At 49.5% G+C, this 72,089-nt stretch overlaps 1 protein-coding gene across 1 annotated transcript; it reads right to left on the bottom strand.

The window, feature by feature from the left end:
* Positions 1-38,335: 38,335 nt before the first annotated feature.
* Positions 38,336-61,223, bottom strand: LURAP1 (leucine rich adaptor protein 1). Its single transcript, XM_077450747.1, has 2 exons — positions 60,958-61,223; positions 38,336-40,535 (listed from the first exon to the last, which is right to left on the bottom strand). Exons 1-2 carry the CDS (start codon positions 61,135-61,137, stop codon positions 39,876-39,878), a joined length of 840 nt encoding a protein of 279 aa, XP_077306873.1. The 5' UTR covers positions 61,138-61,223; the 3' UTR covers positions 38,336-39,875.
* Between the last annotated feature and the right edge of the window lie 10,866 nt (positions 61,224-72,089).

Here is a 72,089-nt window from a genome sequence, read left to right as displayed (position 1 = left end):
GGTTCCTCATTACCCAGAGTCAGGGGTACCTCATCACCCAGAGTCAGGGGTACCTCATCACCCAGAGTCAGGGGTACCTCATTACCCAGAGTCAGGGGTACCTCATTACCCAGAGTCAGGGGTACCTCATCACCCAGAGTCAGGGGTACCTCATCACCCAGAGTCAGGGGTTCCTCATTACCCAGAGTCAGGGGTACCTCATCACCCAGAGTCAGGGGTACCTCATCACCCAGAGTCAGGGGTACCTCATCACCCAGAGTCAGGGGTACCTCATCACCCAGAGTCAGGGGTACCTCATTACCCAGAGTCAGGGGTACCTCATCACCCAGAGTCAGGGGTACCTCATCACCCAGAGTCAGGGGTACCTCATCACCCAGAGTCAGGGGTACCTCATTACCCAGAGTCAGGGGTACCTCATCACCCAGAGTCAGGGGTACCTCATCACCCAGAGTCAGGGGTACCCCATTACCCAGAGTCAGGGGTACCTCATCACCCAGAGTCAGGGGTACCTCATCACCCAGAGTCAGGGGTACCCCATTACCCAGAGTCAGGGGTACCTCATCACCCAGAGTCAGGGGTACCTCATCACCCAGAGTCAGGGGTTCCTCATTACCCAGAGTCAGGGGTACCTCATCACCCAGAGTCAAGGGTACCTCATCACCCAGAGTCAGGGGTACCCCATTACCCAGAGTCAGGGGTACCTCATCACCCAGAGTCAGGGGCTCCTCATTACCCAGAGTCAGGGGCTCCTCATTACCCAGAGTCAGGGGTACCTCACCACCCAGAGTCAGGGGTACCTCATTACCCAGAGTCAGGGGTACCTCATCACCCAGAGTCAGGGGTTCCTCATTACCCAGAGTCAGGGGTACCTCATCACCCAGAGTCAGGGGTACCTCATCACCCAGAGTCAGGGGTACCTCATTACCCAGAGTCAGGGGTACCTCATCACCCAGAGTCAGGGGTTCCTCATCACCCAGAGTCAGGGGTACCTCATTACCCAGAGTCAGGGGTACCTCATCACCCAGAGTCAGGGGTACCTCATCACCCAGAGTCAGGGGTACCTCATCACCCAGAGTCACGGGTACCTCATCACCCAGAGTCAGGGGTACCTCATCACCCAGAGTCAGGGGTACCTCATTACCCAGAGTCAGGGGTACCTCATCACCCAGAGTCAGGGGTACCTCATCACCCAGAGTCAGGGGTACCCCATTACCCAGAGTCAGGGGTACCTCATCACCCAGAGTCAGGGGTACCTCATCACCCAGAGTCAGGGGTACCCCATTACCCAGAGTCAGGGGTACCTCATCACCCAGAGTCAGGGGTACCCCATTACCCAGAGTCAGGGGTACCTCATCACCCAGAGTCAGGGGTACCTCATCACCCAGAGTCAGGGGTTCCTCATCACCCAGAGTCAGGGGTACCTCATCACCCAGAGTCAGGGGTACCTCATCACCCAGAGTCAGGGGTACCCCATTACCCAGAGTCAGGGGTACCTCATCACCCAGAGTCAGGGGCTCCTCATTACCCAGAGTCAGGGGCTCCTCATTACCCAGAGTCAGGGGTACCTCACCACCCAGAGTCAGGGGTACCTCATTACCCAGAGTCAGGGGTACCTCATCACCCAGAGTCAGGGGTTCCTCATTACCCAGAGTCAGGGGTACCTCATCACCCAGAGTCAGGGGTACCTCATCACCCAGAGTCAGGGGTACCTCATTACCCAGAGTCAGGGGTACCTCATCACCCAGAGTCAGGGGTTCCTCATCACCCAGAGTCAGGGGTACCTCATCACCCAGAGTCAGGGGTACCTCATCACCCAGAGTCAGGGGTACCTCATCACCCAGAGTCAGGGGTACCTCATCACCCAGAGTCACGGGTACCTCATCACCCAGAGTCAGGGGTACCCCATTACCCAGAGTCAGGGGTACCTCATCACCCAGAGTCAGGGGTACCTCATCACCCAGAGTCAGGGGTACCTCATCACCCAGAGTCAGGGGTACCCCATTACCCAGAGTCAGGGGTACCTCATCACCCAGAGTCAGGGGTACCTCATCACCCAGAGTCAGGGGTTCCTCATTACCCAGAGTCAGGGGTACCTCATCACCCAGAGTCACGGGTACCTCATCACCCAGAGTCAGGGGTACCTCATCACCCAGAGTCAGGGGCTCCTCATCACCCAGAGTCAGGGGCTCCTCATTACCCAGAGTCAGGGGTACCTCACCACCCAGAGTCAGGGGTACCTCATTACCCAGAGTCAGGGGTACCTCATCACCCAGAGTCAGGGGTACCTCATCACCCAGAGTCAGGGGTACCTCATCACCCAGAGTCAGGGGTACCTCATCACCCAGAGTCAGGGGTTCCTCATCACCCAGAGTCAGGGGTACCTCATTACCCAGAGTCAGGGGTACCTCATCACCCAGAGTCAGGGGTACCTCATCACCCAGAGTCAGGGGTACCTCATCACCCAGAGTCAGGGGTACCTCACCACCCAGAGTCAGGGGTACCTCATTACCCAGAGTCAGGGGTACCTCATCACCCAGAGTCAGGGGTTCCTCATTACCCAGAGTCAGGGGTACCTCATCACCCAGAGTCAGGGGTACCTCATCACCCAGAGTCAGGGGTACCTCATTACCCAGAGTCAGGGGTACCTCATCACCCAGAGTCAGGGGTTCCTCATCACCCAGAGTCAGGGGTACCTCATTACCCAGAGTCAGGGGTACCTCATCACCCAGAGTCAGGGGTACCTCATCACCCAGAGTCAGGGGTACCTCATCACCCAGAGTCAGGGGTTCCTCATCACCCAGAGTCAGGGGTACCTCATTACCCAGAGTCAGGGGTACCTCATCACCCAGAGTCAGGGGTACCTCATCACCCAGAGTCAGGGGTTCCTCATCACCCAGAGTCAGGGGTACCTCATTACCCAGAGTCAGGGGTACCTCATCACCCAGAGTCAGGGGTACCTCATTACCCAGAGTCAGGGGTACCTCATCACCCAGAGTCAGGGGTACCTCATCACCCAGAGTCAGGGGTACCTCATCACCCAGAGTCAGGGGTACCTCACCACCCAGAGTCAGGGGTACCTCATTACCCAGAGTCAGGGGTACCTCATCACCCAGAGTCAGGGGTTCCTCATTACCCAGAGTCAGGGGTACCTCATCACCCAGAGTCAGGGGTACCTCATCACCCAGAGTCAGGGGTACCTCATCACCCAGAGTCAGGGGTTCCTCATTACCCAGAGTCAGGGGTACCTCATCACCCAGAGTCAGGGGTACCTCATCACCCAGAGTCAGGGGTACCTCATTACCCAGAGTCAGGGGTACCTCATCACCCAGAGTCAGGGGTTCCTCATCACCCAGAGTCAGGGGTACCTCATTACCCAGAGTCAGGGGTACCTCATCACCCAGAGTCAGGGGTACCTCATCACCCAGAGTCAGGGGTACCTCATCACCCAGAGTCAGGGGTACCTCATCACCTTTGTGTCTCCCGGCTCCTCCTGATACATTCTTCACAATATAAAATAAATAAAAACCCTGCAGAGATCTCACCCATAGAGTCCCTGAGAGATAGGAGAGATTTTCGGGGGGGGGGGGGGGGGGGGTTAATGAATTATCAGTTCTTGGTGGAACCATACACCGGAGTACCAGGAATTCGGAGTAGATGGGCAATTGTAGATGGAAGTGGCTCCCTGGCGCTGTGCCTGTGGGGGGGGATTATGGAATGTTTGGGGTTAATCCACCCCTCCCCCCCCGCTGTATGTTTTTAGCGCAGGATCTATTAATATATGACAGACGCTCATCTTCCCAGAATGAAATCTTTGGCTTCTCGTGTGAATCTGGCAGCCAGCCAGCGGCTGATGGTGACCTCCGACCGCAGTCTGATCTCCCCGCCATGGGAGCCACCAGGAGGGGCCCCTGTGAACGATGACAGGGCCCACACCCAGAGAGGACATCTCCGCTCATCAACCCCAGATATTTTACACAGCAGAAGAATGAGAAATGACGATCGATGAGTGAATCTGAGAGCGTTCACCGACGGAGAAAACCGGAGATTGGGCTGAAATTCCAATATTTTGGTGAATTTATGGGAATCGGCGGGGAAGGGGAAATGAAGGGGATTTTTAGGGTTCAGCGGTCTATAAATGTCTCCTGAAGGATACAGAAGCTCCTCCCATCTTCTTGGATCTTCGTTATTATTATTATTTTACTTTTTACAGAAAGAAAAAAAAATCTGAAAGTAAAGAAATGTAAAAAAAAAATAATAATAAATAAATAAATAAAAATATAAAAAACGTGAAATGACAGAACACAAATAATGATCAAATGCCCCAAAAATGCGCCAGGAGGTGACGGTCATGAATCCGCCATGGTCCAAACTTCATTCAGTGAGAGCCGAGCATCGTATATAGAAGCCATATGTGTTTAACCCCTTCTATACCGGGCACTTTTACCCCCCCCCCTCCCCTTCCTGCCCAGGCCAGCTTTCCACTTTGAATGACAATTGCGCGGTCATGTAATGAATGAATGAATGAATGAATGATATACTTGTATAGCGCACAATGTGAACTGAATCGCCTCTAGGCGCTGTGGCGAGCTTTGATCATCTGCTAGAAGAGGAAGGTCTTGAGTTTTTTCCTAAAAGCCAGGTGATTTTCTTCCAGGCGGATGTTGATTGGTAGAGCATTCCATAGCCGAGGCCCTTGGACAGCGAATCTCCGATCCCCCTTGGATTTATACCGGGCTTTGGGCACGAGGAGGAGGTTTTTGTTGGCTGATCGAAGACTGCGGTTTGGTGTGTAAGGATTTATTTTCGCCATTAGGTATTGCGGAGCTTCTCTATGCACGCATTTGTGGGTGAGGCAAAGGGTCTTGAACGTGATCCGATTTTTTACGGTTAGCCAATGTAAGCTCCTCAGCGAAGGAGAGATGGATTCCCAGGGTTTTTTTCCTGTTATCAGCCTTGCCGCCGTGTTTTGGATCAGTTGTAATCGCGCAAGTTGATATTGTGGTAATCCTATGTAAAGCGAGTTTGCGTAGTCCAGTCGTGAATTAATGATTGTTCCAACTACCACTGCTTTGTCATTCTTTGGGATAAAAGGGATGAGTCTGCGAAGCATGCGCAGCAGATGGTGAGATCCACTGACTACAGATCCTATTTGCGCATCCATTGACATTTGTGCGTCTAAAATAACCCCGAGACTCTTGGCTTTGGTCTTTGGGGAGATAGTCTGCCCAAAGACGGTTGGTGGAGACCAGGAGGTTTTGGTTGCAGGCTTATGATTTGGGTGTAAGATAAGAAGCTCTGTCTTTGATTGGTTCAGCTGGAGGGAGTTGGTGGTCATCCAGTCCTCTATTGATTTGAGGCAGTTTTCAAGTTGTTGTTGGTGATCTTTTTTTCCATTGATCCGGAAATAAAGTTGCGTGTCGTCAGCGTAAGAGTGGAAGCAGAGATCTGAGCATCTGATGATTTGGAGGAGTGGGCGAATGTAAATGTTGAAGAGAACGGGTGACAACGGAGAGCCTTGAGGGACTCCGCAAGTGACTGCCCGAGTTTCGGAGAGGAATTTTCCTAGTTTCACTGTCTGTGACCGATTTCCTAGGAAGGACGCGAACCATTGGAGATCTATGTCTTGGACTCCGGCTACTTCTGTGAGGCGGACGAGTAGAGTATTGTGATCTACTGTATCAAACGCTGCACTTAGGTCTAGCAGTACGAGGAGACACGGCTCTCCGTCATCTGCTGCTTCGAGGGCGTCATCCCAAATCTTGAGGAGAGCTGTTTCTGTTCCATGACCCGGGCGGAAGCCTGATTGCAGCGGGTCCAGGAGTTTGTGAGTATCCAGGTGGAGTTGTAGCTGATGTACTACAGCTTTCTCCATGATCTTAGAAATGGTGTTGAGGCTTGTAATTGGCCTACGGTTGTTTGGATCCTGAGGGTCCAGGTTTGGTTTCTTGAGTAGAGGTTTGACGATGCCTTGTTTGAGGATGCTGGGAACAATCCCTTCGTGGATGTAACACTGCACTCATATGACATTTTTATCATTTTATTCCCACAAATCGAGCTTTCTTTTGGTGGAATTTATTCACCAGAGGGGTTTCTATTTTTTTGCTAAATAGAAAATAAAGAAAGAAAATTGTGAATAAAAAAGTTTTTTTTTTTTTTACTTTGTTATAAAATTTTGCAAATAATCTTTCTTCATAAATTTAGGATAAAATGTATTCTGCTCCTCTGCGTTGGTGAAAATACACCAAATCCGTGTTTATTATTTTATCTGTATGAAAATTTAAGAGTCCACAATCTATGTGATTTACACCACATTACCAAAAGTATTGGGACGCCAGCCTTTACACACACATGAACTTTAATGACATCCCAGTCTTAGCCCACGTACACACGGTCGGAGATTTTGCCAACCAAATCCGTCGGATTTTGCCCATCGGATTTAGTCGGATGGATTGTGTCCGAAACTGTTGCATACACACGGTTGGGCCAAGTTGGCAAAAAATCCGATCTTTCAGAACGTGATGACGTCATTTCGTTACGATGGGACTACATTCAGGCTAGTAGCCAATAGCTTTGATGTAGGAATTTGATCTGAGCATGCGTGGCACTTGGTCCGATCAAAATGCTCTACACATGATCGGATTAGGTCCGTCCGGCCCAGTTGGTCGGGAAATATTTCCAACATGTTGGAAAATTGGGTCCGACGGAGATTCGGACGGAATCAGTCCGATGCAGACCACACACAGTCGGATTATCCGACGACACGGTCCGATAAGACTCATTCCGACAGATTCTCCGACCGTGTGTACAAGGGCTTAGTCCGGAGGGTTCAATATTAAGTTGGCCCTTTGCAGCTATAACAGCTTCACCTCTTCTGGGAAGGCCGTCCACAAGGTTTAGGAGATGTGTCTATGGAGATGTTTGACCATTCCTCCAGAAGAGCTTTTGTGAGGTCAGGCACTGATGTTGGACAAGAAGGCCTGGCTTGCAGTCTCAGCTCTAATTCATCCCAAAGGTGTTCTGTCGGGTTGAGGTCAGGACTCTGCAGGCGCCAGTCAAGTTCCTCCACCCCAAACTTGCTCATGCATGTCTTTATGGACCTTCGGTTAATTACTCACTGACACCGAGTACCGATACCTTTGTGGTGCGATTTATGCCCATACAAAATGAATAGTCTCAAATCGTACTGCAAAGAATGGAATTTGATTTTAACCACTTTAATACCGGGGGGGGGGGCACTTAAACACCTTCCTGCCCAGACCAATTTTGAGCTTTCAGCGCTGTCGCACTTTGAATGACAATTGCGCGGTTGTGCTACACTGTACCCAAATGAAATTTTTATCATTTTTTTCCCACAAATAGAGCTTTCTTTTGGTGGTATTTGATCACCTCTACGGTTTTTATTTTTTGCACTACAAATAAAAAAATACCGAAAAGTTTTTTTTTTGTTTCAGTTTCAAAACTTTGCAAATAAGTACGTTTTCTCCTTCACTGATGGGCACTGATGGGGTTACACTGATGGGCAATGATAAGGCAGCACTGATGGGCACCGATGAGGTGGCACCAATGAAGTGGCACTGATGAGGTGGCATTGATGGACACCGATATGTGGCACTGATAGGCGGCACTGATGGGCGACACGGATGGGCACTGATAGGTGGCACAAATTGGCACGGATTGGCATGGATGTGCATGGATAAGTGGCACAGGTGGGCATGGGTTAGGCGGCACAGGTGGGCATGGGTAGGCGGCACAGGTGGGCATGGGTAGGCGGCACAGGTGGGCATGGGTAGGTGGCACAGGTGGGCATGGGTAGGCGGCACAGGTGGGCATGGGTAGGTGGGACAGGTGGGCATGGGTAGGCGGCACAGGTGGGCATGGGTAGGCACTGATAGGCGGCACAGATGGGAACTGATAGGCGGCATTGTATTATAATATATTGCACTAATGGATGCCAATCAGTGCCAATCAATAATGCATGCCAATCAGTGATGCCCATTGTGGGCACTGATTGCCATCCATTATGGGCACTGATTGGCATCCATTGTGGCACTGACTAGAATCCCTGGTGGTCTAGGGTGGCATACCTTGTCCTTGGCATCCCTGGTGGTCTGGTGGCGTCCCTGGTGGTCCAGTGTGGGCATCCTCGGGGGGGCTGTGCTGATAATCAATCAGCACAGACCCCCCCCCCCGTCAGAGGAGCAGCCGATCGGCTCTCCTCTACTCACGTCTGACAGACGCGAGTGAGGAAAAGCCGATCACCGGCTTTTCCTATTTACACTGTGATCAGCCGTGATTGGACACGGCTGATCACGTGGTAAAGAGTCTCCGTCGGAGACTCTTTACCGAGATCGTAGTTGCCGGGTGTCAGACTGACACCCCGCAACAACGATCGCCGCGATGCGCGCCCCCGGGGGCGCGCAGCGGCTCATAATCCTGATCACATCATATGACGTCCGGTCAGGATTATGAAACCACTTTGCCGCCGTCCGTTTGCTATAGGGCGGGCGGCAAGTGGTTAAATGCGCTGCTATCTGAATTGCATGCGGCTTACCACAGTGCCCCTGTGTGAGCCCAGCCTATGACAAGCCTGGGCTCACAAACGAGTGGTGTGGGAAACCGCATGCAATTCGTAAAGGAATCGCACTGCATTCCTGTTCGAATCGCATGTGATTCTTTGCAGTGTGATTTGAGCCCGTTCATTTTGTATGGGCTGAAATCTCACCGCAAAGGTATCAGTTTCAGGTGTCGGAGGATTTGCTCGAGAATGCGGTTTCCGGTTGAACCCTAACTGGGATAGCTGCGATTAGCCACAGCCATCACATGGTACAGTGCGCTATGATTGGCCCTGTCTGTACCATGTGGTCACTGTATTCGATCACAATAATACACAATGAATGGCTATAAATGAAAGCCATTCATTGTGTAAAAACTGTAATGGGATCGCTGTGATTGGTCACAGCAATCACATGATACCGGGGCCAACCCTGTACACAGATCTGTCAGTCAATGTGTCTGTCCTGTGGACACAGCGTGTGACAGATCAAGCTATAACGTGGCTGCCAGAAAACGCAGGGGGAGCGCGACTGGAAGAAAATCATATTACTATAGGCTGGACAGGAAGCGGTAGAATAGGACAGCTTCCCGCCGTCACTGGTTGCTAAGGAGGCCATGCGTTCTGGCACCTACCGCATCCCTAGGAACAGCTGATGTCATCAGGAGTCCCCGCCTTGTAAGCAAATGGGCGGGTATAGTGACATCACTCCCCAAATATGGCCACGGGCGAGTCGGCGGGATTGTGATTGAGGATGGATTTACAACAAGGGACTTTTTGGGGAAAATTTTTATTTTTTAGTAAAGGATTTGTCACACTTTGGTTGTCTATATAGGTGACATTTTTTATTTTTTAGGAATGAGTAGGTATCCCCCCCCCCATACTCCTTCAGGTAGGTGGGGGATTTCAGATTTTGATAATCCCCATGACAGCAGACCCTCCACAACCACCGGCCAGGGTTATGGTGAAGAGGCCCTTGTCCTCATCACCAGGGGGACAAGGCGCTTTGGCAGGGGAACCCATGTTGAGGGCATGTAGCCTGGTATGGTTCAGGAAGGGGTAGGGGGGCCTTTCCTGGCAGGCCAGGCTGCAGGGATTAAACATCTGGTAGGTAGTGATGGACGAACTTCCGACGGGACGTTTTTCGCGAACGCGGCCGATAATTCGCAAGCCATAACGTTCGCGGCGGGCCCCATTGACTTCAATGGGAGGCGAACTTTACAAACCTATAGGTCAAATTTGCAGCCACAAAATAATTAATAGCTGTGCACACATAGTCCCACCACATGGCCAATGACATAACACATGTATGAGGTGAATCTGGGATCAACAACTACAAGCATTCTTTTTTTATATGTGAAATTGTTGTGACAATTCAGGACTGTGGAGCGCATGAAGGCAATGGAGGAGAGGGAAGGTCAGGGACCAGGGTAGGCAAAGAAGAGGGTGCAGGAGATGATCACCAGCAGCGTGACATACAGCAATGACACCTGCACCGTGATAGAGTGATCTGACACCAGCACTGTGATAGAGAGCACTGGCATCAGCAGCGTGACATAAAGCACTGACACCAGCACCGTGATATACAGCACTGACACCTGCACTGTAAGCAGCCCCAGGAGGAAGTCAGCATAGCACAGGGATGGTGGGAGCCCCTCATAATGAGCATAGCACAGGGATGGTGGGAGCCCCTCATAATATGCACAGCAGAGGTATAGCCCCAGGAGGAAGTCAGCACAGCACAGGGATGGTGGGAGACCCTCATAATAAGCAGCCCCAGGAGGAAGTCAGCACAGCACAGGGATGGTGGGAGACCCTCATAATAAGCAGCCCCAGGAGGAAGTCAGCACAGCACAGGGATGGTGGGAGCCCCTCATAATAAGCAGCCCCAGGAGGAAGTCAGCATAGCATAGGGATGGTGGGAGCCCCTCATAATAAGCAGCCCCAGGAGGAAGTCAGCACAGCACAGGGATGGTGAACTTTACAAACCTACAGGTCATATTTGCAGCCACAAAATAATTACTAGCTGTGCACACATAGTCCCACCACATGGCCAATGACATAACACATGTATGAGGTGAATCTGGGATTGACAACTACAAGCATTCTTTTATTATATGTGAAATTCTGACAATTCAGGACTCTTGAGACAATGGAGGCGAGGGAAGGTCAGGGTAGGCAAAGAAGAGGGTGCAGGAGATGATCACCAGCACCAGCACCATGATATAGAGCACTGACACCTGCACCATGATAGAGTGATCTGACACCAGCACCGTGATAGATAGCACTGACATCAGCAGCGTGACATAAAGCACTGACACCAGCACTGTGATATACCAGTCCTTAAGGAATAGCAGACTGTACCTCACTCAGACAACGTCCAATGACGAAACGCGTAGGGAGTGGCCTAGCGTACATGCACTCTCTCTCATAAGGCGGCGGCGGTGTTTTTACTCCTTGTGAATATACGAACGTTTTAATCTACATATATGTGAGTAGCCACTTGTTTGTTTACAATAAAGGCATTGATTTATAATACAGTTTTGCACTATGGAAGTCTCTGTATCTCTTTTTATATGAGCAAATGAGGAACAATTGAACAGCATACCGGACCAGCTTTACATAGCGACACAGGGGCTCACACTGTGGAGGCGAGTTAACCCCTGCAGGGGAGCTGGTGAGTGCGGCAATTTGCTTCATGCATGGATAACGCACCGGTTGTTTTTCAATATACACCAAGGCACTGAGCACGAGGCACTTTGACGGTTTATGAAAAATTCTTGGAAAAATAAAACTTTTTTCAGAGGGACTGTACTCTCCTTGAGGATTGTTTTTCCAAATAAAACTTTTCCTTTTAAAAAAATTTTTTTTTTTTTTTTTTTTTTTGAATTGTAATTTTTTCAATTAATCAATTTTTTCAATTAATCAATTTTTTCAATTGTTTTTGGTTTCTTGATGCACTTTAAAAAAAGAGTCTTGTTTATGCACAGTAAACGTAAGCTAATCAGGTACTGGATGCACCAATTCACACAGTAGCACCTTAGCACTTTTTGCACAGTAGTTGTTTAATGGTTTTTTATTTCTTCTTGTATGTTTTTTCACTGCTATATAAGTTTTGTATTTGGTTTATAAAAAAACTTTTGCACCAATATATGTTATTTACACTGCGATTCAGCAACACTAAAAATTGAAGTGGTAATTCAACCCTTATGCGATTTCTATGTCATGCGATTTTCATTTACGAATAGCAAGCGATTTATTCTACTAGCATAGGAGAGCGCCGTAACTACCTCCTCATTTTCATGTACCTCACTCTACCCTATATACTGTAGTACCCTATACCTTATCAGTCCTTATAAGGACCTTTGTGGAACTAGTAGGTTGTGATTAGCAGACTGTACCTCAGTCCCTATACTGATAAAGGACTGCTGCAGAATAGGGCAGCAGTCAGCAGTAGTGCACCTCAACCCTATATATTGTGGACCTATACCAGTTTTTAAGGAATAGCAGACTGTACCTCACTCAACCCTATATACTGTAGTACACTATACCTTACCAGTCCTTAGAAGGACCTTTGTGGAACTAGTAGGTGTGATTAGCAGACTGTACCTCAGTCCCTATACTGATAAAGGACTGCCGCAGAATAGGGCAGCGGTCAGCAGTAGTGCACCTCAACACTATATATTGTGGACCTATACCAGTCCTTAAGGATTAGCAGACTGTACCTCACTCAACCCTATATACTCTAGTACGCTATACCTTACCAGTCCTTAGAAGGACCTTTGTGCAACTAGTAGGTTGTGATTAGCAGACTGTACCTCAGTCCCTATACTGATAAAGGACTGCTGCAGAATAGGGCAGCAGTCAGCAGTAGTGCACCTCAACCCTATATATTGTGGGCCTATACCAGTCCTTAAAGAGGAAGTAAACCCTGATGAGTTTACTTCCTCTTTCATTCCCTGCAAAGGCAAAGCATAATGGACTACTATGCATCGCATAGTAGCCCATTATGTGTCACTTACCTGACACAGGAGCCAGCAAAGTCGCCGCTGTCCCCTGTAGTCCGCCGCATCCATCTTGTTGGTGGGGTCTCGCAGCTCCGCCGCTGTCATTCGGCGAAGCCGCGATGACGTCACTCTCTGCTCCAACCAAACCCAGGGCAATTCATCTCATCCATAAGATTACCCAATCACATCTCCTCTATCATTACAGTAATGAAAGGTGATTGGTTGCTAGAGGTCCATTCCCCCCGCAGCATCCTGCCCAGTAATGCCACATACACACGACTGGACTTTCCAGCAGACTAGGTCCAACAGACTTCCCAACAGACTTTCGGCAGAGGTCCGACCGACTTTTTGAACGAACGGACTTGCCCACACATGACCGGACTTTTTACGGCAGACTAGGTCCACCAGTCTTCCAGACAGACTTTCAATGGAGTTACGACGGACTTCCAAATGAACGGACTTGCCCACACACGGACTAAAGTCCGTTCATTTTGAACGTGACGAGTTACGACGGGACTAGAAAAGGAATTCAATCTCGATGCTTTTATCGGCGAGATTGATACCTTGCGAGCCCTGTCACCTGGTATGGATTTTAAGGGGAACCCCCTACGTCGAAAAAACAGCGTGGGGGTCCCCCCAACGTCCATACCAGACCCTTATCTGAGCATGCAGCCCAGCCGGTCAGGAAAGAGGGAAAGGGGGTGGGGACGAGCGAGCGGGTGGGAAAAAGTGTCAATAAAAAAACACACTAGACAGGTTTTTAAAGTGTATTAGGCAGCTCTGGGGGTCTCTTCTGTCTTCGGGGGTCTCTTCCGACTCCTCTGCTGTCTCCGGCCTCTTCTCCCGCTCTCCGGTTCTTCTCCCGCTCTCCGATTCTTCTCCCGGGCTCCTCCGCTACCTTCTGCTCTTTTGACGCTCTTTTGCTAGCAGTGGCCCTGTGTTTTCTGTCGTCTTCTTCCGATGTTGACACAACACTCTCTCTCCACTGCAATGCTGTGTGCACGGTGAGCTACAACTTATATAGGCATGGGGCGGGGTCACCGGGTGATGTCAACCAGTGACCCCGCCCCTTATGACAGCACATAAGGGTGCCCCCCTTCCCCAAAGCATCCACCCCCCATGTGAGGGCATGCGGCCTGGTATGGTTCAGGAGGGGCTCGCAGCTTAGGGTTGCCACCTTTTCTTCAAGCCAAACCCGAACACTTTAGCAGCACACGGCAAATATTTTTTTTTGTAGTACATTAAATTCATTACCACTGTACATTGTAATAAACAGCATTTTTTTATGTTGTTTAAACTATACATATAGTTTTGTGATTAAATAACATTTCTGAGGAGGGGGGGGGGGGGTGATGGGGGCAGTATGTACAGGAGAGGAGTGTGGAGGGTATGATGGGAGCAGTATGTACAGGAGATGAGTGTGGAGGGTATGATGGTGGCAGTATGTACAGGAGAGGAGTGTGAAGGGTAGGATGGGGCAGTATATACAGGAGAGGAGTGTGAAGGGGTGATGGGGGCAGTATGTACAGGAGAGGAGTGTGAAGGGGTGATGGGGGCAGTATGTACAGGAGAGGAGTGTGGAGGGTATGATGGGGGCAGTATGTACAGGAGAGGAGTGTGAAGGGGTGATGGGGGCAGTATGTACAGGAGAGGAGTGTGGAGGGTATGATGGGTGTAGTATGTACAGGAGAGGAGTGTGAAGGGGTGATGGGGGCAGTATGTACAGGAGAGGGGTGCAGAGGGTATTATGGGGGCAGTATGTACAGGAGAGGAGTGTGAAGGGGTGATGGGGGCAGTATGTACAGGAGAGGGGTGCAGAGGGTATGATGGGGGCAGTATTTACAGTAGAGGAGTGTGGAGGGTATGATGGGGGCAGTATGTACAGGAGAGGAGTGTGAAGGGTAGGATGGGGGCAGTATGTACAGGAGAGGAGTGTGAAGGGGTGATGGGGGCAGTATGTACAGGAGAGGAGTGTGAAGGGTATGATGGGTGCAGTATGTACAGGAGAGTAGTGTGAAGGGGTGATGGGGGCAGTATGTACAGGAGAGGGGTGCAGAGGGTATGATGGGGGCAGTATGTACAGGAGAGGAGTGTGAAGGGGTGATGGGGGCAGTATGTACAGGAGAGGAGTGCGGAGGGTATGATGGGGCAGTAAGTACAGTAGAGGAGTGTGGAGGGTATGATGGGTGCAGTATGTACAGGAGAGGAGTGTGGAGAGTATGATGGGGGCAGTATGTACAGGAGAGGAGTGTGGAGGGTATGATGGGGGAAGTATGTACAGGAGAGGAGTGCTATGATGGGGGCAGTATGTAAAGGAGAGGAGAGTGGAGGGTATGATGGGGGCAGTATGTACAGGAGAGGAGTGTGGAGGGTATGATGGGGGCAGTATGTACAGGAGAGGAGGGCTATGATGGGTGCAGTATGTACAAGAGAGGAGTGTGGAGGGTATGATGGGGGCAGTATGTACAGTAGAGGAGTGTGGAGGGTATGATGGGTGCAGTATGTACAGGAGAGGAGTGTGAAGGGGGTGATGGGGGCAGTATGTACAGGAGAGGGGTGCAGAGGGTATGATGGGGACAGTATGTACAGGAGAGGAGTGTGGAGGGTATGATGGGGGCAGTATGTACAGGAGAGGAGTGCTATGATGGGTGCAGTATGTACAGGAGAGGAGTGTGGAGGGTATGATGGGGGCAGTATGTACAGTAGAGGAGTGTGGAGGGTATGATAGGTACGGTATGGAGAGGAGTGTAAAGGGGGTGATGGGGGCAGTATGTACAGGAGAGGGGTGCAGAGGGTATAATGGGGCAGTATGTACAGGAGAGGAGTGTGGAGGGTATGATGGGTGCATTATGTACAAGAGGGGTGCAGAGGGTATGATGGGTGCAGTATGTACAGGAGAGGAGTGTGGAGGGCATGATGGGGGCAGTATGTATAGGAGAGCAGTGTGGAGGGTATGATGGGGGCAGTACGTACAGGAGAGGGGTGTGGAGGGTATGATGGGTGCAGTATGTACAGGAGAGGAGTGTGGAGGGTATGATGGGGGCAGTAAGTACAGCAGATGAGTGCGGAGGGTACTATGGGGCAGTATGTACAGGCGAGGAGTATGGAGGGTATGATGGGGCCGTATGTACAGGAGAGGAGTGTGGAGGGGATGATGGGGGCAGTATGTACAGAAGAGGGGTGCAGAGGGTATGATGGGGGCAGTATGTACAGGAGAGGAGTGTGGAGGGTATAATGGGGGCACTATGTACAGGAGAGGGGTGCAGAGGGTATGATGGGTGCAGTATGTACAGGAGAGGAGTGTGGAGGGTATAATGGGGGCAGTATGTACAGGAGAGGGGTGCAGAGGGTATGATGGGGGCAGTATGTACAGAAGAGGGGTGCAGAGGGTATGATGGGGGCAGTATGTACAGGAGAGGAGTGTGGAGGGTATAATGGGGGCACTATGTACAGGAGAGGGGTGCAGAGGGTATGATGGGTGCAGTATGTACAGGAGAGGAGTGTGGAGGGTATAATGGGGGCAGTATGTACAGGAGAGGGGTGCAGAGGGTATGATGGAGGCAGTATTTACAGGAGAGGGGTGCAGAGGGTATGATGGGGGCAGTATGGGGAGGGATTTCTTGCAGTGTCTGTGGGGTGACTATGGAATGAAGTCCCTCAGCTGGGGGGTAGTAAGCAGCTCGGATTGATGTCTGTATGAAGTGGTCTGGGGGTAATATAAGCTGGGGGGGAGTTGGGGGCTGAGAAGTGGTCAGATAGGGATGTCTATAGTTTTTTTAAAAAGCTATTGTGGTTATGTACTAAAATATACACAACAATACTATTAAATGAAAACAATGTGTTATAAGATGCTGCCCCCAGCACTCTGTATGTACAGATGATGGGGAGGTCATGTATGACCATTCATATATCCCGTGTTATCCAGGCTCTGAGTCTGGACTATCAGGGGTGTAAACTCACCACATACACAAGGGGTTAAGTGAATGGCCATAAATGACATCACATAATCCGGACAGAGGATGGGGAAGTTTGTGTACATAGATAAGAGCTGCTTGGGAGATCCTGTGATCGGACTGCAGACCCCCCCCCCCACACTCACTGCTGTCTCTTCTGATTCTTAAACCTTCATAAAAGAAACCCTCCTGGAACTTTGATTAGTAAAATAAAAAGTCGGCTCACCTCTTGATGAGCAAAAGCCCGACAGCAGCTCCAGTGATCTCCTCCGCTCTGCCTCCCCCTTCTTCCAGACCACGGCACTAGTGATTGCAGAGGGGGGAACAGAGATAATTGAGACCCTGCAGGAGCCTGGAGGGGGGCAGAAAGGATCTTCAGATTCTCAATACACACACATAAAAGCTCAGTGTGTGTATTTATTGAGAAGTAATGATACTGCTGCTGCTGTGACTGTCTCCACGGTGGCATGTATTCTAATGAAGCTCCCCCCTGCCAGAATGGTCTGTCCGGGTTTCAGGCAGTCTGAAAACCGGGCAGATGATTCAGAACCCGGACTGTCCGGGTGAATCCCGTACAGGTGGCAACCCTAGGCTCGCTTGTCCCCACCCCCTTTCCTCACCAGCCGGGCTGCGTGCTAAGGGTCTGGTATGGACCTTGAGGGGACCTTTTTTCGGCGTAGGGGGTTCCCCTTAAAATCCGCACCAGACCTAAGGGACATTGGCGCCGCCTCTCTCTTGCGCTTGCTGCAATAAGAAAATGTATTTTTCCTATTGCAGCGAGCGTGAGATGTACAGTGCCCTGCAGCAGAGAAACAGCGCAATCCTAACATTCTCGCAGGCAGGTGCTGTAGCTGCCCTTGCATCGTATTTGGTCCATCAGACCAGCATACAGACGAACGGGCTTCCTGCTAGAAACTGGGTCTGGCGGAGTTCCGGCGGGAAGATTTAAAACATGTTCTATTTCTAAAATCCGTCGGATTTGTGGACAGCAAAGGTCCGATGAAGCCCACACACGATCGAATTGTCCGACGGATTCGTTCCGTCGGACCTTTGCTGTCCCGTCGTGTGTACACTGCATAAGTGACATCCCATAATTCCAGAGTGCAATGGGCCCAGACCTGGTAGAAGGTTGTGGGGGACAATCTGATAGTTTCCAGGCAGGATGTTTATGGAAAATATTGTACAAAGATGTCCGTCCTCCCTGGAGTGAGATATATAAATAGAGATCCAGATTGTGAATTGCTGCTCAATATAGAAGCAGCTGTTCCTCTACAATCACCACCATTGTGCTGGGGACCGAGCCTGGACTGTCCTGGACTGTCCGAGCTCCACCTTCCTCCAATCACATTGCAGCTTAGAGGTCCTCACCGGGAGACAGTGAAAGTTGAAGGTAATTTAAAGTGAAATATACATGTACAGTATATACTATATATACATACATACTTAGAATATATACTGTGTGTATATACTGAATATATATTTACATTGTAGCATAGCAATAATAGAAAACATAGGCATTGCTTAGGATTATTGGTGGGTACCCCAGATGTTCGGTAGAAATTCTATATCTATTGATAATCGCTATCTGACAAAAACACATTGCTTATCAAACAACTGACTGGTTACTATTGACAACACAACATGTTTCCTTCCTCTGGTGCTGTACATAACATGTCCTGGGAACCTGCACTGTGCCGAGATTTGGGAATTCCCGTGTTTCACGGCTCTCCAACTCTCATCATCCTCCCATCTCAGATCCTGTATAGAACTGGGATGGCTGCAATCTCATAAACAAATCATTATACCAGAGGAGAAGGTGATACAACTGCGTTTACGGGGGTCGGGGAAGAATAATTTTTCATGATGGCCAATTTCATTAAATATAAATAGTTAAGGAGGCTAATCGCTCTCCAGCAATGGGCACATGCTATCTAGGGAGGATTATGAGGCTTGGATATGGAGGACCTCACTTGGAGCAGCAATGGGGCTTGGATAGGGAGGACCCCCCTTTGAGCAGCTATGGGGCTTGGATATGGAGGACCACACATGGAGCAGCTATTGGGCTTGGATATGGAGGGCCACACTTGGAGTAAGTATGGGGCTTGGATACGGAGGACCACACTTGGAGCAGCTAGGGGACTTGGAAATGGAGGACCACACTTGGAGCAGCTATTGGGCTTGGATATGGAGGCCGTACTTGGAGCAAGTATGGGGCTTGGATATGGAGGACCACACTTAGAGCAGATATGAGGGTTGGATGTGGAGGACCACACTTGGGAGAGATATAAGCCTTGGGTGTGGAGGACCACACTTGGAGCAGATATGAGGCTTGGATATGGAGGACTACACTTGGAGCAGCTATGGGGCTTGGATATGGAGGACTAGTGATGGCCGAACAGTTCGCCCGGCGGTCGTTTCGCGGCAAATTTCGGCTGTTCGCGGTCCGCCAGTTCGGCGGACTATTGGCGTTGTTCGCCCGGTGGACTTCCGTGTTTTTACTGTGTAAAGGAACTTTGACCTGATGACACATCCATCATGGGGTACAGGACAGCCAATTGAGACATTACAGCACAAGGTCACTTGGACATTCCCCCTAACCTATAAATACACCCGATCCGGCGGCCATTTTACATTCTTTCTTCTGTCACTATAGGGAAAGGTTGCTGTTTGGAGCAGGGACAGATAAACCACTAGCTATTTGGTACACAAAAGTTCTTTTCAGGACTGGTATAGGTGTTAGGTGTATATAGGTTTGCTGTGCTACTGATTGTTGCAGCAGCCTGAGTGTCTTTTGTCAGTTTAGATAAAGGGACAGAGCGCTGTGTCTGCTGCTATTTTAGGCACAGCCAGATTAGTCATCATCATCATCATTAGCTGTTACTATCAGGTCCACAAAAGTGCTATTCCAGTAACCAGTAATTGTTCCAGTCTCCTCTGTTTTGCCACTTTGTATAGGGACAGGAAGGAAGCAGTGTGTCAGGCAGTGAGGGTCAGTTTAAACAGTTGCTGTTACTATTAGTTCCACAAAGGTTCTTTTCAGGACTGGTATCAGTGGTATGGTAATAGGCTTGTACACGTATAATATTCTTTCTTCCAAATATAGAAAGAATATTATACTTGACTGCTGCCCTTCTGCTGCGGTCTGCTAATCATTCACAACTCACTTGTTCCACAAAGCTCTTTATCAGGACTGGTAACTTGGTCTGTGTAGGGTGCTACAGTACATAGGGTTGAGTGAGGTACAGTCTGCCGTTCTGTAAGGACTGGTATCGGTCCACAATAGATAGGGTTGAGGTGCACCACTGCTGACCGCTGCCCTATACTGCAGCAGTCCTTCAGCAGTATAGGGACTGACGTACAGTCTGCTAATCAGTCACACACAACCTACTTGGTCCACAAAGGTCCTTATAAGGACTGGTAACTTGTTGAAGGGTGCTACAGTACATAGGGTTGAGTGAGGTACAGTCTGCTGTTCTGTAAGGACCGGTATCGGTCCACAATAGATAGGGTTGAGGTGCACCACTGCTGACCGCTGCCCTATACTGCAGCAGTCCTTCAGCAGTATAGGGACTGACGTACAGTCTGCTAATCAGTCACACACAACCTACTTGGTCCACAAAGGTCCTTATAAGGACTGGTAACTTGGTGAAGGGTGCTACAGTACATAGGGTTGAGTGAGGTACAGTCTGCTGTTCTGTAAGGACCGGTATCGGTCCACAATAGATAGGGTTGAGGTGCACCACTGCTGATCGCTGCCCTATACTGCAGCAGTCCTTCAGCAGTATAGGGACTGACGTACAGTCTGCTAATCAGTCACACACAACCTACTTGGTCCACAAAGGTCCTTATAAGGACTGGTAACTTGGTGAAGGGTGCTACAGTACATAGGGTTGAGTGAGGTACAGTCTGCTGTTCTGTAAGGACCTCTATCGGTCCACAATAGATAGGGTTGAGGTGCACCACTGCTGACCGCTGCCCTATACTGCAGCAGTCCTTCAGCGGTATAGGGACTGACGTACAGTCTGCTAATCAGTCACACACAACCTACTTGGTCCACAAAGGTCCTTATAAGGACTGGTAACTTGGTGAAGGGTGCTACAGTACATAGGGTTGAGTGAGGTACAGTCTGCTGTTCTGTAAGGACTGGTATCGGTCCACAATAGATAGGGTTGAGGTGCACCACTGCTGACCGCTGCCCTATACTGCAGCAGTCCTTCAGCAGTATAGGGACTGACGTACAGTCTGCTAATCAGTCACACACAACCTACTTGGTCCACAAAGGTCCTTATAAGGACTGGTAACTTGGTGAAGGGTGCTACAGTACATAGGGTTGAGTGAGGTACAGTCTGCTGTTCTGTAAGGACCGGTATCGGTCCACAATAGATAGGGTTGAGGTGCACCACTGCTGACCGCTGCCCTATACTGCAGCAGTCCTTCAGCAGTATAGGGACTGACGTACAGTCTGCTAATCAGTCACACACAACCTACTTGGTCCACAAAGGTCCTTATAAGGACTGGTAACTTGGTGAAGGGTGCTACAGTACATAGGGTTGAGTGAGGTACAGTCTGCTGTTCTGTAAGGACCGGTATCGGTCCACAATAGATAGGGTTGAGGTGCACCACTGCTGATCGCTGCCCTATACTGCAGCAGTCCTTCAGCAGTATAGGGACTGACGTACAGTCTGCTAATCAGTCACACACAACCTACTTGGTCCACAAAGGTCCTTATAAGGACTGGTAACTTGGTGAAGGGTGCTACAGTACATAGGGTTGAGTGAGGTACAGTCTGCTGTTCTGTAAGGACCTCTATCGGTCCACAATAGATAGGGTTGAGGTGCACCACTGCTGACCGCTGCCCTATACTGCAGCAGTCCTTCAGCGGTATAGGGACTGACGTACAGTCTGCTAATCAGTCACACACAACCTACTTGGTCCACAAAGGTCCTTATAAGTACTGGTAACTTGGTGAAGGGTGCTACAGTACATAGGGTTGAGTGAGGTACAGTCTGCTGTTCTGTAAGGACCGGTATCGGTCCACAATAGATAGGGTTGAGGTGCACCACTGCTGACCGCTGCCCTATACTGCAGCAGTCCTTCAGCAGTATAGGGACTGACGTACAGTCTGCTAATCAGTCACACACAACCTACTTGGTCCACAAAGGTCCTTATAAGTACTGGTAACTTGGTGAAGGGTGCTACAGTACATAGGGTTGAGTGAGGTACAGTCTGCTGTTCTGTAAGGACCGCTATCGGTCCACAATAGATAGGGTTGAGGTGCACCACTGCTGACCACTGCCCTATACTGCAGCAGCAGTATATTCCCTTATATTCCCTCTCCTCCATTGCCTTCATGCGCTCCACAGTCCTGAATTGTCAGAACAATTTCCCATATAAAAAAAGAATGCTTGTAGTTATCGATCCCAAATTCACCTCATACATGTGTTATGTCATTGGCCATGTGGTGGGACTATGTTTGCCCAGCTAATAATTATTTTGTGGCTGCAAATTTGACCTAAAGGTTTGCGAAGTTCGCCTCCCATTGAAGTCAATGGGGCCCGCCGCAAACGTTCCGTTTCGCGAACTATCGGCCGCGTTCGCGGTCCGCGTTCGCGAAACGTCCCGTCGGAAGTTCGTCCATCACTATGGAGGACCACACTTGGAGCAAGTATGGGGCTTGGATATGGAGGGAAACACTTGGAGCAAGTATGGGGCTTGGATATGGAGGATCAAACTTGGAGCTGATATGAGGCTTTGATGTGAAGGATCACACTTGGAGCAGCTATGGAGCTTGGAGATGGAGGACCACACTTGGAGAAGATATGAGGCTTGGATATAGAGGTCCACACCTGGAGCAGAAATGAGGGTTGGATGTGGTGGATCACACTTGGGAGAGATATAAGGCTTGGGTGTGGAGGGCAACACTTGGAGCAAGTATGGGGCTTGGATATGGAGGATCACACTTGGAGCTAATATGAGGCTTGAATGTGGAGGATCCCACCTAGAGCAGCTATGGAGCTTGGAGATGAAGGACCACACTTGGAGTAGATATGAGGCTTGGATATAGGGGTCCACACTTGGAGCAGATATGAGGGTTGGAAGTGGAGGACCACACTTGGGAGATATATAAGGCTTGGGTGTGGAGGGCAACACTTGGAGCAAGTATGGGGCTTGGATATGGAGGATCACACTTGGAGCTAATATGAGGCTTGAATGTGGAGGATCACACCTAGAGCAGCTATGGAGCTTGGAGATGGAGGACCACAGTTGGAGTAGATATGAGGCTTGGATATAGGGGTCCACACTTGGAGCAGATATGAGGGTTGGAAGTGGAGGACCACACTTGGGAGATATATAAGGCTTGGGTGTGGAGGACCACACTTGGAGTAGATATGAGGCTTGGATATAGAGGTCCACACTTGGAGCAGATATGAGGGTTGGAAGTGGAGGACCACACTTGAGAGATATATAAGGCTTGGGTGTGGAGGACCACACTTGGAGCAGATATGAGGGTTGGAAGTGGAGGACCACACTTGGGAGATATATAAGGCTTGGGTGTGGAGGACCACACTTGGAGCAGATATTTGGATAGGGAGAACCACACTAGGAGCAGCTATGGGGCTTGGATATGGAAGACCACACTTGGAGCAGCTATGGGGCTTGGAAATGGAGGGCAACACTTGGAGCAAGTATGAGGCTTGGATATGGAGGATCACACTTGGAGCTGATATGAGGCTTGGCTGTGGAGGATCACACTTGGAATGGCTATGGAGCTTGGAGATGGAGGATCACGCTTGAAGCAGATATGAGGCTGCACAGTGGTGTAGTGCTTAGCACTTTCACCTAGCAGCAATAGGGTCACTGGTTCAAATCCTGACCACAACACCAACTGCCTGGAGTTTGCATGTTCTCCCTGTGCCTGCGTGGGTTTCCTCTGGGTACTCCGGTTTCCTCCCACACTCCAAAGACATGCTGGTAGGTTAATTAAACCTTATCTAAAAAAAATTGGCCTTAATATGTGTATGTGTTTGTAAGCATGTCAGGACCTTACGGGGTAAAGGACCACCCAAAAGTTGCAGATGGACTCTGGTGGCAAGAAAGCACCCTGAGGCAATTCAGTTCGCATAGGTAGCGCTATAAAAGTCACTCACTCACTCATATAGAGGTCCACACTTGGAGCAGATATGAGGGTTGGATGTGGAGAACCACACTTGGGACAAATATAAGGCTTGGGTGTGGAGGACCACACTTGGAGCAGATATGAGGCTTGAATATGGAGGACCACACTTGGAACAGCTATGAGGCTTAGATATGTAGCACCACACTTTGAGAAGCTATGGGGCTTGGATATGGAGGAGCAAATTTGGGGCTTGTATATGTAGGACCACACTTGGAGCAGATTTGGGGCTTAGATATGTAGGATCACACTTTGAGCAGATATGGGGCTTGGATATGGAGGACCGCACTTGAAGCAGCTAAGGAGCTTGGATATGGATGTCCCCACTTGGAGCAAATATGAGCCTTGGATACAAAGGACCACAAATTGGATTTGATATGAGCCTTGGATATGGAGGACCACAATTGGAGAAGATATGGAGCTTGAATAGGGAGGACCACACTTGGAGTAGCTATGGGGCTTGGATATGGAGGACCACACATGGAGCAGCTATTGGGCTTGGATATGGAGGGCCACACTTGGAGTAAGTATGGGGCTTGGATACAGAGGACCACTCTTAGAGCAGCTAGGGGACTTGGAAATGGAGGACCACACTTGGAGCAGATATGAGGGCTGGATGTGGAGGACCACACTTGGGAGAGATATAAGACTTGGGTGTGGAGGCCCACACTTGGAGCAGATATGAGGCTTGGATATGGAGGACCACACTTGGAGCAAGTATGTGGCTTGGATATGTAGGACCACACTTGGAGCAGATATGAGGCTTGGATATGGAGGACCACACTTGGAGCAAGTATGTGGCTTGGATATGGAGGACCACACTTGGAGCAGATATGAGGCTTGGATATGGAGGACCACACTTGGAGCAAGTATGGGGCTTGGATATGGAGGACCACACTTGGAGCAGATATGAGGCTTGGATATGGAGGGCAACACTTGGAGCAAGTATGGGGCTTGGATATGGAGAATCACACTTGGAGCTGATATGAGGCTTGAATGTGGAGGATCACACCTAGAGCAGCCATGGAGCTTGGAGATGGATGTCCCCACTTGGAGCAAATATGAGGCTTGGATACAAAGGACCACAAATTGGATTTGATATGAGCCTTGGATATGGAGGACCACAATTGGAGCAGATATGGAGCTTGGAAATAGTGGGGATAGACACATTGATCTCATCTAGAGCAGAAATGTGGCTTAGATGTGGTGAACTACACTTGGAGCAGTAGCACAGATTGGTGCAAAAGCGGGTATAAGGCTTGGCTGCAACAGAGGGCAGATATAAGGATTGGACACAGTAAACTGCACCTGGAGATTTTCCATTGGGTGAACGCCTATGCGACATCTGGCACCTATACACCTTTTGGTTGCCCCCAGCACCGGCCTTGATATGCCCAAGTCAGCCTGCCGAGGTTTGGGTGAGATTGAAGTTTGATATCAAGCATGATGTTTAAGATTGTCTGTCAGCCATGTTTTAACCCTCTCCATTCTTGGAATACTTTGATTTTACAATGAATCTTTTTACACAAACCGTGGCATTAACATTGTTATGACTTCTCTGAGGTATGCCTTAAGTAGTTTGTAGCCATCACCCCCCAGCGCTGGATTAAGAGGAATCCTTTTGTTGTTTGTTCTTTTGCACCTGGAGATAGTGTAATGCTTGGACAAGGTGGACCACACATGAAACAGATACAAGGCTTGGATATGGTACTTGACTGGAGTAGAGATATCGGGCCAAACCTAACGCTGCCCCTCCCCCCTTTCATTAACTATCACAGCACACTTCCACTCTGCATGATGATATGAAATCATCTTACATTCATTTGTTCAACATTTTTGATTTTACTTACAATAGCTGATTTTTTTTCCCCACTTCCTGGTTGAGTGAGGCACTGGGGATGTAGCCCTGGCTTCACAGGTGCATCCTGGGAAAGCTACACCCCATGTGCCTTCCCCCTCAAATGTTCTAGGAGGCAGACCCAGAATTCCAGGAAGTAAAATGAGATGGATTCAGAAATATAAAGGAAGCAAAGAATACAAAGCCTGACATTATTTATCTGTAGACGGTCCTTACTAAATATTTCTAAAGGGACCTTTGTTGTCATTTATAAGGTTCCTCCCTCTGTAAAGTGGACATTGGGCCTGGACCCACTAGACCGCATTTGGAGATTTTTTAATTTTTCTTTTAAGGGTCCTTTCACACGGGGCGGATCAGTTCTGATCCGCCCCGTGGATATCCGTTTGCTCAGCGGGGATCACTCCGTCGATCCCCGCTGAGCAGGAAGAGGACAGGTCCGTCTCTGCACACTGCGCAGGGACAGACCTGTCACAGCGCCGCTCTCCCCTATGGGAGATCGGATGACGACGGACCGCAGTGCCCGTCATCACCCGATCCGATGACGGTTGGAAAAATAGCTTTTTCCTCCGTTTACACTTTTTCGGATCGGGTCGGATGTCAGTGGACATGTCACCGCTGACATCCGACGCTCCATAGACCTCTATGGAGCACAAGCTCAGGTCCGCCTGAAAAACTGACAGGCGGGCCTGAACGGAACGTCAGTGTGAAAGGGGCCTTACTTGTTTTATTGATTATTGTTTTATTGTCCTTGTTACAGAAATGTCACAGTGCCGGGATGTTTAACCACATGGGATCCGCGCTATTGCCAAATGACGGCATTAGCGTGGACCTACTTTTCCGGGACTACGTCTATTGACGTCGTCCCGAGCACGAGCGGCCTGCGCGCCCCCTGAGGGGCGCGCGCGGCACGCTCTGTGATCGGCGAGTCCATGAGACTCGCCTGATCACCGATCCGTGCAAGGGGTCGATCCCGACCCCTTATCACGTGATCAGCTGTCAGCCAATGACAGCTGATCAGGTGATAGAACGGAGCCGGTAATCGGCGCGAGGAGAAAAAAAAAAAGGCGATCGCCGGCGGCCGTGATCGGGACATCAGTCCCGATCACGGCCAGCAATTCAAGCGACCATCTGCCCCCTGCCAGTGCCCACCTGCCCCCCGCAGTGCCATCCTGAATAAAAGTAAGTGCCCCCCGTCAGTGCCACCCAGCAGTGCCCACAGTGCCACCCAGCAGTGCCCACAGTGCCACCCAGCAGTGCCACCCACAGTGCCACCCACAGTGCCCACAATCTGCCTCAAAGGTGCTTCACCCCAGTGCCGCCCATCAGTGCCCAGCAGTGCCGCCCATCAGTGCCCAGCAGTGCCGCCCATCAGTGCCCAGCAGTGCCACCTATCAGTGCCCATCAGTGCCACCTATCAGTGCCCATCAGTCCCATCTATCAGTGGTACCTATCAGTGCCCATCCGTGCCACCCATCCGTGCCACCCATCCGTGCCGCCCATCCGTGCCATCTTATCTGTGCCCATCTTTGCCCATCAGTGCCGCCTTATCTGTGCCCATCGGTGCCGCCTTATCTGTGCCTATTAGTGCCGCCTTAACTATGCCTATCAGTGCCCACCAGTGCAGCCCATCAGTGCCCACCAATGCAGCCCATCAGTGCCCACCAATGCAGCCTATCAGTGCCGCCTAATCAGCGCACTTCAATGAAGGAGAAAAATGACCCGTTTGCAAAATTTTAGAACAAACTATTAAAACATGATTTATTTATTTTATTTTTTTGCATCTTTTTTTGTTTGTTTAGCAAAAAATAAAACTCCGAGCTGTAATTAAATACCACCAAAAGAAAGCTCTATTTGTGGGAAAAAAATGATAAAAATTTCATTTGGGTACAGTGTTGTATGACCGCGCAATTGTCATTCAAAGTGCATCAGCGCTGAAAGCTGAAAATTGGTCTGGGACTGAGGGGGGGTTTAAGTGCCCAGTAAGCAAGTGGTTAAAGTGGTTGTAAAACCTTTCATATACCCGGTGAAGTGACTGGCCTCAGATGATACGCAGAGATTAAACACATCCTCCAACATAAGTTTATCTTCAGCCCTCTCGTACATTCAAAGTGCAGAATTTATACAGCTTGCCTGAGCTTTCAGAAAGTAGGGGGCGGAGAGCTGATGTTACACTCTGCAGAACCCAGTGAAAAGAGCTCTGAGAGCCAATTGGAGGGAAAGGACACCCCCCCCCCTTCAAACAGCACACAGGAACAGAGCCGAGGCTGTAATTTGTAGGCAGTGTGCTGGAGCTTCAACCCCTGTCACCTTTTACTGCGTGGTGTCAGGAAAACTTGTCAGAAGTGACTCATGCTGATAGCAGAGGAAAGAGGCTGCAGGCAGAAATGACAATTAGTGGACTGAGTACACTCCATAGAGGGACATGCATTGTTCATATTTCGTGTCTGAGGTTTACACCCACTTAAAGTTTCTGGTTGACCCAAAATCAGAACATCTCTTCTGACCCTCACAGGACCAGAATTTTGATAGCTGAATGCAGTGACTGTGACAGATATTGTGCCATGTGGTTGGACAACACATAGAGCTCTGAGTTCTGAGAGAGACCGAAATATCCACCCATCGGCATGATGTAAAATAGATGGAGTCAGGGGCGTAACTATAGGGGGTGCAGCAGTCGCAATCGCAACTGGGCCCTGTGCTGCAGGGGGCCCATGCAGCCCCCTCTACATATGGCCGGCAGCAGCATAGGCAGCTAGGGGTACCAGTGCACCATGCACACGGGTGGCAGGAGGTGGAGGGTGACTAGCAGAGCTCCATGCTCGACTATCGCACTGGCTGCTCTTTAGTTGTGGATTCCCCGCATGACCTGTGTCCTCGGCCGGCTCCTCAGAGTACCCCTCTCCTGCTCCATGCATTGCCGCTCAGTCCGATGTCTGTTCTCCCCAGCCAAAAAAACTACTGATACGAGTGTTGGAAATACAGGGCTCACAAAGGTCATACCTGTGACCACGCCCTGGAGTTCCACCGCCGGACTCGGAGGGAAGGGCCCTGGCTGGGGTTCAGGGGCGCCCTTCATGGTTTCTTGCATCAGGGCCTTGAAGGTTCTAGTTACGCCACTGGATGGAGCCATTCTTAGAAGTGAGTGGCATAGGTGAGTTCTGTGCTATGGTGGCAGGCTGGTGAGAACAGAGCTAGTGGTTACTGCCATACTCCAGGTGCTCAGTGTGGCCACTTACGGAAGGGCAAGGACAATGGGGATCTGATAGGGTGAGGATTGCTAATGACTAAAAATCCTCTCCTGTTAACAGTCCTGAGGATGGCAGCCTCATAGGAACTAATATGATGAGTAGAATGGTTGAACAGATGGAGCCTGTCACCATGGAAATGGCAGACGGTGTTGCCAGGAGAAGACCCTGATTACAACTGAGCCAATTGTTGTTCAACCAGTTGGAGCTGGTTACAACAGCAGATGGTAAAGGGAAGAAATCAGTTACCATGGATACAGTTGCCTGGTTTACATGTGATCCAAGTAAGGGGAATGGTGCCTCTTCAATGAGAACATCTGGGGTGATGGTGCCATGTCACCAGCATTGTGGTGAAGCAATGGGGAAAGTCAATGGGGAGGACTTTTCCACCTTTGGTAATAGTTGAGGTGTGGAAGACATGGGGAAAACACAGGCCGTTAGAGGAAACTATTCCCAGATAAGAGAAGGTCAATGGAACAGAAGGCTAATCTCTTACTAATTGCTCCTCCACCACACCAATCAGCATCCCATTATCACCTCTGCTGTTTCCAGCTCTGACCCCTACAACTGGGGTTTGCACCACCAACAATCCCGGCATCGGCTTTTCAAACCAGTTTCTGGACTAACAGGTCTTTCCTGTGAATCCACCGCACATTCCTTCCATTCTTTCACAGCCAGTATGACCTACCGCTATGGAAACAATATCTTGGTTTGGGTTTCTAGAAGTTCATAAAGTGAATAGCCAACAAGAGAGCCATCAACCCAACAGCCGCATGCTGAGAGAAACAATTGTCTGCAAGCTTAAAGATTTCATATGGTGAAGACAAAGGGTCGGATGAACCAAGAAATTCTACAATTGCTGCTAATCCATTCCACTTATGGACCCACTGAGCTATGGAAAGGCCTCCCTCTATTTCTATCATACACGATTCATGGAAAGGCCTCCATTTCTATCACACATTGAGTCATGAAAAGCCCCTCCATTTTTATCACACGGAAGCCATAGAAAGGTCCTCTATTTCTATCACACACCAAGCCACAGAAAGGTCCTCCATTTCTATCACACACCAAGCCACGGAAAGGTCCTCCATTTCTATCACACACCAAGCCACGGAAAGGTCCTCCATTTCTATCACACACCAAGCTACGGAAAGGTCCTCCATTTCTATCACACTGAACCATGGAAAGGCCTCCATTTTTATCACACTGAACTATGGAAAGGCCTCCATTTCTATCACACTGAACCATGGAAAGGCCCCCCCACTGAGCCATGAAAAGTCCTCCATTTCCATCACACTGAACCATGGAAAGACCTCCTTTTTTATCACACTGATCCATGGAAAGGCCCCAATTTCTATCACACACCAAGTCATTGAAAGGCCTCCATTTTGATCAGACTGAACCATGGAAAGGCCTCCATTTCTACCACACTGAACCACGGAGAGGCCTCCATTTCTATCACACTGAACCATGGAAAGGCCTCCATTTTTATCACACTGAACTATGGAAAGGCCTCCATTTCTATCACACTGAACCATGGAAAGGCCCCCCCACTGAGCCATGAAAAGTCCTCCATTTCCATCACACTGAACCATGGAAAGACCTCCTTTTTTATCACACTGATCCATGGAAAGGCCCCAATTTCTATCACACACCAAGTCATTGAAAGGCCTCCATTTTGATCAGACTGAACCATGGAAAGGCCTCCATTTCTACCACACTGAACCACGGAGAGGCCTCCATTTCTACTACACTGAACTATGAAAAGGCTTCCATTTTTACCACACTGAACCATGGTTAGATTCAGTTCAAACCTTGTCCTTTTGTGTCAGGTGAGATTAGCAATGCACAATGTGATGAAGCAAACCCATCGGGAGTCATAAAAAGGCCCTCCATTTCTATCACACACAAAGCCATGGAAAGGTCCTCCATTTCTATCACACTGAACCACAGAAAGGCCTCCATTTTTACCACAGTGAACCATGGAAAGGCCCTCCCACCGAGCCATGAAAAGGCCTCTATTTCTATCACACTAAACCATGAAAAGACCTCCTTTTATATCACACTGAACCATGGAAAGGCCTCCATTTCTATCACACTGAACTATGGAAAGGCCTCGATTTCTACCACACTGAACTATGGAAAGGTCTTGATTTCTACCACACTGAACCATGGAAAGGCCTCCATTTCTACCACACAGAACTATGGAAAGGCCTCCATTTCTACCACACTGAACCATGGAAAGGCCCTCCCACGAGCCACGAAAAGGTCTCCATTTCTATCACACTGAACCATGGAAAGACCTAATTTTCTATCACACTGAACAATGGAAAGGCCTCCATTTCTACCAAACTGTATCATGGAAAGGTCCCAATTTCAATCACACACCAAGTAATTGAAAGGCCTCCATTTTGATCACATGCAAGCCATGGGAAGGTCCTCCATTTCTATCACACACCAAGTCATTGTCATGGTTATGCAGTAATCTTCCTCTGTTTGGCTACCTCTCCTCATGTGTTCAGACTAAGAGGCCAGCCGCTTCCACCTGGTGGTTTTTATAACCTCTCCTCTAAGCATGGCTCCACCCCAGGCCCTATCAGGGAACCCTATATTAACCTGTGCACTGCAAGCCAGCGGTGCTGATCAACCATTGTGTATCCAGCTTCCTGTTTCCTGCTTGCCATGTGCTCTACGTTTGTCTCTGTTCCGACCTTGGCGTGTTCTCAACAATTCCTGTCTGCTTGTGACCTTGACCTTTTGGCATGTCCCCAACCATCCCTGTCTGCCTGTGACCCTGAACCTTTGGCGTGTACTCTGTTGTTCCTGTCTGCTAGCTGCCCTATCCCCTTACTATCCTTGTCGTCCCAGCCTGCTGCTTCCTTCTCCTGTAGTCTACTGTGAGCGTGAGCTGTGAGACCCTAGGGGCCGCGACCTAGAGCCAGACTGCAGCAAAGTCCATCCTCACCACTGGAGGCTCTGGCGAACACCTGGCTCTTAGACTCCACATCCTGGGGAATCTATGCTCCAGCTCCCATTGGAATCTGTGTTAGTGATCCAGTAGACCTATGTCCTGAATCTCCCTGGGTACAATCCGCAGCAGTCAGTCCTAAGGTCCACTACTTAGCGGTGTACTTCCGACTCCTACGGAGTGCATCTGTCACCTGGTCTCAGGTGACCTAACAGTCATGGAAGGGCCTCCATTTCAACCACACTGAACCATGGAAAGGCCTCCATTTCTACCACACTGAACCATGGAAAGGCCTCCATTTCTACCACACTGAACCATGGAAAGGCCCTCCCACCGAGCCATGAAAAGGCCTCCATTTCTACCACACTGAACCATGGAAAGGCCTCCATTTCTACCACACTGAACCATGGAAAGGCCTCCATTTCTACCACACTGAACCATGGAAAGGCCCTCCCACCGAGCCATGGAAAGGCCTCCATTTCTACCACACTCAACCATGGAAAGGCCTCCATTTCTACCACACTGAACCATGGAAAGGCCTCCATTTCTACCACACTGAACCATGCAAAGGCCTCCATTTCTACCACACTGAACCATGGAAAGGCCCTCCCACCGAGCCATGAAAAGGCCTCCATTTCTACCACACTGAACCATGGAAAGGCCTCCATTTCTACCACACTGAACCATGGAAAGGCCTCCATTTCTACCACACTGAACCATGGAAAGGCCTCCATTTCTACCACACTGAACCATGGCAAGGCCCTCCCACCGAGCCATGGAAAGGCCTCCATTTCTACCACACTGAACTATGGAAAGGCCTCCATTTCTATCACACTGAACCATGGAAAGGCCCTCCCACCGAGCCATGGAAAGGTCCCAATTTCTATCACACTGAGCCATGGATAGATTCAGGCAGATTTCAAACCTTATCCTCTTGTGTCAGGTGAGATTAGCAATTCACATTGTGATGAAGTAAACCCATCGGGAGCGTTTGTTCCCAGAACCTCACAGCAGATTATATTAGTAAGGAAAATATTTTATGGCAAAAAATTCTCAGAAAAAAATAAATAACCCCAAACAATTCTTTAAAGGGAGAAGAAGAGGTGGCAGATCCAGGATAGTGACTCTACTGGGGCACCATACTTCCCGGGTGACATGAGGGTTATACTGCCACCCATTGGAACAGCCCTGGCAGTGCCACCATACAGGGAGATGTCCATACAGAATGTTACAATTTTATTGAAACAAAGTTTCACAGGTTTATATATACAGTACATTAGTAGATATTCACTCTTTTGGCCCCGCATGTTCCTATACATTCACCCACATTACCGCTACTGAATATAGCAAAGGATGGAAGACGACTTCTGTCTTGCAATGAATGGGGGGTACAATTACATGTTTGGGGGGGCTTTGATATAACCCCACGTTACTCCTCCCAAAGGCATGGAGTGATGGATAGAGCAGCGTTTGTTGGTCCTATGTCACCTCCAATATATAGAAATCACAAATCTCCCATCTATGTCCAATCCAACTCCCCACAAATCGAGGAGAACGGCCCGTTAAATTGCAAAATCGGCTTTAGAAGGAAAAACAGAGAGGAATTTGAGTTTTTCTGTTTTCTTCTATCTGTGAACTCCTCATCTCCTTCAGTAATTGGGGGGGGGGGCCATTTAGACAATGAGAAGTGCGTCACTGGACGGCCGTCTGCGGTCACCGGGTTCACACGTGGGCCACCGTGCCCTCCTGCAGGCCATGTGCCCCCCTCCAGTCTGTACATCGCAGTGAGCAGAGACTCCGTGCTCCTAATGACGGGCTTGGCTGCTGCCACATTGTGAATCCAATGTTCTTCCCTCCTCCGTATTGTCAAAGACTCCATTGATCTCCCGTCCATCCAATTAACCGCACACAGAACGCCATTGTCCTCGGCCCACGTAATCATCCCGCGCACAAACTGTTTTCTATTCTCCTCATTTACACAGAATCCGAGGAAAAGAAGATTCAGGCAGAATTAGGAGACCTCCATCCTCCTGGAATCACCCTCCTGGCCGTCCAGAGAATACACACAGACAGGTTCTCTTTAGAATCTCTCCAATTCAGTAGACAGAACTTGATCGGAACTGAATTTGTGGATTGACCATATGGGATTCGGGCCAAAGGGCATGGAAGTTCCACGGGGTGGCAGGTGCTAGACATGTGTGATTCGTTTCGTACGAATCTCAAATTCGTACCAATTTCCCAAAATTCGTACATTCGGGAGGATCCAAAATACGAATTGCCATGCGTCCGAATTGTGTACGCAATACGAACTTTTGTTTACGAATTTCGGATTTCATATCAGTTGTCGTCGAATCGATGACGACTCAGTCATTATGCTTATTATGAGGGGCTCCCACCATCCCTGTGCTGACTTCCTCCTGGGGCTGCTTATTATGAGGGGCTCCCCCCATCCCTGTGCTGTGCTGACTTCCTCCTGGGGCTGTACCTCTGCTGTGCATATTATGAGGGGCTCCCACCATCCCTGTGCTGTGCTGACTTCCTCCTGGGGCTGCTTATTATGAGGGGCTCCCACCATCCCTGTGCTAACTTCCTCCTGGGGCTGCTTATTATGAGGGGCTCCCACCATCCCTGTGCTGTGCTGACTTCCTCCTGGGGCTGCTTATTATGAGGGGCTCCCACCATCCCTGTGCTGTGCTGACTTCCTCCTGGGGCTGCTTATTATGAGGGGCTCCCACCATCCCTGTGCTGACTTCCTCCTGGGGCTGCTTATTATGAGGGGCTCCCACCATCCCTGTGCTATGCTGACTTCCTCCTGGGGCTGCTCAGTATGAGGGGTTTCCACCATTCCTGTGCTGTACTGACATACTGAGCACAGCAGAGGTACTGCCCCAGGAGGAAGTCAGCATAGCACAGGGATGGTGGGAGCCCCTCATAATAAGCAGTCCCAGGAGGAGCAGGCGCAAACTGGACCAGCGGTGCATGGCAGACAATCCGCTTCTCTCTTTCTCATCTAATGAAACTTCGTATTTCAGATAGGAAATTCTTCAACGGAATTTCGTATAAAAACCAAACTTCCATCAGCATCGACTGTCATATTGAGGTATATTTTTGCCTTTAAATTCATCGTAAAGAACGTTCGTACAAGTTAACGAACCTAACGACAATTCGTATTTCGTACGAAACGGAACGGAATTTCGGACACGAAATACGAAGTACGAATTAATTTTAATACGAATCAGAAACGGAACAGAACGAAACAAATTTATTGACGGCGCCCATGTCTAGCAGGTGCTCCGTTTTATCGAAGGAAGCCGTCATGTATGTTCTGTATGATTGGTGCTTTATTGACCCAAAAGTTGTATTTGGTGTTACTGTATGTCAAGAACTAAAACTGACTGCTGAGATAACATTATTTACAGGATAAGCCACATATAGAACTCCTCATTTCTGTGATATGACAACCAACTTCTGAGATAACCTCAATTACAGGATAAGCCACTTATGGAGTCCTTTACACATCTGAGGAGCCTTTCCCACCATCAGTCATGGATCAAGGCACAGACAGGGTGGGGATGCTTGGCTGATAGCGATCTGTTGTTGTTGGGGGATGGGGGCAGATGCTGCTGGCCCACATATAGCTGGGAGATGGGCCCTACAGACATAAGAATATTTCTGATCCAATGAAAAACCAGATTGGACAATTTTGAGCTCAGGTCTGTGATTACCCCAAACCCCAAACACTGGGCGGCACTATGAAGAGGAAGCGAAATCAGCATTCAGATTCTATTTAAAGGGGCCATGTCCCCATCCCGGCCAATTCACACAACACATATGTTGGAAAAATCCACCAGCAGAGGTGACCGTATCACCATACTGGTGACAGTTCACCGACTCACAATATATTGTGTTCCCATCCTTGAGACAAGTAGGGTGCCTGTGATGGAGTGACTCCAGATTGCTGGGAGTGTAGAGGGATTCCTGCGGGTCCATTCCGATCTTTGGGGGTGGAGCCAAATCTCTGGGGGTGTAGACAGATCCCTGCGGGTGCAGCCAGATCTCTGGGGGTTTAGCACGATCTTTGGGGGGTGAAGCTGGATCTCTTGGGGTGTAGACGGATCCCTGCAGATGCAGCCCGACCTCTGGAGGTTTTGTGGGATTTTTGGTGGTGGAGCCAGATGTCTTGAGTTGTAGACAGATCCCTGCAGCTGCAGCCAGATTATTGGGGGTTTAGCAGGATCTTTGAGGGTGGAGCCGGATCTCTGGAGTTGTAGACAGATCCCTGTGGGTGCAGCTGGATCTCTGGGGGTTTAGCAGGATTTTTAGGGGTGGAGCCAAATCTCTGGGGGTGGAGCCGGATTCCTGCAGGTTTAGCAGGGTCTTTGCGGGTGCAAGATCTCTGGGGCTTTAGCAGGATCTTTGGGGGTGGAGCCAAATCTCTGGGGGTGTGGACGGATCCCTGCAGGTACAGCCAGATCTCTGCAGGATCTTTGGGGGTGCAGCATGATCTCTGTGGCTTTAGCAGGATCTTTGGGGTGGAGCCGGATCCCTGCAGGTTTAGTAGGATCTTTGGGGGTGCAGCAAGATCTCTGGGGCTTTAGCAGGATCTTTGGGGGTGGAGCTGGATCTCTGGGGGCGGAGCCGGATTCCTGCAGGTTTAGCAGGATCTTTGGGGGTGCAGCATGATCTCTGTGGCTTTAGCAGGATCTTTGGGGTGGAGCCAGATCCCTGCAGGTTTAGTTGGATCTTTGGGGGTGCAGCAAGATCTCTGGGGCTTTAGCAGGATCTTTGGGGGTGGAGCTGGATCTCTGGGGGTGGAACCGGATTCCTGCAGGTTTAGCAGGATCTTTGCGGGTGCAGCAAGATCTCTGGGGCTTTAGCAGGATCTTTGAGGGTGGAGCCGGATCCCTGAAGGTTTAGCAAGATCTCTGGGGCTTTAGCAGGATCTTTGGGGGCGGAGCAGGATCTCTGGGGGTGAATACAGATTTTTAGGGATGTAGGGTGATTTCTGTCGGGTCGTTCATTGCCAAGGCTGATCAGAGGAGAACGGTAGAAGTAATATCCCTGGATGGGGAAGATGAAACCTTCAGGTTCCTCTTTATACACCAGCTGAGGGATCAATAGACTAAAATAATGGGGGGTAGCTGATAGGTCTACAAACTCATGGACCACCCCCTGAAGAACCCAAGCTTCATATTTATTGGGTTTAAACTGAACCAGTCAGGATGGGAATATTGATCCAACATTGCTGGCTGGGTTTTCCAGAACTCTTCACCATCCTGGACCCACCATGGCCCATGACCTGGAATAAACATGCAGTCAATGAAGTCCAAAAGGTCTGAATTCCCATCATGCTTGTTCCAGGGTCTCAATGTTAGGATGACACAGCAGTACCGGCAATGGTAACGCCAATATTCCAGTCCTGACATTTCCCTTGGTTATTTCTGTATATATTGAATTGTAAGGAAGGTGACAACCGATGACCAGAGAGGTCTATCACAGGACTGTATAGGGACACTCAATATTGTTATTGATCAGAAGCCGCAGGGGTGGAGAGACACCAAGAAAACCCAATCGTACAAAATCAGAGAGGAGCTTCTGGAGGGTGGGGCCGAGAAAAGGACGTCCCCCGCACAGGATGAGGAGGAGGCGGGGACAGAGCAGTCCGGGATCTGAGGAACCCAGGGCACACATGGCGGAGGAGCTCCAGAACGGAATGCGGCAGCATGTGGGAGGGTCCACTTTCACTCAAATGACATTGCTGACTATAAATGGGGGCGGAGCTGTGACACCACTCTAATGCCGCATACACACGAGCGGATTTTCTGTTGGAAAAATCTTGGATGGTTTTTCCCAACGGAATTCCGCTCAAGCTTGCCTTGCATACACAACGGTCACACAAAAGTTCTCTGAACTTTCGACCGTCAAGAACGCGGTGACGTACAACACTACGGTGAGCCGGGAAAATGAAGTTCGGTGCTTCCGAGCAATGCGTCAAATTGTTTCCGAGCATGCGTAGGAGTTTCGCGTGCCGGAATTGCTACAGGCGATCGGAATTTCCGATCGAATCTTTTTCCGACCGAAAAAATTGAGAACCTGCTCTCAATCTTTTGCTGGCGAGAATTCGGCCAGCAAAAGTCCGATGGAGCCGTACACGCGGTGAGCATTTTCCGACCAAAAGCTCTCATCGGTCTTTTGCTGGTCGAATTTCCGATCGTGTGTATGCGGCATTAGCCAAAAATTGGGGGAGGGAATAAATATTTACCGTCCTTTCAAACTGTGCATACCAAGAACCGTGCGTCCACCCCATACACCAGGATTATGCAATTACCGGACCTCCAGCTGTTGCACAAACTACAAGTCCCATCATGCCTCTGCCTCTGGGTGTCATGCTTGTGGCTGTCAGAGTCTTACTATGCCTCATGGGACTTGTAGTTCTGCCACAGCTGAAGGTCCACTAATTGCATATCCCCGCCATACACCATGGCGGGCGGCTCCCCTGCTGGTGGAGAGCTACAAGTACAGCCAGAGGCCACCGAGGTCTTATCTCCACCCGGAAGGGAAGTTCATCAGACAGAATGATTCAAAATCCAATCATATGCTTTATTCAGAAGAGCCAACAGCTGGAAACAAGTCTCCACCCACTGAACCATGGAACGGCGCCACTCGAAGGCGGTTCTAGGAATTCCACTTTGCTCCCAATGTAACCCCCAGTGTCTGCAATTAATATTACAATTTTCATTATTATTTCACACTCAGATTGGTTGACTGCATTTTATTTTTATTGGATTGTAGAGCAGAAGTAAAAACACCCGCTTCATGTCCCCTCCCATCCCTCCATACATTCCTGAGAGGCGAAAGATGGCAGACTCCTCCATAACGATTATACAGAGAATTCTGTATGTACATTCGCATAGCCGTCCATTGAAACTGCATGTAAATTTTCAGATCAAATGTTCTTCTCAGGCTATCTTCTCTGCAGATCGAGCGTGTGAATGGGGAAAATACCACCTTATAGCCACTAGATGGTGCTGAATATCATCGGAAACAAGCATGCTCTTTAGCTCCATCTAGTGGCTATAGCGTGGTATTGTCAGCATTCACACATTCGAACTGCAGAGAATATAGCCTGAGAACAATCGATTTAGCTCAATTATCACTATTATTATTATAATACAGGTTTTAATTAGCGCCAACAGTTTACGCAGCGCTTTACAGCATGAGGGCAGACAGTACAGTTATAATACAGTGTAATACAGTAGGAATCAGAGGGCCCTGCTTGTTAGAGCTTACTATCCATTCACACAAATTTAAATGCAGTTTATCTGGATGAACAGCTATGCAATTTTTTTTTTATAAAGACACCCCTTTGCATAACGGTTGGAGCCTCTGTCAGATTTCTGTTTGCTTTCCCTACTGGGTACATTTCACCTCACTTCCTGGCAGGACAGGAAGTGATTCGAAATCTCTCCAATGGGGACAAGAAAAAAAAAAAGAAAAAAAAAAAAGAGGGATGGAGAAGGAGGGTGCGGTCTTCTGATATTGTTATTATTGCAGTCTGTTCCAGTGACAACCTCACCTCCCCCCCCCCCCATTTCTTATACAGGTGTCACAGGGACAGGAAGTGAGGAAAATTCCCCTCAGTGGGGGTCACAGTCACAAACAAAAGCCAGAGATTACATTTCATTCTACCCTTATTCTAAAACTAAAAGTAGGTGGGCTGGTAGAGTCCGGCTTTAGGTTTCGGGGTCCTTCATGTGTCCTTCAATATTTATTGCAGCAGCAGAGTTTCTATTGGCTGTTTTCTTCTCGTGGGTGGGGTCAGAACACTGGGGTGGTGCATTTATTTATCGATACCTATAAATTATATTCATCATTCTCTGTAATATATTAAAGTGATCTCAGAAAAATGATACAAATAAGCGATCTGTGACCAATCACAGGGCTGGGAATCATTGTCTGTCTATACAGGTTTGGCGCTGTTTACAGATCTGCGAGGCTTGAACAAGGCGTGGCAAGTTCTCCGGGCCTTTTCGCGCAGACAAGCGATTCAAGTAAATCGGCTTCTGAGGAAAATCCAGAACCTTCCGCCCTGAGATCAGGAACCGTGCGGGTCACATGACTACAAGAACGTCACATCGTCCTGAGACTGCACCCAGCGCCAGTGCGCGTCGTACTCCAGCTGGATCTTATTGGACAGTTTGTATTTGTCTACGTCCACCCGGCCGTTCTGGGCCTCCCTGACCTTTGACTTGTCCTCAGCGGGTCTGGCGTCCGGCTCCGGAGTGTGCTTGGCTGACCCGTTTGGCGTCTGTCCAGACTGGGAACTCTGGGAGAGGACCTGCGGCCGGGGGACTTTACCTTTATCCGCAGTGCCCTGGCAGGTCACATAGTCCACCCGCTCTGCCTTCGAAGGAGAACCCCTCGGTTTTTCGCCATCTTGCTCGTTGGTGGTCGGCGGCAGCCCATGGCGGTACGGGGTGGAGGACACGACCGGCTCGCTGATGCTCAGGCTGTACTCGTCCATGTCGTCGGCCAACGTGTCCAGGTAGCTCCCGATGGAGATGCTGTCCAGCTTATCGTTGGGGTCCTGGAGGCTGTTCCAGCTTCCGCGGCGCGACGTCTCCCGGCTCCCGGTCAGGCTGTACTGACTGCTGGTCAGACTACTACAGCGGCTGGTCAGATTCCCCCTCTCCTCCAGGATCCACTTCACCGACTCGATCCCTTCATTCACCGCCAGCAGCTGCTGCAGGATCTGAACATCGATCGCTCTCAGGCAGGCCTACAGAGAGGAACAACGAGAGGGTGAGGGGCAGGAAAAGACCTCCGCGGGCACATTATACTTATCATTGATTATTAGTATTCATTGATTATCATTATTTATTATCATCGATTATTAGTATTCATTGGTCATCAATGATTATTATTATTCATTGATTATTGTTAATTATCATTATTCATTGATTATTGTTAATTATTATTATTCATTAATTACCATCGATTATTATTATTCATTGATTATTGTTAATTATTATTATTCATTATTGTTAATTATTATTATTCATCCATTATTATTATTCATTGATTATTGTTAATTATTATTATTATTCATCCATTATTATTATTCATTGATAATAATTAACAATAATCAATGAATAATGATAATTATTATTCATCCATTATTATTATTCATTGATTATCATTATTCATTGATTATTGTTAATTATTATTATTCATTATAATTATTCATTAATTACCATTGATTATTATTATTCATTGATTATTGTTAATTATTATTATTCATTGATTATTGTTAATTATTATTATTCATTGATTATCATTATAATTATTCATTAATTACCATTGATTATTATTATGTCCTAGACACGGACTGAGGCCTGGACCAAATGACAGTCCTGTCCTGCCCCCCCCCCCCCCCCCCTAGTTTTTATGACTAAACAGTTTGTCTCTCACGGGTCAAGGGTCCCCACATTTTTTCACATTTTTTGGGACAGTTTTCGCCCTAGGTATGTCAGTTTATAGAGTGGTAAGGCCACGTCTACCAGAGCCCTCCACTGGGTCACCGTTGGGGGACAGGGGTCCTTTCAATTAAGGAGGACAGCCCCCCTTGCATAGAAGGCCATGTAAAATACAAAATGTCTCTTAGCCTGCGGTGCCTGTAACATGTCTACAATACCCAGTTGGAGCGGCAGCGGGTCACAGGGAACATCAAGTTGGCCTTTGGAATTGATGTCCGAAACCACCTCCCTCCAGAAGATCTGGAGAAATTCACAGGACCGTACAACATGGAAGAAGGTGCCTGGAGCCGAGGCGCAATTGGGGCACACACCACTCCTGTCCGGGTAGAACCTAGACAAACGGTCTGGTGAGTAGTAAGCTTGATGGATGAACCTAAGCTGAGTGTATCTGTCTCTAGACGATATCATGAGGGGAAGGTACTGCTGCACACCCTCCTCCCAGTCCCCATCCTCCAACTCCGGTATGTCCCGTTTCCATTTGGAGAATAGTCGGGAAATGGCAGAGGTATCAAGACCTATTAGTATAGCGTATAGGGCTGACAGTGTTTTTTTTTTCTTTGGGTAAGGCCTGCATGCCTCAGGGGTAATAGGTTGGGGGAACTGCGCTGGGTAAGCGTGCCGGAGCTGGATGTAACTAAAGAACATGTAACTGGGCAGTTCATGCCTTTGTTTCAGTTTATCAAATGGAAGTAGCCCATTCGAGGAAGTGATATCCGCCAAGGTTTTGATGCCACCCCCCGGGCCCATAACACCGGGTCCAGAATGGATCTAAAGTGGGGCAACCTCGGGTTCCCCCACAGCGGGGTACCAGGGGACCAGCTGTTGGGCTTCCCCGTCTTGGCCTTAACCGTGTCCCAAACCCGCAGCGTGACCCGCATTGAAGGAGTGACACTGGGATTGGACCTAGGGCCTCTGTGAATTCAATTCCGGAGTTCGGAGTAAGAACCCAGTAGCGCCGCACCCCCGGAGACATTTGATTACTGTCCCTGAGGAGTCCTTGGGGGCCACCAATCATAAAAAGCCACCATGTTAGAAAATATTGTCCAGATCACAGTTCAAGGCCAACAGTCCCCAAACTGCCATGTGGGCCAATTACAGCCTATTGGTTGCAGTAAACCAGCCCCTGTTTGGGGGAGGGGGGGGGGGCGCTAATTGCAGAGGGACAGCGGGTGTTGGATGCTGGAGCCAATGGAGCGAATGTGTAAATATATATACAATGTATCTACTTTGTATTCCCCATTTGTATTTACTTATCCTCTCTACAGCAACAGATCATCGAAAATTGGCAATTGGAATCTAACCAGCGATGGTCATGTTTAGACACCTGTATGTTACGCCCCTCCCGGCCGTTCTCTAGGATGCATTACATGCACAGATCCCCTCAAGGTCAGCAGATGAAGGTTTCCCAGAAGACCAGAAATTAAACAGTTAAACTGAAGACCCCCCCCCCCCCCATTCCTCCCCCAGCCTGCTAATGAATGAGATTCTCTGACCTGACCTCACTGGGATTAGAGAGCAGATTGAGGAGATGATGTCATGGTGGGTGGGTGACAGGAAATACATTCAATGTTACAGGTCACATGACATCATGACACCATGGACGCCGTCGGTCTATCACCCTCATTCAGTAAAGGGGGAAATGACTTTGTAGAAATTTTCACATATTAACAAATGAAACCACCAAGCTCCTCATTCGCTCCCTCGTTATCTCTCACCTTGACTATTGCAACTCCCTTCTCATTGCCCCACCTCTCCATAGACTATCCCCTCTTCAGTCCATCAGGGGCGCTGCTGCCAGACTCATCCACCTTACCAACTGCTCAGTGTCTGTTACTCCCCTCCTCCGCCAATCCCTACACTGGCTCCCGATCGCTCAGCGAATTATATTCAGAATACTAACCACAACATGCAAAGCCATTCCCAACTCTGCCCCGAGCTCCATCACCGACCCTGGTCTCCAAGTATCACCCAAACCGTCCTCTCCGCTCCTCTCAGGACCTCCCACTCTCTCGTCTCCTCCTCCCATGCTCGTCTCCAGGACTTCTCCAGAGCCTCTCCCATCCTCTGGAACTCTCTACCTCAACCTGTCCCACTATCCCCCTACTCTGGCTGCCTTCAGGTTAACCCCTGAAAACTCATCTCTTCAGGGAAGCCGATCACGCCTCCAACTTTCATCAGCTCATCCACACAGTTACAACCTTCTGTACCACCTGCCCCACCTCATTAGATTGTAAGCTCTTCTGTACAGGGCCCTTTTAATCCTCTTGTATTTTATTGTATTGTAACTGCATTGTCTCCCTTTTATATTATAAAGTGCTGCATAAACTGTTGGCGCTGTATAATAATAATAATAATAACAATATTAATCTTTATTTCTAATAAACCCGATTCACGTAAGGTTTACCGCTCTGATGGCGACAGGCGCAAGCGTTTTCACTGCCCAACATGGAACCACGAAAGTAAATGTCTGTGAATTGGCGGCTGCTGAGGGCACATTCACCGTTCCGCAGCGGACTCATCAATGAGAAATGGAGACGGATCCGATTCTCCTGATGGAAAATGACGATATTTATCTGCTGACAAGTGAGATGGAGACGCCACTGGGGAGGTCAGGAAGAGTCTCCGGAGGACGGATTGTTTCCCCAACACAAGGGCACATTTATTTCATCACCATTACAAATGTGCCTGAATACAGGAGTCACTGGAATCATTGCTGGGGGGCGTTATATCCCATCCGATCCCAACTTAATATGTCAGGGAAGGCTGCCTAAAACGTAACCTCACTTTTATCTTTTTCAATGCTTTTTTTTTAATGCCAGTAAAAAAGTGTGGTCTTGGTTCAATGACACCCAGCATCATTTCCTGTGAGCTCAGGGTATCCTCGCCCACTGGAGGCGTCGTGGAACTCGCCCACTGGAGGCGTCGTGGAACTCGCCCACTGGAGGCGTCGTGGAACTCGCCCACTGGAGGCGTCGTGGACCTCGCCCACTGGAGGCGTCGTGGACCTCGCCCACTGGAGGCGTCGTGGACCTCGCCCACTGGAGGCGTCGTGGACCTCGCCCACTGGAGGCGTCACTGGACCTCGCCCACTGGAGGCGTCACTGGACCTCGCCCACTGGAGGCGTCATGGACCTCGCCCACTGGAGGCGTCATGGACCTCGCCCACTGGAGGCGTCATGGACCTCGCCCACTGGAGGCGTCATGGACCTCGCCCACTGGAGGCGTCATGGACCTCGCCCACATGGACCTCACCCCTGGAAGTGTCATGGACCTCTTCCCCTTGGGGTGTCATAGACCTTGCCCCCCCGGAGGCGTCGTGGACCTTGCCCCCCCGGAGGCGTCGTGGACTTTGCCCCCCCGGAGGCGTCGTGGACCTTGCCCCCCCGGAGGCGTCGTGGACCTTGCCCCCCCGGAGGCGTCGTGGACCTTGCCCCCCCCGGAGGCGTCGCGGACCTCGCCCCTGAAGGTGTCATGTACCTCGCCCCCTGGAGGCGTTATTACACAGCCTGGGCTCACAGTGAAATGCTGCATAGAATGGTGCTGCTTCAGGTAGGCCTGAAGACTGGCCACAGAAGGGCAGGTAGGTAGCGGGACTTGAGGGTGTGAGTGGGAGTTGGGCAAAGCTGGGTTGGAATTAAGCAAACACAGGACTAAAACATGCACAGTGTTTATAAACATTGTTCAGACATGAGATAGAGAGATAAACTAACATTATTTACAGTATAAACATTGTTCAGACAGGAGATAGATACAGAGTAACATTGTTTTTAAACATTGATCAGAAGGGAGATAGAGAGCTACAAAGTAACATTTTACTCCTTATTAAACCTTAATTTACCCTAATAAGCCCTAATTAACTCCTTCCTTCCCTTCTGGCCTGAACTATTATTTTCCTGCTGATGTTTATATTTCAGTTTTTCTAACCAATAATATTTAACCACTTGCTGACAAAGATGGACAATGAATACGATGGACAATGACAATAATGGACAATGACAATAATGGACAATGATAATGAGGGACAATGATGAACAATAATGGACAATGAAAATGATGGACAGTGACAATGAAGGAGAATGACAATGATGGACAGTGATGGACAAGGACAATGACAATAGTGGACAGTGATGGACAGTGACAATGATGGACAATGATGGACAATGACAATGATGGACAGTGATGGACAAGGACAATGATGGACAGTGATGGACAAGGACAGTGATGGATAATGATGGACAGTGATGGACAGTGATGGACAGTGATGGACAATGACAATGATGGACAGTGATGGACAATGACAATGATGGACAGTGATGGACAATGATGGACAGTGATGGACAATGACAAATAATGACAATAGTGGACAGTGATGGACAATGACAAAAAATGACAATAGTGGACAATGACAATAGTGGACAATGACAATAGTTGACAATGACAATAGTGGACAGTGATGGACAATGACATTAATGGACAGTGATGGACAATGATGGACATTAATGGACAGTGATGGACAATGATGGACAGTGATGGACAGTAATGGACCATGACAATGATGGACAGTGATGGACGATGGACAATGACAATGATGGACAGTGATGGACAATGACAATAGTGGACAGTGATGGACAATGACATTAATGGACAGTGATGGACAGTGATGGACAGTGATGGACAATGATGGACAATGATGGACAGTGATGGACAGTGATGGACAATGATGGACAATGATGGACAATGATAGACAGTGATAGACAGTGATGGACAGTGATGGACAATGATGGACAGTGATGGACAATGATGGACAATGATGGACAGTGATGGACAGTAATGGACCATGACAATGATGGACAGTGATGGACGATGGACAATGACAATGATGGACAGTGATGGACAATGACAATGATGGACAGTGATGGACAATGATGGACAATGATGGACAATGATGGACAATGATGGACAGTGATGGACAGTGATGGACAGTAATGGACCATGACAATGATGGACAGTGATGGACGATGGACAATGACATTAATGGACAGTGATGGACAATGATGGACATTAATGGACAGTGATGGACAATGATGGACATTAATGGACAGTGATGGACAATGATGGACAGTGATGGACAGTAATGGACCATGACAATGATGGACAGTGATGGACGATGGACAATGACAATAGTGGACAGTGATGGACAATGACATTAATGGACAGTGATGGACAATGATGGACAGTGATGGACAATGATGGACAATGATGGACAGTGATGGACAGTGATGGACAGTGATGGACAGTGATGGACAGTGATGGACAATGATGGACAATGATGGACAGTGATGGACAATGACAATAGTGGACAGTGATGGACAATGACATTGATAGACAGTGATGGACAATGATGGACAGTGATGGACAATGATGGACAATGATGGACAGTGATGGACCATGACAATGATGGACAATGGACAATGATGGACAGTGATGGACAATGACATTGATAGACAGTGATGGACAATGATGGACAGTAATGGACCATGACAATGATGGACAATGAACAATGATGGACAGTGATGGACAGTGATGGACAATGACATTGATAGACAGTGATGGACAATGATGGACAGTGATGGACAATGATGGACAGTAATGGACCATGACAATGAACAATGATGGACAATGATGGACAGTGATGGACAATGACAATAGTGGACAGTGATGGACAATGATGGACAGTGATGAAGAATGACAATAGTGGACAGTGATGGACAATGATGGACAGTGACAATAGTGGACAGTGATGGACAGTGATGGTGTCGCCCCCCCGGATTTCTATGGTTGGTAGAGGTAATAACAGACAATGAACAGACACGTCTTCTGTACAATAATCCCTCCAACTCCCATCTGTTTGTTCCATCCGCCAATCCCGCTGGCTGCTGAGCCAAACCATAGGAAACATCTGGGAACCCCATCGCCCCCCCAACACACACAGCAGATAGAAATCTGAGGTCCCCGGAGGATTCGGATGTTCCAGACTTCTGTGTGTACGTGACATGAAGGGTCAGCGGAGGGGACATGGACGGACTCCAGGGAGGGAGAGACGAGGCTGGGAAGAGATCGGTGGGAGGATCAGAGAACGTTCCAATGCTGCCGACATCCTCCGCTCATCTGGAAGTATTGCAGAAGATATACAATACAAAGCACACAGACAGCACACATCGGGGCTCATTTACTAAGGAGCGCTTCCTTCACAACATACACCCAATTGTATGCAAAACAGGATTTTCACATGTGATTGGACGATTATCAGCACAACTTCACAACATTCACTAGGTGAAAGTAACAGGTGAACGTGTACTACTCCTTTAGTAAATCAACCCAAAAACCTAATCTCTGCTGAGCAGTATGTCTGAAGCCTCATGACTAGACAGCAGGGGGTTTCATCTGTAACTGCGGGAAGGGTTCTCTACAGTTATAGCTGTGACGGGGGGATATTCTGCAACAGGAAAAGTAAAAGGGACAGCTGCCTTCCAAAAAGAACAAAATACGAAAGTGCAGTAAATTCTCCACAAATCCACTGCAGGAGGCCAATCAGGAATTCTTTCAATTGCACCCTGAGGGTCAAGAAAGTTTTTTATTTTCCCTATACATGTCTATGAGTCGGCTAACCAGCTAAGAACAATGCACTCCCTGTGAGGCTGATAGAGTAGGGAGGCGGAGTCAGAGTAAAGGTTTGCTCCCTCTAGTGGTTAAAATAAGAAAAACATGGAAGATCCAATGTGTAAGAAAGTCACATAGAAAATGATGAACTGCGCTCATAGTGCACTATACTTTCCCTTTAGGAGGAATGTCTAAAATAAAGGCATTTAGCACATCTCTGCAAAACATTTCCAGGTTTTATCCTTTAAAAACGCAGAAAAATAGACGGAGATCCGCCAGAAATCCAGAGAGATCCCAACTTCCTGTACTGAACCGACAACATGGAGCCTCCGAAAGAGCCGGACACAGCAAGGAGTCAGTATGGGAGGGGAGTGCTGGGAGTTATGGAGATGAAGGGAGGAGTTAGGGAAATGAGAAGGAGGGGTAAGGCATCTGGGAGGAGTTAGGGGATGATAGGGGAGGGGTTAGTGGGATGAAGAAAGGGAGAGTTGTTAGGAAGATGAGAGAGGAGGAGTTAGGGAATGAGAGGGGAGGGCTTAGGGGGGTGGGGGGGGTAAAAGGAATAGGGTGAGAAGGAGAGGGGAAGAGTAAAGGAGATGGGAGGGGTTAGGGGATGAGAGGGGAGGGGTTAGTGGGATGAAGAAAGGGGGGGAGTAGTTAGGAAGATGAGTAGGAAGAGTTAGGCAAATGAGGAGGGGTTGTAAGGGATAGGGGGTAAAGGAGATGGGAGGAGTTAGGGAAAGAGAGGAGGGGTTAGCGGGATGAAGAAGAGAGAGTAGTTAGATAAGGATAGGGGAGGGGTTAGGGAATGAGGGGGAGGAGTTCGGGAATGAAGGGGGGGGGTAGGGGGATGAGGAACAGGGAGTGGTTAGGAAGTTGAGAAGAGAGGAGGGGCTAGGGAAATGAGGAGAGGGTATAAGGAATAGGGAGGGGAGAGGGGAAGAGTAAAGGAGATGGGAGGGGTTAGGGGATGAGAGGGGAGGGGTTGGTGGGATGAAGAAGGGGGAGTAGTTAGGAAGATGAGGGGAGGAGGTAGGAAAATGAGGAGGGGGGTATAAGGGTTAGGGGGTAAAGAAGATGGGAGGAGTTAGGGAATGAGAGGGGAGGGGTTAGTGGGATGAAGTGGGAGTAGTTAGGAAGATGAGGAGAGGGGAGGAGTTTGGTTAATAAGTAGGGGGTGGGGTTATGGCGATGAGGAGACATAGAAAGTAGCTGCTATGGGAGGGGAGCAAACCCTGAAAATGATTTAGATGTAAGGAGGGGAGGAGCTAGGGAGATGGAGGGGAGAAGTTAGGGAGATAAAGGGAGGAGTATGGAGATGAGGGGAGGGCTAAAGGCAGGAGGAGGGGGTGGGGTTATGGAGATGAAAGGGGAGTGGTTAGGAAGATGAGGAAAGGGGGGGGTTAGATGAGGGGGAGGGTTAATGAGATGAGGAGGGGGATAGGGTTATAGAGATGAAGGGATGGGAGGAGTAAAGGAGATGAGGAAAGGGGAGGTGTTAGGGAATAGGAGGGAGGAGTTAGGGAGAAGAGGAAAGGGAGGGGTTAGATAAGGTGGGGGGAGGAGTGAAGGGAGGTGGGGTCATAGAGCTGAGGGGGGGATTATGAAGATGAGGAGGGGAATGTGTTCTGTAGTCCAGCAGGGGAGAACAGGGCAGGGCTGACACCACAGCTTGGGATTTTAGGGCAGCCGAGGTGTAAAGGAAGTTGGGAGGTCGATGGATTTCCTGCAGGATCAGCGGGTATATATTTTTTTGTACTGTGGCATATTCTGTAGGGATATAACAGGTTGATGTATTTGGGGGGGGGGGGGGCAGACATAGACCTCATGGCGGTATGGAGCAGTTTTGGTCGGTTTCCTTACTCTGAAGGTGGGAATGGCGATCTTTTCATTCATAAATCTGTTTTGGGTGGAACTCGCCGCACACCCGGTACAGGATCCCATCAGATGACCTTCCCTGATCCCTGGAGATGGGAAGATCTCCTCCTCTCACCAATCAGAGAAAACTTCCATTGCTGAACACATAGAAGTCGGGTCAGACTGTATAGCTCCTCCCCCTCAGGTATAACCATGTATGCCCAGCAGAGCCGAGTGTAGTCTTCATGGAGCCACAGACCGTATTCCTCCTGTATTGGTGGGCTTCATCAGGATGTCCACACTGACTCTCTCCAATGTATTGGGCATCCCAGAGCCTGCCTGCCCACAGGTTAGAATCTGCCCCAATTATTCCCACCCCAGACAGATGATCCCCCCCTCCCCCCACATGAACAGGAATGTCTGGCTCATAAGGAAGTTCCTGTTGAGTCAATCCCTCCCCACAGCCGGCCTCTCAGAGGTCAGTAGGCGTTCTCTCTCATCTTCCTGCCCATCGGCTTCAAAGTAACAAAATAATCATCCTCCATCAGGAATATGCACCTTGTATCAAATGTATCTTCCGCACCAGCCAATCAGAATCCTTGTCACTGAAATGACACTGATGGGATTTATATTACAGACAATGTCTCTGATATTTGGACAGAACTCCTTCCTTCCCCTCCAATGTCTGTCTGTACCCACCCAGGAATAGCACCGCGGGGGTGGAGCTAAGAAGGGGCCTTCAGACAGGCTTTTATCTGGGAGGGCTGAATAAAGGGTGGATCTGGGGATAAGGGGCGAATCTGGTGGTGATAAGGGGCAGAACTGATGGCGACATGGGGCAGATCAGATGGTGACAAGGTGCAGATCTGGTTGTAGGCTGCTGGTGATGAAAGGAGGCAGATCTGGTGGATCCTTCGTCAGGAATATATATCTTGTATCAAATGTATCGGATCTGTGGATAAGGGACAGATCTGGTGGTAATAAGGGGCAGATTTGGTGGTGACAAGGGGCGGATCCTATGATAACAAGGGGTGGATCTGGTGGTAGGGGCAGATCTGGTGATGACACGGGGTGGACCTGGTTACAAGGGGCAGATCTGATAGTAAGGGGCGAATCTGGTGGTAAGGGGTGGATTTGGTGGTAAGGGGCAGATCTGGTGGTATAGGGGGGATATGGTGACGCTAAGGGGTGAACTTGATAAGAGGTGGATCTGGTGATAAGGGGCGGATCTGGTGGTAAGGGGCGGATCTGGTGGTAAGGGGAGGATCTGGTGATAAGGGGAGGATCTGGTGATAAGGGGAGGATCTGGTGGTAAGGGGAGGATCTGGTGGTAAGGGAGGATCTGGTGGTAAGGGGCGGATCTGGTGGTAAGGGGCGGATCTGGTGGTAAGGGGAGGATCTGGTGGTAAGGGGAGGATCTGGTGGTAAGGGGCGGATCTGGTGGTAAGGGGAGGGTCTGGTGGTAAGGGGCGGGTCTGGTGGTAAGGGGCGGGTCTGGTGGTAAGGGGCGGATCTGGTGGTAAGGGGCGGATCTGGTGGTAAGGGCGGATCTGGTGACTGACTGTCTACTCCTAAGGTAATCTAAGTTTATGTTTTGCAGTGACATTTGTTTATATTTTCTCTTAATTTCCCTTATTATTTAGTTGCCAGTTAAATTCTTACAAGAAAAAGAAAAAAAAAAAAAAAAAAGGAGGAGGCCAAACCCCGGTGATCTTTGATCTCTTTCATGTTATTCTGGTGAATCTCCGCCTTTCTAAAGGTCACCTACCCCTGCTCCGGGGCAGAACTGGAGAGGAATGTCAGAATCTTCTGAATTAATGTAAATAAAGATCTAAAATGACTCTTTAGCCCCTTGGAGTATCTTGGCGGGTGGTGAACGTGACGTGTGGTGGTGAAGGGGGGAGGGGCCACAAGCTTCAAGCCCCTCCTCTGTCCTGATATCACCAATCCAGACCCTTCTGTACAATGTGCAGTCAGGGTAACAAGTGAGGACACCTCTGATGGGAAACTTTCAGGTGATCTCTATTGTAGGAGTCTGACACCTCAGTAGGGGTCGCAGTGATATTGGTAGTCGCAGTCACCCCCCCTCCCCCGCCCCCAGTCCTGCAGGTGGGGGGGAGGGGTAGTATATACCAGGAACGGACAGGAAGAACCTGATATGCTGCCATGCTCCAGTGAGACGGCCTCTGTGTGATTACAATGCAAAGCGTGAAAAGCCTCTGCTTGTATTACAGGCTAAACAAACTGCGCGCCCGCCGCCGCCATTAACCCCCGCAGTGCCAGCCAGACAGGCCTGGGAATCCACAGAGACAAGAAAAACTCCCAGAGGGTCCAACACTTCTTCTCTGTAAAGTGCATGGAAAGGAAAAACTTCCCTTTAGTTTTTTGGATGGAGTGCGGGGGGGGGGGGGGGGGGTTAGAGGTTTATTAAAGGGGCGTTCCGGACGCTATTTATTTTTAATTTTTTTAAGTCAGCAGCTATAAACTCTGTAGCTGCTGACTTTTAATAAGGACACCTACCTGTCCAGCGATCCCGTGATGTCAGCCGCCCCGAGATTGGATCGACTGCCGGCGCCGCCATCTTAACAAAGGGAAACAGGCAGTGGAGCCTTGCGGCTTCACTGCCCGTTTCCTACTGCGCATGCGCGAGTCTCACTGCGCTTTGTGAATGGGCCCCCGTTGTTCCCCGAAGGCAACGGGGCCGCTCACCAAAGAGGAGGAAGCGCCGCGGAATAGGAAGAGGCAGATTAGGAAGACTGCCTAGCAACAGCGGTTTCAGGTAAATAAAAAATAATTTTTTTTTACATTTTTTAAAGAATTTTAATGCCATTTTTTATTTTAGGGTGGCCCTCCACTTTAACTAGTTCCCGCCTGGCCTATGGGTGAACGATGGTCTCTCGTTGGGTCTGGGAGGACGTCATATGATGTCCTCCCGTATCGCACCCCGCACTGGCGCAGTCCGATGACTGGATCACTGTACCGTCCCGCTGCCGGTACCATGTGACCGCTCTAACCAATCACAGCAGGTCACATGACAGTTGTAAACGATGGATGGCTTCCTTTTGAGCCATCGATTGTATACATTTGCGGTTCTAGCTGTGATTGGTCACAGTGATCACATGGTACAGACAGGGCCAATCACAGCTAATCTCAACACAACAAACTGAATGAATTGATTTCATTCAGTAAAATGCCGGATTATAGCAATGAAATTCACCGCTATATGTAATCATAATGTGTAACAAAAAAAGAAAAAAAAATCCTCATCACTTCCTCAGAGTGTTACTAAGGTCACATTGTATTGTTCTGGGCACAGTGTGTTAAAGAAAATTATTATCAAAAAAAAAAAAAAAAAGGGTGTAGAATTTTTTTTTTTTTTTTTTTTTTACAAACAGTGTCCACGATTTGTTTTCCCCCCGACACCATTACTCCCCCACCACCAGCCTGAACCGGTGATACCCCATCCCCCGCACCATTACACCCCCACCACCAGCCTGAACCAGTGATACCCCATCCCCCGCACCATTACACCCCCACCACCAGCCTGAACCAGTGATGCCCCATCCCCCGCACCATTACACCCCCACCACCAGCCTGAACCAGTGATACCCCATCCCCCACACCATTACACCCCCACCACCAGCCTGAATCGGTGATACCCCATCCCCCACACCATTACACCCCCACCACCAGCCTGAACCGGTGATACCCCATCCCCACACCATTACACCCCCACCACCAGCCTGAACCGGTGGACTTTTATCCTCAGCAACTGCAGAGAGCAACCCGCGGCACGAGACGGAGACAAGGCTGCAGAGAGCGACCCGCGGCACGAGACGGAGACAAGGCTGCAGAGAGCGACCCGTGGCACGAGACGGAGACAAGGCTGCAGAAAGCGACCCGCGGCACGAGACAAGGCTGCAGAGAGCGACCCACGGCACAAGACAAGGCTGCAGAGAGCGACCCGTGGCACGAGACAAGGCTGCAGAGAGCGACCCGTGGCACGAGACAAGGCTGCAGAGAGCGACCCGCGGCATGAGACAAGGCTGCAGAGAGCGACCCGCGGCATGAGACAAGGCTGCAGAGAGCGACCCGTGGCACGAGACAAGGCTGCAGAGAGCGACCCGTGGCACGAGACAAGGCTGCAGAGAGCGACCCGCGGCACGAGACGGAGACAAGGCTGCAGCGAGCGACCCGCGGCACGAGACGGAGACAAGGCTGCAGCGAGCGACCCGCGGCACGAGACGGAGACAAGGCTGCAGCGAGCGACCCGCGGCACGAGACGGAGACAAGGCTGCAGAGAGCGACCCGCGGCACGAGACGGAGACAAGGCTGCAGAGAGTGACCCGCGGCACGAGACGGAGACAAGGCTGCAGCGAGCGACCGGCGGCACGAGACGGAGACAAGGCTGCAGCGAGCGACCGGCGGCACGAGACGGAGACAAGGCTGCAGAGAGAACCCGCGGCACGAGACGGAGACAAGGCTGTAGAGAGCGACCCGCAACACGAGACGGAGACAAGGCTGCAGCGAGCGACCCGCGGCAGGAGACGGAGACAAGGCTGCAGAGAGCGACCCGCGGCACGAGACGGAGACAAGGCTGCAGAGAGCGACCCGCGGCACGAGACAGAGACAAGGCTGCAGAGAGCGACCCGCGGCACGAGACGGAGACAAGGCTGCAGAGAGCGACCCGCGGCACGAGACGGAGACAAGGCTGCAGAGAGCGACCCGCGGCACGAGACGGAGACGAGGCTGCAGAGACCAAACTCGGTTCTGCTGGACTGAGACCTTCACAGATGAGGATCTGATCTCCTGCCGAGCTCCATCTCCGAAACGTTGTATCAGTTTGTAGATCAGATCAATGTCTGCACAGCCCATTCATTCCAATGTCCAGGAGGAGCCCAAAAATCTCCGCACACCTTCCACAAAGGACTGAGGTCTCCATCACATCATCTCCTCATCTGCTCAAATGTTCTCACCAGAGTTCCTCCAGAGGGTGCTGAAGTTCCCTGATCTGTGCCCGACTGACCTCCCATCAGATCAAAACCTGGACAGCTCCAATGCCACCAGGTAGAGCCATCAAACCAATCATTCTTCCCACTGATCAGCTGCTGCTATACCGCTCATTGAAAAGCAATCCACCACAGATCACTTTTCAGAGGGCAGTAAGCATTACTGCAAATGTGAAAGAAACTTGAAACACATCATCCATTTCACACACCCCACCAACCAGGTCACCCCCACCAACCAGGTCACCCCCCACCAACCAGGGTCAATCCCCACCAACCAGGTCACCCCCCACCAACCAGGGTCACTCCCCACCAACCAGGGTCAATCCCACCACCAGGTCACCCCCCACCAACCAGGTCACTCCCCACCAACCAGGTCACTCCCCACCAACCAAGGTCAATCCCCACCAACCAAGGTCAATCCCCACCAACCAAGGTCAATCCCCACCAACCAAGGTCAATCCCCACCAACCAAGGTCAATCCCCACCAACCAAGGTCACTCCCCACCAACCAAGGTCACTCCCCACCAACCAGGAACCAGGTCACTCCCCACCAACCAGGAACCAGGTCACTCCCCACCAACCAGGAACCAGGTCACTCCCCACCAACCAGGAACCAGGTCACTCCCCACCAACCAGGAACCAGGTCACTCCCCACCAACCAGGTCACCCCCCACCAACCAGGTCACCCCCCACCAACCAGGTCAACCCCACCAACCAGGTCACCCCCCCACCAACAGGTCACTCCCCCCCACCAACCAGGTCACTCCCCCCAACCAGGTCACCCCCCCAACCAGGTCACCCCCCCAACCAGGTCACTCCCCACCAACCAGGTCACCCCCCACCAACCAAGTCACCCCCCACCAACCAGGTCACCCTCCACCAACCAGGTCACCCCCCCACCAACCAGGGTCAATCCCCACCAACCAGGTCACTCCCCACCAACCAGGTCACTCCCCACCAACCAAGGTCAATCCCCACCAACCAAGGTCAATCCCCACCAACCAAGGTCAATCCCCACCAACCAAGGTCAATCCCCACCAACCAAGGTCACTCCCCACCAACCAAGGTCACTCCCCACCAACCAGGAACCAGGTCACTCCCCACCAACCAGGAACCAGGTCACTCCCCACCAACCAGGAACCAGGTCACTCCCCACCAACCAGGAACCAGGTCACTCCCCACCAACCAGGTCACCCCCCACCAACCAGGTCACCCCCCACCAACCAGGTCAACCCCACCAACCAGGTCAACCCCACCAACCAGGTCACTCCCCACCAACCAGGTCACCCCCCCACCAACCAGGTCACTCCCCCCCACCAACCAGGTCACTCCCCCCCAACCAGGTCACCCCCCCAACCAGGTCACTCCCCACCAACCAGGACACCCCCCCCCCAACCAGGTCACTCACCACCAACCAGGTCACCCCCCCCCCCAACCAGGTCACTCACCACCAACCAGGTCACCCCCCAACGAGGTCACTCACCACCAACCAGGTCACCCCCCCACCAAACAAGTCACTCACCACCAACCAGGTCACCCCCCCCCCACCAAACAAGTCACTCACCACCAACCAGGTCCCCCCCCCCCCACCAAACAAGTCACTCACCACCAACCAGGTCACCCCCCCCCACCAAACAAGTCACTCACCACCAACCAGGTCACCCCCCCACCAAACAAGTCACTCACCACCAACCAGGTCACCCGCCACCAAACAGGTCACCCCCCAGCAAACAGGTCACTCACCAACAACCAGGTCACTCACCAACAACCAGGTCACTCCCCACCAAAAAACTCACTCCCCACCAAACAGGTAACTCCCCACCAACCAGGAGACCCCAAACAAGTCACCCCCGACCAAACGGGTCACTCCCCGCCAAACGGGTCACCTGCCACCAAACAGGTCACTCACCAACAACCAGGTCACCCCCCACCAAAAAGCTCACTCCCCACCAAATGGATCACTCCCCGCCAACCGGGTCACTCCCCCAGCCACTTCCCATGTTAGCCACCTCCCTTCAACTTATATCACAGGTGACCATTTCCCAACCTGCAGATGGCAGACCCTACTCCAAAATATATCACTCCCAGTTACTCCCCACCACCCGCTGATTGATATCCCCCCATGACCACCTCACACTTTTCTCCTATACATAGTGCCCCCTGTCATACCCTCCACACTCCTCTCCTATACATAGTGCCCCCTGTAATACCCTTCCACACTCCTCTCCTATACATGCTGCCCACTGTCATACCCTCCACACTCCTCTCCTGTACATAGTGCTCACTGTCATACTCTCCACACTCCTCTCCTGTACATACTGCCACCTGCCATGTCTTCCACACTCCTCTCCTGTACAAACTGCTCACTGTCATACCCTCCATACTCCTCTCCTGTACATACTGCCCACTGTCATACCCCCCACACTCTTCTCCTGTACATGTGCCCATTGTACGTGTGCCTATTGTCATACCCTCCATACTCCTCTCCTGTACATAGTGCCCATTGTCATACCCTCCACACTTGTCTCCTGTACATACTACCCTCTGTCATACCCCACCCACACTCTTCTCCTGTACATACTGCTCATTGTCATACCCTCCATACTCCTCTCCTGTACATACTGCTTACTATCATACCCTCCACACTCCTCTCCCTCCCCTGCACATACTTCTCACTTTTTATACCATCCATACTCCTCTCCTGTGCCTCTTACCTACAAAAACAGTTCTTTAAACTTATATTGAATATCCTCAATGGTGATGCTCTGGAATGGGCACACTTTGTTAGTTTAACTAAAGGAAATCTTCTCAGTCCTCAGATTTGTTCTGCCCCAATATTAGTATTTATTTCATTCTATGATTACTACAGTGATGTATAGAGGAACACGGGGGGTACTATAGAGGAACACGGGCGGTCTATAGAGGAACACTGGGGGGTGTATAGAGGAACACGGGGAGGGGGAAAAGAACACTGGGGATTTATAGAGGAACACAGGGGGGGTGTATAGAGGAACACGGGGGGGGGGGGGGGTATAGAGGAACACGGGGGGGGGGGTATAGAGGAACACGGGGGGGGGGTATAGAGGAACACGGGGGGGGGGGGTATAGAGGAACACGGGGGGGGGGGGTATAGAGGAACACGGGGGGGGTATAGAGGAACACGGGGGGGGGGTGTATAGAGGAACACGGGGGGGGTGTATAGAGGAACACGGGGGGGGGGTGTATAGAGGAACACGGGGGGGGGGTGTATAGAGGAACACGGGGGGGGGGTATAGAGGAACACGGGGGGGGGTGTATAGAGGAACACGGGGGGGGGGGGTGTATAGAGGAACACGGGGGGGGGGGTGTATAGAGGAACACGGGGGGGGGGTGGCAGCTACTCCAAATATACCACTGGAAAAAAAATGTTCCTGAAAATTGTTTTGAAATGTTGGCAATTGGCCACTGCCCAAGGGCATCGGGTCAATGGGGGCCCCATGAGAGGCTCCTGGGATATTAAAGTGGTAGTAAATGTCACTAACATTACTACTTTATAGAGGCCCTGGGGTAGGTTATGCCATAATGTACAAGTATGTACAGCATATTAGCACATTAGGGTACACTTACCTGTCCTGACCCCTCCAGTGCTGCAGTGTGATCAGTCCAGCGGGTCCATCGTCACTCAGTCTCTCTTCCGGGTTCTGTGACTTTGGCCACTTACCTTGGCTGGGTTGCGTTGCTGTCACTCCCACACATGCTCATCTGCATCCTCTCTCACCCCCCCCTCCCTTACCCCTCTCTTATCCCCCCTCCTTCATCCCCCTCCCTTACCCCTTACCTCTCACCCAACGCCCCTCCCATCTCCCCCTCCTTACCCCTCACTCATCCCCCCTCTTTCTCACCCCCTCCCTTACCCTTCTCTCTCTCTCTCTAGAATTTGTTATAACAAAAAATTGTATTTTTTTTTTTATAAAAAGCCCACCAAAATCCTCAGCACCAGGCCCTATATATACAGCTAGTTATATACAGGGGGTATATATAGAGGGGGTATATAGAGCTGGTTATATACAGGGGGTATATATAGAGGGGGTATATAGAGCTGGTTATATACGGGGGGTATATATAGAGGGGGTATATAGAGCTAGCTATATACGGGAGTATATAGAGCTGGTTATATACAGTGGGTATATATAGAGGGGGTATACAGAGCTAGTTATATACAGGGGGTATATATAGAGGGGGTATATAGAGCTAGCTATATACGGGAGTATATAGAGCTGGTTATATACAGTGGGTATATATAGAGGGGGTATATAGAGCTAGTTATATACAGGGGGTATATATAGAGGGGGTATATAGAGCTAGCTATATACGGGAGTATATAGAGCTGGTTATATACAGTGGGTATATATAGAGGGGGTATATAGAGCTGGTTATATACGGGGGGTATATATAGAGGGGACATATAGAACTGGTTATGTACAGGGGTATATATAGAGGGGGTATATAGAGCTAGTTATATATAGAGGGGGTATATATAGAGCTGGTTATATACAGGGGGTATATATAGAGCTAGTTATATACAGGGGGTATATATAGAGGAGGTATATAGAGCTAGTTATATATGGGGGTTATATACAGAGGGGGTATATAGAGCTAGTTATATACGGGGTATATAGAGATAGTTATGTACGGGGGTATATATAGAGGGGGTATATAGAGCTAGCTATATACAGGAGTATATAGAGTTGGTTATATTCGGTGGGTATATATAGAGGGGGTATATAGAGCTGATTATATACGGGGGTATATATAGAGCTGGTTATATACGGGGGTATATATAGAGCTGGTTATATACGGGGGTATATAGAGAGGGTATATAGAGCTATTTATATACAGGGGGTATATATAGAGGGGGTATATAGAGCTAGTTATATACGGGGGGGAAATATAGAGGGGTTATATAGAGCTAGTTATATACGGGGGTATATATAGAGGGGGTATAAAGAGCTAGTTATATACGGGGTATGTATAAAGGGGGTATATAGAGCTAGTTATATATGGGGGTATATATAGAGGGGGTATATAGAGCTAGTTATATACGGGGGGTATATATAGAGCTGGTTATATATGGGGAGTATATAGAGCTAGTTATATATGGGGGTATATATAGAGGGGGTATATAGAGCTGGTTATATACGGGGGGTATGTAGAGCTGGTTATATACAGTGGGTATATATAGAGGGGGTATATAGAGCTGGTTATATACGGTGGGTATATATAGGACTGGTTATATACGAGGGTATATATAGAGGGGGATATAGAGCTAGTTATATACGGGGGTATATATATATATAGAGGGAGTATATAGAGCTGGTTATATACGGTGGGTATATAGAGCTGGTTATATACGGTGGGTATATGTAGAGGGGGTATATAGAGCTAGTTATATACGGGGGGTATATATAGAGCTGGTTATATACGGGAGTATATATAGAGGGGGTATATAGAGCGAGTTATATACGGGGTATATATATATATATATATATATATATATATATATATATAGAGGGGGTATATAGAGCTAGTTATGTACAGGGGTATATAGAGCTAGTTATATACGGGGGTATATATAGAGGGGGTATATAGAGCTGGTTATATACGGTGGGTATATATAGAGGGGGTATATAGAGCTTGTTATATACGGGGGTATATAGAGCTGGTTATATACGGTGGGTATATATAGAGGGGGTATATAGAGCTTGTTATATACGGGGGTATATAGAACTGGTTATATACGAGGGTATATATAGAGGGGGGATATAGAGTTAGTTATATACGGGTGTATATATAGAGCTAGTTATATACGGGGGTATATATAGAGGGAGTATATAGAGCTGGATATATATGGGGTATATAGAGCTTGTTATATACAAGAGAGTATATAGAGCTGGGTATATAAAGGAGGTTATATAGAGCTGGGTATATACAGGGGTTATATAGAGATCTATATATTGGATGATACAGATGGTGATATATTCTCCTCCTCTCATCATACATATCTATTTATAGACAGAATACATTATATATACACCACTCACTATATATATATATATATATATATATATAATACCCCCCCCCCCCCCCCCCCCGGACTCACCATCTCCCCCCGCAGGTGTCGGATTTTGTCTCCCAGCTCTCCCGGTTCGGGGTTGTCCATCCTGCGGCCCCCGGGCGGGCCGGACTCCTCTCTCAGGCCCCTCAGTAATCCCTCCGGGGTCTTCCGGCCCAGTTTGGTCTCCACATCGCGGAGATCCGGAGGAGGATCGGGGGGATCCATCGCCGCCAACCGGAGCCCCTCCAGCTGCAGGAATGAGACTCCGGCCGGCCCGGAGCTCCGAGATCCCAGAGTGCAATACCGAGAGCGGCCAGAGGGGCGCCCGAGAGACGAGGAGGAGAGAGACACCCCCCCTCCAATACATTGTATGTAATATTACCGCCCCCTCCCAATATTACCACCCCCCTCCCAATACATTGTATCTGATATTACCGCCCCCCCCCCAATACATTGTATCCAATAACCCCCCTCCCATACATTGTATCAAATATTACCGCCCCCTCCCACACATTGTATCCAATATTACCGCCCCCCCCCAATATTACCACCCCCTCCCATACATTGTATCCAATATTACCGCCCCCTCCCATACATTGTATCCAATATTACCGCCCCCCAATATTACCAGCCCCCTCCAATACATTGTATCCAATATTACCAGCCCCCTCCCATACATTGTATCCAATATTACCGCCCCCTCCCATACATTGTATCCAATATTACCGCCCCCTCCCATACATTGTATCCAATATTACCGCCCCCCCAATATTACCAGCCCCCTCCCATACATTGTATCCAATATTACCAGCCCCCTCCCATACATTGTATCCAATATTACCGCCCCCTCCCAATATTACCACCCCTCCCATATACTGTATCAAATATTACCGCCCCCTCCCATACATTGTATCCAATATTATCGCCCCCTCCCAATATATTGTATCCAATATTACCACCCCTCCCAATATTACCACCCCTCCCATATACTGTATCAAATATTACCGCCCCCCTCCCAATACATTGTATCAAATATTACCGCCCCCTCCCAATACATTGTATCCAATATTACCACCCCCCTCCCAATATTACCACCCCCTCCCATACATTGTATCCAATATTACCGTCCCCCTCAATATTACCAGCCCCCTCCCATACACTGTATCCAATATTACCACCCCCCCTCCCAATACATTGTATCCAATATTACCACCCCCCATACATTGTATCCAATATTACCACCCCCCCAATAAATTGTATCCAATATTATCACCCCTCCCAATACATTGTATCTGTGGCGGTGCGTCCATAAAGACGCAGGAGTGCCAGCCCCCTCTCCTGTCATTTGCTCTCTGGCATAGATAGATTCATGCATTGCATGAATCTATCTATTGTCACCGCTGCCGCCCCCTATTGCTGTGCCCGGCCCCTTGTCGGGCGCCCGGCATCTGAATTACAGCGGCTGGGTTTCTTTGGAAGCGCCTGATTAGAGCCATGGGCTCTAATAGGCTTCCAAAAGGGTAAACAGCGGGCGCACTGCTGTGCATTCACTGATTACTCATTGGTGTGTTAGGAAAGCGAATACATCGCTTCCCTACCACTAACCCTGCCTCTCAGCCAATCAGGTTTCTCAGGTCTGGTTACCTGTCACCTGATTGGCTGAAACAACAGGCACCGCTATTGGATGCCTGATGGGAGGAGAAGTGCAGGAGACGCACGAAGGACCCCGCTCGTCGCCATCACCCGTTGCCCCACAAGACAGGTTAAGTGCCAGGCAGTGAGCAGCAAAGCCTGTTTCTTGTATTTCTTATGTGATTCCTATTCTGTAACCGTAAGTGGTAACAGAAAGGCCCAATCGGAAAATAAAACATGGCAACCAATGAAATTCTTGCAGGTGGTAGAGCTGCCCATTCGCCTTGGCAAAATGCCTCCAGCTCATGCAAAGTCTTTGGTCATCTTGCATAAAGTGCACATCTGAGATCTCCCCAGAGTGGCACGATGATATCAAAGTATAACTAAAGGCAAAAGATTCTTGTTGGATGTCTTTTTATATCCTTTAACAACTTTATAAAATGTCATTACCTTGTTACACAGGTCTTTTGGCAGTTCTTTTCTGCTCCCCATGGCTCAGTGTCTAGCCTGCTCAGTGCATCCATGTGAGAGCTAACAAACTCATTGACTATTTATACACAGACACTAATTGCAATTTAAAAATCCACAGAGGGGGGGGGGGATTAACCTTTAATTGGCATCGTAACCCGTGTGTGTCACCTTGTGTGTCTGTACCAAGCCCAAACATTCATCGGGGCCATTTGGGGGATTTCGGGTATCACTAGGGTATAAAAAGGAGCCAAATAAATGACTTCATATCATCACTATCCTAAACCGCTTGCTGATGCCTAACTGGGAAAATACTTTATGGCTCTGACGTTAAAGTACCGGGTTATGGCTGCAGCTGGATGCCATAACCCCGCTATCAAGGGGGCTACAAGTGGTAAATTAGCAACTTCACACAAGTATGGGTGCTGGGGATGCCACATTTCACAGAGGTATGGATGCCGGGGATGCCACATTTCACAGAGGTATGGATGCCAGTGATGTCACATTTCAAAAAGGTATGGATGCTGGTGATGCCACATTTCATACAAGTATGGATGCCAGTGATGTCACATTTCACAGAGGTATGGATGCCGGGGATGCCACATTTCACAGAGGTATGGATGCCAGTGATGTCACATTTCAAAAAGGTATGGATGCTGGTGATGCCACATTTCATACAAGTATGGATGCCAGTGATGTCACATTTCACAGAGGTATGGATGCCGGGGATGCCACATTTCACAGAGGTATGGATGCCAGTGATGTCACATTTCACAGAGGTATGGATGCCGGGGATGCCACATTTCACAGAGGTATGGATGCCAGTGATGTCACTGTTCAAAAAGGTATGGATGCTGGTGATGCCACATTTCATACAAGTATGGATGCCAGTGATGTCACATTTCACAGAGGTATGGATGCCGGTGATGTCACATTTCACACAAGTATGGATGCTGGGGATGCCACATTTCACAGAGGTATGGATGTCGGTGTCCCATCATATAAGGTCCCCCATCAGATAGTGTCCGCTGTATACTGCGCACAGATTCCGAAAATAACTGAGGGTGAACGGCGCCTGCGCCGTGAGTCCAGGTTGTAGCCCCACCATCCAAGTGTACATAGAGTAGGAACAAAAAAGAGCCGAGCGCAGCGAGGCCGAGCCTTGAAGCGTGGCGAGCGAAGCTCGCCCGCGAGGGGCCCTCTAATTTTCCCAACCCTATGTCCGCTTGGATGGTGGGGCTACCTACCACCTCCACTCACAGCGCAGTTCAGCTTCGGAGATTTTCAGCTTCTTACGGGGCGGACACTATATGATGGCAGGACACTATCTGCCAGAACACCGGTGATGGCACATTTCACAGTGGTATGGATGCTGGGGATGCCACATTTCACAGAGGTATGGATGCCAGTGATGTCGCATTTCACAGAGGTATGGATACCGGGGATGCCACATTTCACAGAGGTATGGATACCAGGGATGTTACTTTTTACCTAAGTATGGATTCCGGGGATGCCACATTTCAAAGAGGTATGAATGCTGGGGGTGCAGCATTTCACAAAACTATGAATGGTGGGGATGCCACTTTTCAGTGAACCACTACACATCTGAACGTTTTTCTCAATGTACCCCTCTGCATGGGTGGGTTCAGATTTGTATCACCATGCCTTGCAGTGATGCGTCGGTGGGAATTGGCCCTAAAGATTTCAGCGTTCCTAAATTTCATCCGATCCCTAATAACCAAAAAACGTTTTCCATACACCGCTCCATCCTGGTCCAGGAGACTCTGTGGGCTCAGTGCAGGTTGGTGACATTCGGCGCACACAGAGGGTGACGCAGGGCCGCGCAGTAATGTGAAGTCACGGCGGGTTTGGGGTCTTTCCCGCTGTGCGGTCAGCCCAGACATGTCTGAGTGGGAATTGAAGCGACTTTTGTGGCCGCACACTGCGGCGGGGAGCTTGGAGGTAGCAGTGTGCGCTGAATGACAGGCTGAGCGGCGTGCACAGCGCCAGGCAGACAGGAATAGCCCCCTCTGGGGGCAGCAATGACCTTTAAGGCTCAGTGATGCGAGGGAGAATTGCAGGGGATGATTTGCATTGCAGATTTCCCTTTCGGTGCTCGGAGCCGACACCAGAAGTAGGTCAGCATTCCTCCTGCCCAGTCATTTATAAAACGCAGCACAGAGCGGCATCGCTGCCATCTTGTCTGGATCAGAGTGACACAATGAGGCTGCTTGTCACTGGAAATAGAAATTCTCCCACAACATTCATTCCCAGCCAGGGCCCCGCGTCACCCGCCGCCCCACATACCTGTGCCATGTGTCACGTCTGAACATGTGAGAAGAACCCAGAGGTCCAATCACCAGATCATCCTGAGCTGCCATGGCAGGGACCCCATTCTAACAGATGACGGACCCACAAAACCATGTCCCATCACTACCCCATCATACGCCACTCCCAGCCCGCAACACCAACGGGAGATCGGGGGCCCCATGCAGCATATGTGTCCCTCTGGGCCAATTCAGACTATTGCAATGCTATAAAACATGTCCCCCCCCAACTGCAAGCACCCTCCCTTCCCCCATCTGTCTGAAAAAGTATTGTTTGTCCCGTATCCTCTCCTCTGTCCCATATTGTCTCCTCTGTCCCGTATCATCTCCTATCTCCCGTATCATCTCCTATCTCCCGTATCATCTCCTATCTCCTGTATCATCTCCTCTCTCCCGTATCATCTCCTATCTCCCGTATCTTCTCCTCTCTCCGTATCATCTCCTATCTCCCGTATCATCTCCTCTCTCCCGTATCATCTCCTATCTCCCGTATCTTCTCCTCTCTCCCGTATCATCTCCTATCTCCCGTATCATCTCCTATCTCCCGTATCTTCTCCATTGCCCCATATCTTCTTCTCTGTCCATATTTTCTCTCTCCCGTATCTTCTCCTCTGTCTGTATCTACCGTAGTCATCTCTACCGTATCATCTCCTCTGTCCCATATTTTCCCCTCTGTCTTCTCCTCTGTCCCATATCTAGCCATCTCTACCTTATCTTCTCCTCTGTACGTATCTTCTCTACTGTCCCGTATCTTACTCTCTGTCTCGTACCTTCTCCTCAGTCTAGTATCTTCTCCTCTGTCCCATATCTTCTCCTCTGTCCCATATCTTCTCCTTTGTCCCGTATCATCTCCTCTGTCCCGTATCATCTCCTCTGTCCCGTATCATCTCCTCTGTACGTATCTTCTCCTCTGTCCCATATCTTCTCCTCTGTCCCGTATCTTCTCCTCTGTCCCGTATCATCTCCTCTGTCCCGTATCATCTCCTCTGTCCCGTATCATCTCCTCTGTCCCGTATCATCTCCTCTGTCCCGTATCATCTCCTCTGTCCCGTATCTAGCCATCTCTACCATATTTTCTCCTCTGTCTGTATCTAGTCATCTGTCCCGTATCATCTCCTCTGTCCAGTATGTTCTCTGTCCCATATCTAGCCGTCTCTACCGTATCTTATTCTCTGTCATTCTCTGTCCATATCGTCTCCTCTGTCCTGTATCTTCTCTATTCTATATCTTCTCCTCTGTTCGTATTATCTCTTCTGTCCATATAGTCCCCTCTATCTGTATTTTCTCCTCTGTCCCGTATCGTCTCCTCTGTCTGTATCGTCTCTGTTCCATATCTTCTCCTCTGTCCATATAGTCCCCTCTATCCATATTTTCTCCTCGGTCTCATATCTTTTCTCCTGTCCATTCCTTCTTGTCTATCCCGTATCGTCTCCTCTGCCCGTATAGGCTCCTCTGTCCAGTATCTTCTTCCCTGTCTGTATCTTTTCCTCCTTCCGGTATCTCCTCTGTAGTAGTGATGGCCGAACGGTTCGCCCGGCGGTCGTTTCGCGGCGAATTTCCGACTTTCGCCGTCCGCGGGTTCGAACGCCTTTTTCCGTCGTTCGCCCCGGCGGACTTACGTGTTTAATGTATACAAGAACTTTAACCTTTCGTGACACGTTTATCATGTGTTACAGGACAACCAATTGAGACATGACAGCTCATGGACACTTGGACATTCCCCCTAACCTATAAATACACCCGATCCGGTGGCCATTTTACATTCTTTCTTCTGTCACTGTAGGGAAAGGATCCTGTGTGGAGTAGGGACAGAGAAAACGCTAGCTATTTGGTACACAAAAGTTCTTTTCAGGACTGGTATAGGTGTTAGGTCAGCAGCCTGAGTTTCTTTTGTCAGTTTAGATAAAGGGACAGAGCGCTGTATGCTGCTATTTTAGGGACAGCTCAGCCAGATTAGTCTTTCTTCATCATCATCATCATCATCATCATTAGCTGTTACTATCAGGTCCACAAAAGAGCTGTTCCAGCTAATCGTTCCAGCCTACTCTTTTTTGCCAATTTGTATAGGGACAGGCAGGAAGCAGTGTGTCAGGCAGTGAGGATAATTTTAAAGACTTGCTGTTACTATTAGTTCCACAAAGGTTCTTTTCAGGACTGGTATCAGTGGTACGGTAATAGGCTTGTACACGTATAATATTCTTTCTTCCAAATATAGAAAGAATATTATACTTGACTGCTGCCCTTCTGCTGCAGTCTGCTAATCATTCACAACTCACTTGTTCCACAAAGCTCTTTATCAGGACTGGTAACTTGGTCTGTCTAGGGTGCTACGGTACATAGGCTTGGGTGCGGTACAGTCTGCTGTTCTGTAAGGACCGCTATCGGTCCACAATAGATAGGGTTGCCGTGCACTACTGCTGACCGCTGCCCTATACTGCAGCAGTCCTTCAGCGGTATAGGGACTGACGCACAGTCTGCTAAACACTAATACACAACCTGCTTGGTCCACAAAAGTTCTTATAAGGACTGGTAACTTGGTATAGGGTGCTACGGTACATAGGCCTGAGTGCGTTACAGTCTGCTGTTCTGTAAGGACCGCTATCGGTCCACAATACATAGGGTTGACGTGCACTACTGCTGACCGCTGCCCTATACTGCAGCAGTCCTTCAGCGGTATAGGGACTGACGCACAGTCTGCTAAACACTAACACACAACCTGCTTGGTCCACAAAAGTTCTTATAAGGACTGGTAACTTGGTATAGGGTGCTACGGTACATAGGCCTGAGTGCAGTACAGTCTGCTGTTCTGTAAGGACTGCTATCGGTCCACAATACATAGGGTTGCCGTGCACTACTGCTGACCGCTGCCCTATACTGCAGCAGTCCTTCAGCGGTATAGGGACTGACGCACAGTCTGCTAAACACTAATACACAACCTGCTTGGTCCACAAAAGTTCTTATAAGGACTGGTAACTTGGTATAGGGTGCTACGGTACATAGGCCTGAGTGCGTTACAGTCTGCTGTTCTGTAAGGACCGCTATCGGTCCACAATACATAGGGTTGCCGTGCACTACTGCTGACCGCTGCCCTATACTGCAGCAGTCCTTCATTGGTATAGGGACTGACGTACAGTCTGCTAATCACTAACACACAACCTGCTTGGTCCACAAAAGTTCTTATAAGGACTGGTAACTTGGTATAGGGTGCTACGGTACATAGGCCTGAGTGCGTTACAGTCTGCTGTTCTGTAAGGACCGCTATCGGTCCACAATACATAGGGTTGCCGTGCACTACTGCTGACCGCTGCCCTATACTGCAGCAGTCCTTCATTGGTATAGGGACTGACGTACAGTCTGCTAATCACTAACACACAACCTGCTTGGTCCACAAAAGTTCTTATAAGGACTGGTAACTTGGTATAGGGTGCTACGGTACATAGGCCTGAGTGCGTTACAGTCTGCTGTTCTGTAAGGACCGCTATCGGTCCACAATACATAGGGTTGCCGTGCACTACTGCTGACCGCTGCCCTATACTGCAGCAGTCCTTCAGCGGTATAGGGACTGACGCACAGTCTGCTAAACACTAACACACAACCTGCTTGGTCCACAAAAGTTCTTATAAGGACTGGTAACTTGGTATAGGGTGCTACGGTACATAGGCCTGAGTGCAGTACAGTCTGCTGTTCTGTAAGGACCGCTATCGGTCCACAATACATAGGGTTGCCGTGCACTACTGCTGACCGCTGCCCTATACTGCAGCAGTCCTTCATTGGTATAGGGACTGACGTACAGTCTGCTAATCACTAACACACAACCTGCTTGGTCCACAAAAGTTCTTATAAGGACTGGTAACTTGGTATAGGGTGCTACGGTACATAGGCCTGAGTGCGGTACAGTCTGCTGTTCTGTAAGGACCGCTATCGGTCCACAATACATAGGGTTGCCGTGCACTACTGCTGACCGCTGCCCTATACTGCAGCAGTCCTTCATTGGTATAGGGACTGACGTACAGTCTGCTAATCACTAACACACAACCTGCTTGGTCCACAAAAGTTCTTATAAGGACTGGTAACTTGGTATAGGGTGCTACGGTACATAGGCCTGAGTGCGTTACAGTCTGCTGTTCTGTAAGGACCGCTATCGGTCCACAATACATAGGGTTGCCGTGCACTACTGCTGACCGCTGCCCTATACTGCAGCAGTCCTTCAGCGGTATAGGGACTGACGCACAGTCTGCTAAACACTAACACACAACCTGCTTGGTCCACAAAAGTTCTTATAAGGACTGGTAACTTGGTATAGGGTGCTACGGTACATAGGCCTGAGTGCAGTACAGTCTGCTGTTCTGTAAGGACCGCTATCGGTCCACAATACATAGGGTTGCCGTGCACTACTGCTGACCGCTGCCCTATACTGCAGCAGTCCTTCAGCGGTATAGGGACTGACGCACAGTCTGCTAAACACTAACACACAACCTGCTTGGTCCACAAAAGTTCTTATAAGGACTGGTAACTTGGTATAGGGTGCTACGGTACATAGGCCTGAGTGCGTTACAGTCTGCTGTTCTGTAAGGACCGCTATCGGTCCACAATACATAGGGTTGCCGTGCACTACTGCTGACCGCTGCCCTATACTGCAGCAGTCCTTCATTGGTATAGGGACTGACGTACAGTCTGCTAATCACTAACACACAACCTGCTTGGTCCACAAAAGTTCTTATAAGGACTGGTAACTTGGTATAGGGTGCTACGGTACATAGGCCTGAGTGCAGTACAGTCTGCTGTTCTGTAAGGACCGCTATCGGTCCACAATACATAGGGTTGCCGTGCACTACTGCTGACCGCTGCCCTATACTGCAGCAGTCCTTCATTGGTATAGGGACTGACGTACAGTCTGCTAATCACTAACACACAACCTGCTTGGTCCACAAAAGTTTTTATAAGGACTGGTAACTTGGTATAGGGTGCTACGGTACATAGGCCTGAGTGCAGTACAGTCTGCTGTTCTGTAAGGACCGCTATCGGTCCACAATACATAGGGTTGACGTGCACTACTGCTGACCGCTGCCCTATACTGCAGCAGTCCTTCAGCGGTATAGGGACTGACGCACAGTCTGCTAAACACTAACACACAACCTGCTTGGTCCACAAAAGTTCTTATAAGGACTGGTAACTTGGTATAGGGTGCTACGGTACATAGGCCTGAGTGCAGTACAGTCTGCTGTTCTGTAAGGACCGCTATCGGTCCACAATACATAGGGTTGCCGTGCACTACTGCTGACCGCTGCCCTATACTGCAGCAGTCCTTCATTGGTATAGGGACTGACGTACAGTCTGCTAATCACTAACACACAACCTGCTTGGTCCACAAAAGTTCTTATAAGGACTGGTAACTTGGTATAGGGTGCTACGGTACATAGGCCTGAGTGCAGTACAGTCTGCTGTTCTGTAAGGACCGCTATCGGTCCACAATACATAGGGTTGCCGTGCACTACTGCTGACCGCTGCCCTATACTGCAGCAGTCCTTCATTGGTATAGGGACTGACGTACAGTCTGCTAATCACTAACACACAACCTGCTTGGTCCACAAAAGTTTTTATAAGGACTGGTAACTTGGTATAGGGTGCTACGGTACATAGGCCTGAGTGCAGTACAGTCTGCTGTTCTGTAAGGACCGCTATCGGTCCACAATACATAGGGTTGACGTGCACTACTGCTGACCGCTGCCCTATACTGCAGCAGTCCTTCATTGGTATAGGGACTGACGTACAGTCTGCTAATCACTAACACACAACCTGCTTGGTCCACAAAAGTTCTTATAAGGACTGGTAACTTGGTATAGGGTGCTACGGTACATAGGCCTGAGTGCGTTACAGTCTGCTGTTCTGTAAGGACCGCTATCGGTCCACAATACATAGGGTTGCCGTGCACTACTGCTGACCGCTGCCCTATACTGCAGCAGTCCTTCATTGGTATAGGGACTGACGTACAGTCTGCTAATCACTAACACACAACCTGCTTGGTCCACAAAAGTTCTTATAAGGACTGGTAACTTGGTATAGGGTGCTACGGTACATAGGCCTGAGTGCGTTACAGTCTGCTGTTCTGTAAGGACCGCTATCGGTCCACAATACATAGGGTTGCCGTGCACTACTGCTGACCGCTGCCCTATACTGCAGCAGTCCTTCAGCGGTATAGGGACTGACGCACAGTCTGCTAAACACTAACACACAACCTGCTTGGTCCACAAAAGTTCTTATAAGGACTGGTAACTTGGTATAGGGTGCTACGGTACATAGGCCTGAGTGCAGTACAGTCTGCTGTTCTGTAAGGACCGCTATCGGTCCACAATACATAGGGTTGCCGTGCACTACTGCTGACCGCTGCCCTATACTGCAGCAGTCCTTCAGCGGTATAGGGACTGACGCACAGTCTGCTAAACACTAACACACAACCTGCTTGGTCCACAAAAGTTCTTATAAGGACTGGTAACTTGGTATAGGGTGCTACGGTACATAGGCCTGAGTGCGTTACAGTCTGCTGTTCTGTAAGGACCGCTATCGGTCCACAATACATAGGGTTGCCGTGCACTACTGCTGACCGCTGCCCTATACTGCAGCAGTCCTTCATTGGTATAGGGACTGACGTACAGTCTGCTAATCACTAACACACAACCTGCTTGGTCCACAAAAGTTCTTATAAGGACTGGTAACTTGGTATAGGGTGCTACGGTACATAGGCCTGAGTGC

Source organism: Lithobates pipiens, unplaced genomic scaffold (genome assembly GCF_037356315.1).
Source record: "Lithobates pipiens isolate NorthernLeopardFrog02 unplaced genomic scaffold, aLitPip1_a1.2 Scaffold_23, whole genome shotgun sequence".
Taxonomy (NCBI): Eukaryota; Metazoa; Chordata; class Amphibia; order Anura; family Ranidae; genus Lithobates; species Lithobates pipiens.
This window is presented reverse-complemented; position numbering and strand designations above follow the sequence as displayed.

Excerpts from the sequence above, each read along its gene's own strand:
- LURAP1 (XM_077450747.1), bottom strand. The coding sequence starts at position 61,137 with ATGGATCCCCCCGATCCTCCTCCGGATCTCCGCGATGTGGAGACCAAA. Across the intron at positions 40,536-60,957 it reads GACACCTGCGGGGGGAGATG|GCCTGCCTGAGAGCGATCGA; the intron begins GTGAGTCCGGGG and ends TCCTCTCTGTAG.